The 72,089-nt window shown below is 37.6% G+C and overlaps 1 protein-coding gene across 1 annotated transcript; it reads left to right on the forward strand.

The window, feature by feature from the left end:
- Window positions 1-31,709: 31,709 nt before the first annotated feature.
- LOC149254196 (uncharacterized) lies at window positions 31,710-35,912 on the forward strand. Its single transcript, XM_089454721.1, has 2 exons — window positions 31,710-33,253; window positions 33,440-35,912. The coding sequence occupies exons 1-2, from the start codon at window positions 31,710-31,712 to the stop codon at window positions 35,910-35,912; spliced, it is 4,017 nt and encodes a 1,338-aa protein (XP_089310847.1).
- The last annotated feature ends 36,177 nt before the right edge of the window (window positions 35,913-72,089 follow it).

Below are 72,089 nucleotides of genomic sequence, written 5' to 3' on the forward strand. Positions count from 1 at the left end.
CAAAAATAATCTTATGCAAGGTAAGAAGGAGATAAATATGAATATGGATAGTAATTTGTAGAAATCAAAGGGAAGCCATAGAGATGCCACAAAAGTTGGCACGAGGAAGATGAATGATGAAGAGTTTGAGAAATAGATTGCCGAGATGAAGGCACGACTTAATGTGTATTTTAGTTGCTACAAAATTAAAACAATGGATGGATAATGAAGAAGTTAGCTAGATGGCTAATTAAGAAATTGATTGTAAGAAGACAAAAACACAATTTAATTTTTTTTTAAGGGAAGTGGAAAAACTCTAGATAACCAAGATGAATGTGTGCATTTTTTAACTAGATCAAGGACCAATGCTTGACGAGGATGATGAGGAATAAATTTGTATTTTTCAACCTAAACAAGGGTTGATATTAGACAATAAGATGATAGGAATGAATATTGTTTGGAAGATCAGCATAAAGCCTTAAGGGAAAAATAATTTGTTGCAACTATAAAGCCTTATGTTTTCAAATCTGACAATTGGTGTGTGGATGCAGGATGTGTTGTAGACAATGGGCGAAACACTAATTATTTTCTATGCAGGGATGAATAATAGTCTATTGAAATAATTTCTAAAAGTGATTGTAAAATGATTATGAAATGTGAAGAAGAATTACAGTTACTAGAAAGGATGTTGATGGAACCTGAATCTAAGTAAGTTGCAGATAAAGGATAAATGTCCAAGCATTAAAACTGTGGAAATAGAGATAAAATGTAATTTTCAATTTAATTTTTGGGATACAAGCATAGAAAATGTTGATGAATATGAATTGATGTTCCAAAATAACAATAATAAATTTCAACCAAAAAATAGATTGGATATTTAAATTGAAGAATTAAGGAAACTAATGGAAAAAGTACATAAATCGAGATATTTTGAGATGAGGCAGACTGACAACAACGTAAGACATTTGATTGCTCAAGTGTACATCAGCAAAATCAATGGAATACTACAAAACAAAGTTTGGAATCCTAGAAGATAGGAAAACACAACCTTGGAACTTCAACAACATAACAGAGTACATGACCAATGACAAACTAAAGTTTGGGATCCAAGAGGAGTTTAATCAGTTTATGTAGAAATATGGTTAGGACACCATGACCTTGTTTTACCTGGGGATTCTGATGTAAGAGCATATAACCTAAGGCTTCATTTAACCAAGGGAGTGGTTTCTCAAGTTATATTTAATTATTTAATTTAAATGTATTTTATATGTTTTTAGAAGAATTGTATGAGAGTGAGAATTATTGTAATTAGACATACTCTTTAGGAGAGATCGCGAGAACATTTGGGAGAATTAGAGATAACTAAGGTTAGCTAGATCTCACGAGAGGAATATGTATCTAGAGATAAGGGATTAGGTGAGGATTTTATGGATCATGGGAGGAATTTTGTCATTTAGAGAGAGATTGTAGGGGTTAGTTTGGGATCTAGAACCAATTTTGGTTCAAATATACTTGTATAAATCTATGTAATTCTATGAAGCATGGAGAGTGGTCAAAGTGTGAGAGTGGTGTGGAGAGAGTGGCCAATTAAATGATAATCAGGCCAATATTGTATTCTAAATCATTTTATTTAAATGGGAGTAAAATTGTTGATTATTTTGAGATTTTTTTATGCGTGTTATGCTCGTTTGTGAATTTGACTTTTGAATGTAGGGGTTCTGTGAATGCGTCATCTTCCCAAGGACTTTCAAAATGATGGTCCTTATTGGATCTTGAGGACTTTCAAAATGATGGTCCAAATTGGTCCAACATCCTATCCTAGATTATCTCTATTGAGCAACATAATCATATAAATTCCAAACATGCTACTATCATATGCTTCTATCTGTTGATACTTATGCAAAACACATCATCTAAAAGAGATACATTCATAAACAACCTAGAAGATAATGAACCTTCTTTAATAGTAAAGATCCTTCACTTCTTCATTATTTTCCTTCTTCTCAGGTTCTCCCACGACTTCGGTTACATGAGCTTCACTCCTATCCTTTCTCTTATTGTTCTGTTGATTTGGACAATCCCTCTTATAATTTCCAAACTTGTGGAACTTGAAGCATTGCACCTTGGACATATATTTCTTCTTGGACTTGCAAAACTTTCACTTCTTCATCTTCTTGACTCGGGCTAGAAAGGCTTGAGTTTGCTCATCAGATCCAATATCATCTTTGATCTTGATCCTAGATTCTTCCAGAATGCATTATGCCCATAAACCATCAAAGGGAGTTGAATCTTTCTTGGACTAGATACTTGTTGCAAAATTACTTCATTATGGTAGAAATGCATTTAGAACACATATGGTCACCTCTTAATCAGTGATCTATTCCCATAGTCCTCGCAAATTGTCTCTTAACTTAGAGACTCTCATGAGGATGAATGCCATATACTCATCCCTATTTGTTTCATCCTATATAACTTATTCCGCAAAGACAACTTTTGACCTATCATACTTATAGAGTACGAAATCACTAGCTTGTCATACATTTCTTTGGAAGTACTTAGATTTCCCACAAATGGAACAAGAGAATCCTTGATTTATTCGATTATGATCGTTTTTGCCCTTATTTCCCCCTTCTTGTACTTTTCTAGTTATTGTGTCCTTTGTTTTGATGGTTTAGTAATTTTTCTAGTGACATATTACATCACTTCTTGTTCGGTCAATATCAAGTCAATCATCTTCTTCTATGCTAGATAGTTTATTTTTCCAATGATCTTGTTTCTCTCCTTGCAGAAAGAACTTACATGACTTGAAGATTCAACCATTATGAGATAGTAAAGTACTTACTTGAATTCCAAGATTCCTTTTGATGATGTCTCCAACCTTCTTGATGCCTTCAAGATTCTAGAGGAGACTTCCTTGACAAATGTTCCTTAAGATTCTTCTACCTATTGATTTTTGTGTAGATTAGAAGGTACTCCAAGCCTTAGTGTTCGAAGGTTGGAGGTCAAAGCGCCACAAGTAGGCTTGTGGGCTTAGAACCCAAGCTTGGGGTTTTGCATCCAATTGTGTTTGGGAAAAATCGGAAAGCACATTTCTACATGTGATGGCATGAGACGATAGAGGGTGGAAAGGAGAATCCAACGCTTCAAGAATCATTGAATTCCAAGTTACAGAAGTGGAGAAATGAATTTTTGAAGATGGCGAGTAATTATTGGTGTTCAAGTCATGTATGCTTGATGTAAAATTTGGCCAATAGATGTGTCTCTTCACTAATTCGTGGATCCCTTTATATTGTGTATAAATATAAGGTGGAGGAGAGTCATTTAATACATCCAATAAGCATCTTTCATAGTCTATGCATCAAGAAAGCCAACTCGGGTGTGGGCAATGCGAGTGCAAGGACGAATGAGTGCAGGAACATGAAAATTTCAGGAATGCACGAGTGTAGGAATGCATGAGTATAGGAATGTGAGTACAGGAACAAGAGTGCAGGAATGTGAGTGCAAGAATGTGTAAGTGCAGGAATGCATGAGTGCAAGAACACAAGTGCATGAACGCGAGTATAGGAACGCGCGAGTGCAGGAACGAGATAGGTATGTATTGTATTGATGTGTTAAGGTTGAATTGATGCTAGTGGATGATGTCCTAGGAGAGGGCAGTTTGGAATTCTGTTAGCAACCATGTGGAAGGGTTTCCTAGGTGTTGGATGCCCTAACTAGGAGAAAATTTTATAGAAAGGATTGGTCAATCGTGGACTGTTGGAGGGCAGCGTGAGAGTGGACCAAGTGTGGACATGATTGGGCACTTATGGTCTACTAGAGGACGGTGAGATAGTGTCCAAGTTGGAGCTCGATGAGAAACACCTTGACAGACAAAGGTAATTGCGAGAGAGGCAGTTGTTGAGCTCAAGGGTCTGATCAACAAGGAACACTTTGTGGAGCCCGAGACATTTGTGTGGAGAAGGACATCTACAGCAGAAGATGGGCAGTCCTCCTAGCCCGTGTTCATTGTAGGAGATGGACATCTTGCAGTGATAGGTAGCAACCCTCCGTGCCCTATGTTGGTCTTCATCGGAGTAGCATAGGAAGACCATAGTGGGTTGAAGTCCCTAAGTAGCTAAGTAGCAACAATGGGCAGATTGATAGTTATTCACAAGTGGAGTTGTGAACAACTCAACATGAGTTGTTGATGCATTGATGGATGAACGATCAACTAGTGAGCATATTAGATAACCGAGATTTGTTGACCAGATGGACTTGGATTATTGATAGAGGCAAGAGCTGCAAATCAGGAGTTGTAAGACCAGGAAAATACAAGGTATAACCGAGAGGAGCTGAGAGAGCATGCGACATCCAGATGGTCAGAGTATCTTGTTGAGGGAATATTGGTTGTCAATGGACTGACACCAAGCCCTAGTTTGTATCTTGTACTAGTGGATGTATGAGGGCCATTATCCCTGGTACGTGAGCCCTAGACTATTGTATTATATGTTGTTTAATATAATGAAGTTGGCTTGACAAACTATAACAATTGTCTATATTTTGTGAATGTGTGATTTACTATTGTTTATATTTCGTTGTGCAAAGTAGTATCGTTGAGATTCTTGGTTTGGTAGTGTCAGAGATTTTAAGATTCTATCCTAGACCCAATATCGTGGAAATTCAACATGGTATCGAAGCATGTCTAAGCTACTTTGGAGGACAGTGAATCAAAGTTTGTACAGCGAAGCAACTCAGAGGGATTTGTCGGTGTCTGGATCATGGAGTAGAGGGTTCAACAGAATACATGGAGATGTGGTCTCATAGACTACATGATGAGATGTGCTGGGAGTTCTAGTGGATCGGTGGTGAACCTAGTGCACTTCAGTATGTCGTGTGGTGGTTTGTAGATCACGTGCTTCCTATGTCTTGTCATAGATGGTTGGGAAATCTCGAGGGTTTCTCTGGCATGGACGTGATCAGGTTGATCGAGATGGATTCATGTGATGGAGTATATATTGGCAGGCTAGAGTCTTCATCATATCGTGGTGTTGCATATCCAAGATTGGAGGGATTTGCAAGAGCGATATTCGATCCAGGAGGATGAGTGCTTGTAGGACTGAGCCAGTGGAGATCGTGTAGGCTCAGAGGGAGTCTAGCCTCAAAGAAAGCAACCCTATGGAGGTTTGGGATCTTCAAGTTCAAATACGATGAGATAGAGGCACTACCGAGATTGTTGGATTCATTCTACAGGGTGTGTTGCAGTGATGGATGTTAGATAGGCTAGTGTCATCATCGGATGATGACGGTTACTTCCTAGTCTTGGAAGTACCTCCCTCGCTAAGAGGGAGTGTTGATTTTTGTGTAGCTTGGGAAGTACTCCAAGCCCTAGTGTTCAAGGGTTGGAGGTCAAAGCACCACAAGTAGGCTTGTGGGCTTAGAAATCAAGCCTAGGGTTTTGCACCCAATTGTGTTTGGGGAAATTCTAGAAGAATATTTATACATGTGATGGCATGAGACGACAAAGGGTAGAAAGGATAATCCAATGCTTCAAGAATCATCGAATTCCAAGTTGTAGAAGTGGAGAAATGAATTTTTGAAGTTGACAAGTAATTATTGGTTTTCAAGTCATGTAGGCTTGAAGTAAAATTTGACCAATAGTGTTACAGGGAAAAGTGTCTACACAGAACTGCTTATCCCACTAAGGTGTGGTAGCTACCTTAGAAACAAACAAAGTAAAGCTACTTTCGTTTTTCCTTTATGAAATATAGATGAGAGAAGAACAAAGGAGACCAACCTCTGTCTTGCGCTTATCTCCTAGTTCGATTCCTCTCTCTCCTGATAGTCCTTTGCTACTTGCTTCCTTGTACGCCCAACTTCACAGAGTACCTGTAGGATCAGAGTAGCATAACACTATACAAGAACATGGATCTATAATCATAAACAATATAGGATCATATGTAAATTGACCATACAAATGCATAAAACATAAATGACACAGGAGTATGGAGGAAAACTTGAATAGCTTTTATTGATAATCAAGAAAGAGCCAAGGGAGTTACAACCAGTTGTTCTGACCCAGCATCATCCTCTCAGCAAGTAAGCCCTTCTTCACCTCATACAAAGCTTAGATCACCCAACACTATGATGTTGTCTCAAGAAACCAACAACAATTCCTTACAAGATGCAAAATTCCAGCCTCTGGATCTCTGGGATGAGGGATCCATATATAGATATCTGTAAGGAAGATGAGTCAGCTTGTGATTTGATTAGTGTCTTCCCTCTGATAGTTCTTGCTTCCACTTGGAGATTGATGATCTCTTACTCATCCTTGGTCGAATTCAGAGAGGCAAGTGTCACAGGAGAAGTTTCTGGAAGATTCCATGCCTCTCCACCTCGCGGATTGACACTGCCATTTGTCACTTCTCACCCATCGCACCCCATAGAAGGGCTTTTTGAAATTCAACGCACCCACATAGTGTACTTAGGTGAGATGCAACGCACTTTGACTATGGAGCAGCTGAAATGATCCTGTTTTGACCAGTTCTGAGCAGTTTTTCATGGAGAACTCTGGGAGAAGCTGTAATCAGTTGACCTTGTTCCTTTAGGGGTTAGAAAAACACTTTTAGGGACTTCGGAGCCCTTGGTTTATGGAAATTTTATGCTTGGGGTTGCAGTGCCCAAAAATGCCTATAACAGTTTCCCCATAAAGCATGAGGTCGTTAATCTTTTGATGTTGGGTGAAATGCTTTATTATGAGGATCCGAAGTTCTTTCAAGCTGGGAGGAGACCTGTAATAAGATACAATACAATACATTATCTTCATAATATTTTCATGATCTAGCTGAGGCAGGCATTCCCATGCTCAGCTTTATAAATTCATTTTCATGTACATAGGACAGACAATCGTCTGAGTGTAGACTGATGATTCTGGTAGAGCCATCATCCCTTTGATTGGATGATTATCTGTGCAGCAACGATGTACATTTGATGTCTTTATTTCCCTGAATATATATCGCAGCCCGGATGGATGAAACTAGATCCGGGGTCTTCAATCTCATTTGATCTTCACTCGAAGTACAAGTCTATCCATGTGAGAGATGTTCTGGAGTCGAACATGGAAAGACATCGCCTGATTACCAGCCAATGATGTAAGCTATTAACAGGCGCGAGAGGAATCACCGATAATGATAATGACCCTCAAGGTACTGCAGTACAATTTACGTGGTGTGAATAAAGGACTTGGCGTCGAACACCACGCAAAATCTTTCGGTCGAAGGTCATTGATGTAAACCTGTCGCCGGAAGTGAGAAACTTGCCATTGAGGCATGCAAGCTTCAAAGTACTGAACGGGGTGTTCCTAGATCGACTTCTTGGATAATGAGCTGATGCCGACAAGAAGCGATCCGTCATAGGAGGGCCTTAGTGAATCCCACATCAATGACATGGAACGGAGCAAATGATTTTAATGGAGGTGAAAATGATCTGGTGATATAAGGTTCAGGGTGGCGGTCATGAAAGAATGAAGTGTAAATGTATTGTAGCGGGTGAGACACAGGTGAATTCTCTGAATGACTTCTCTTGAACATATCGGCGACACTGACGTGATGGATTGGTAGCATTAACCCCAAATGTGGATGGTGTGATGGGACCATGGTGATGTGACCGGTGAATGAAACAACCCAACCCGACTTGGATGCGGAGTGAAAGTGTCATGTTCAAGAGCGACTTGCTACCAACAAAGTTTCTTCAAGTTTTCTTCCCAATTTTTCCCCAATCATTGCCGACCAGTACCTCTTTATTTTTGTCAAGATTGAGGAGGATAACATATGCTTGTTCTATAATTTTCCCTTCGGGCAAACCCATCGCTATGTTTTATCAAGCCTAGCGATAGTGAAACTCGTTCTTGTCTGCTATGGACAAGTTTGTTGCTATTAAGTTTTAACGAGTTTAACGACAAAGATAACTCGGTCCTTTTCAATTTTAGAGAGTCTGAAAAGGGTCATAAAGGAAACTCCAAAATTCCTTTTTCGTCATCTAATCCCTTAAGTCTGAAAAAGTATAAAACAATACAGAAGGGATGAATTTTCGATACTTTTAACGAGCCGAACAAAACAAGCGCTCGATCTTTCTGTGTAATAATCCCTCAGGTCCAAAAAGATTAAAATCCAAAGGAGGGATAGCACTTCCGGTCCCTTTAACGAGCTGGAGAGGCCAATGGCTTCGCAATCTTTTCATATTTTATGAGTCAGTTGAAAAGAGCTTAAAGGAGACTCATCTTTTGAGGAACGAGTGATAAAAATGGGTAGCAGCTGATTCCAGGTAAGGTTTGGAATTTTCCAATCACGGCAGTGTTACAAGGATGGCTAGTGGGATCACTCTTTGCAGTTGTTCCTCAAAAGGGGTAAACAATCAAATGAAGGTGAATGATCGGCCAATACAGAGTGGAGGTGATGATGAGAACACGACCAAGGCTTTAAAGGCTGAAGTACTACATTCACGATGGTTATTTACCAGGAAATAGTTCATTTTTTAATGAGCTTAAACGCGGGGAGAAACATTTGCTCATGAATTATGTTTATTTTTTTAACGAGCTTGAACTATGTGCTAAAACTGCTCGATAAATCTAGTCGTATAATAAGAATGTCTCATATATGAAAATGGCAATTTTTAGAGTTTTTCCCCACATCCTTTCTTTATGCAAGTTAGGAAACGACCAATCCAAAAAACAGATAAATGATTGCTCTTTGCTTGCATGCCAAAAGGTTTGCATGCCCCTAGGTATAAAACAGAGTTTGAAGGTCACCCTTCAAATCTCCGACAAAACATTTGTTTTATCAGGAAAGGTCTACCTCTTTTAGGTTATCAAAGATTGTTCTATTCACACCGCAAACAAAACACTTCTTCGGCAATGTCTACCGAAATAGACAAAGGTGAGACAATCCACTCACATAACTTTGACGAGGGAATCTTATTCCAGTCTAACCCCCTTTTCCAACCACGGTCGGGAGTACAGACCAGTCATATATCTCTCGCGGAAACCTACCCTATACCCGAAGTTTTCCTGCCGAAGCAGACTAGGGTGCATGCCCCTTGGGTTTCAGTCATGTCCCCCGAATCACTCGCGCTCATCAGGTGGACGGACTAGAGATTGATGAGACATTCCTTGTGTGAAAAGACCATTCAGGGATGGTATATGACTATTTTCTATGCATGATCCGGGAAATGAAAGCTGGTCTACGAGCTTGACCACTCTTCCTTCGTGCGGAAAACACATTACTCTAAAGAGTGATGAGACAATGGCTCCCATGCAATAAATATAGTCTCGTCCAAGGAGTAGATTATAATCCAGGGGTCCTTGGACTACCATTACGTTTATGTGAACGGTTTTCCCTCTCAATGTTATGGGCACATTGGGAAGGATCCCTAACGGTCGACTGGTTCCTTTGTCAAAGCCTGTTAGATTTCTCATCTCAGGCAAAAGCGATGGCGAACCAAGCACTTTCCAAGCAGTCGAGGAAAGGATACTCACATAATCCCCTTCATCTATGATGGTACCGGCCATAACCATTCTATATATTTGAGCAATAATTCGGAATGGTACACTAGCCAGTAAACGGGGTCTGCCTAGTTGATTCCAGTCGAAGGAAACAACTAGGTTGCTTGGAGGTGGGACCGAATAGACGGCCGGGTACGGCTCTGACGAACTTCCTTCCTGCGGTAAAGGAATGGGTAAATTTCTCCCATGTTCATCGGAGTCTGTGCTTACGAAAAGAATTTGGATGGTGTCATCCTTATTCTCTTCTGTGACTGTATCATCTGAAGATGGAACCTCTGAAGGCAAGACCGGGTCAACTGCCGCCTCGACCTTTTGACTTTCGTCTGGTATGGGTTCAGATGGTTGGTCTTCGATGATAGATGCTTCGGCTGACCACCTGGGCGGGTCAGCGGGATTTTCAACTAGTGACAGACTCGGCAAGAGTTTTTTATATCCAGGAGGAAGTCGTAACGGTGAATCTGGACGATCGTCTAAAACTCTTTTAGCCTCGTCTAAGAAGGGACAACGGTGGACGGCATGATCGCCTTCGCACAGTTTACAAGGAAATCTATATTTTCCTTTTTTTCCTGGGGCTTCACTTTCACTAGTCAACGGTGTGTTTTCAACATGATCATCAGAGGTTGACGACACCGGGTTGTGCAAACGAGGAGACCAATCCCTTAAGATCCGATGGATGCAGGGACAATCTCTATGATAGTGGTCTCCTTTGCAAATAAAACATGGTGATTTAGGCCTGGTCGGTGCAGTGTGTGGATTTTCGCTAGACGATGCTTGGTTGCCCCCTTTCGCTTTTGGCTCCTTCTTCTTCTTCTCTTCCTTCTTTTCCTTCTTCTTCTCAGGTACTTGATTTTTGGCTTTACCAGCCCCATCAAGCGAAGAGGAAGGAGGAGAGGAAGAATTGGAGGAAGTAGAAGGTTGGTGGGTAACTCTGGAATCGTCTAGTTGCTGACTCGATTGTTTAGGAATTGCGTTGTTCTGAACGACAGAGGTTGAGAAGAGCCATACAGGCAAGTCGATTGTCAGTCCTCGAAGCGACAATGTGGCCATATGGGGTGCACCAACATCTCCCCAAGAGGAGAAGGGACTAGGATTTCCTCCAAGGGGAATTCCTTGGTTGGTGGATTCCATTTTCTCAACCTAAGATCAACGTAGGAAAGGGTGATGATTATTCCGTTTAAAATAAATTTTAGACGCTTTGACACAACTTGTTTTTTCAATTTTTAAGAGTCGAGGAATTTAAAACAAAAGATGACTCTAGTCGCCTTCGATTTTTAATGAGCCTGAAGTGACAAGTGCTCAGATGGACCTTTTCCGTTAAGGAGTCTGAAAAGGAACGAAAGGGACTGCTCTGGAAATCTAGGCAGAGGGATCACCAAACCAATCGCAAAACTGTAGAATACTTTTTACGGTACGGCAATCAATCTTCCCGAATGCTGTGTTCAGTGCATTGCGATCTATAGGGCGGCAGACACGGCTTCCTATGGATAAAGGATTAAGCCTATTGTGGTCTCCCAAAATATACTCAACGGTACGTGGGAGCACAAGTCCGTACTGGCACTTATCGTCTCAAAGTGGAGGAATCACCCAACCATCAGTGAGAACAACAGTTACCAGGCTTTACGACGCCGGAATACGTCTCTAGCCTAGACTTCTAGATGTTGTGCGCTAGGTTCCAAAGCATTGTTAGATTCATTAAATTTATTTTATAGTTGATCTTTCTTAAGAAATTTGCCTTTCAGGTTCACCGCGAGATGTAGATGTACAATTCTAAAATGCAATCTAAGATGATAAATAGTCTGTTATCTTCTTTGTGCAATGAAAATCCTAGCTACTAAGGAAAGAGAGACAGTATTCTTTCACAAAGAGCAAAGAGCACCCACTAAATGCACTGTCCTAAATCAAACCAATCAAACAGTCTAAATGAAAATGCACATGCATGTATTTGTTTTCCGCTTTCTTAGTATGTGAATGATAAAAAGAAAGCTAATGCGCAAATTTGAATTACTTTTCAAGCGACAGTTACTAACAAGTTTCTTTTCAAAATCAAAAATGAAGACAATCACAACACTTTACGATTCCAAAATGAATACTTGCTTTCGACACCAGAAAAACTACAAATTCAGACCAAATACAATAGTAACAGGGTAATTGACTATCAAGAGCAACCAAACTCTCTCCTATGACTGGAAACGACACTTGCGACACTTTCAAATCAAGAAACGACAATACAATTATGTTACTTTTTGCAAAGGAGAACTGAAAATGACTCAACAAATACACAAAAACATTTATAGTTCTTTTGCACAATGGAGGCGGAATATCAGCAAGGAAAGGGGTTTCAAACAGAGATATACTGATTACAAACAACAAAACTCATGAATAGAATTGAAAAGAATGAACACATAAACCAAAACTGAGGAACAATGCCTCGTCTGATCAGCGCACCTGTAACACAGTGAACTTGAAATGCAACGCACCTACTACACTCGGGAAGTGCACTGAATTTCAGATTCACAGAACATACCCTACGCTGGGCCAGAGACGAGACTTTGTTTGGGTTCCGGGTCACAGTTTGCAGTTCAGTTCAGGGGTTTTGGCCGAGAAAATGGTAATCAGTAAACCAACAATCAGGGGTAGATCTGAGGTTACTGGAGCTACCATAGGGGCAATTAGAGAGTTTGTAAATCAGTTGTTTAATTCATAAAAAAATCCCGAAGATTGACTGAAGCGACATTTATCTACTTTTCATTTTCATAGAAAATGCAGTTCGAAAGCTACCTCGCTCGACTTCAGGCTTCGTCTGTAAGTTTATAAAATAAACAACAAGGAAGATAAACAAACAACCTAGTCGCTCCCCAGTGGAGTCGCCATTTTGTTACAGGGAAAAGTGTCTACACAGAACTGCTTATCCCACTAAGGTGTGGTAGCTACCTTAGAAACAAACAAAGTAAAGCTACTTTCGTTTTTCCTTTATGAAATATAGATGAGAGAAGAAGAAAGGAGACCAACCTCTGTCTTGCGCTTATCTCCTAGTTCGATTCCTCTCTCTCTTGATAGTCCTTTGCTACTTGCTTCCTTGTATGCCCAACTTCACAGAGTACCTGTAGGATCAGAGTAGCATAACACTATACAAGAACATGGATCTATAATCATAAACATTCTAGGATCAGATGTAAATTGACCATACAAATGCATAAAACATAAATGACACAGGAGTATGAAGGAAAACTTGAATAGCTTTTATTGATAATCAAGAAAGAGCCAAGGGAGTTACAACCAGTTGTTCTGACCCGGCATCATCCTCTCAGCAAGTAAGCCCTTCTTCACCTCATACAAAGCTTAGATCACCCAACACTATGATGTTGTCTTAAGAAACCAACAACAATTCCTTACAAGATGCAAAATTCTAACCTCTGGATCACTGGATGAGGGATCCATATATAGATATCTGTAAGGAAGATGAGTCAGCTTGTGATTTGATTAGTGTCTTCCCTCTAATAGTTCTTGCTTCCACTTGGAGATTGATGATCTCTTACTCATCCTTGGTCAAATTCAGAGAGGCAAGTGTCACAGGAGAAGTTTCTGGAAGATTCCATGCCTCTCCACCTCGCGGATTGACACTGCCATTTGTCACTTCTCACCCATCGCATCCCATAGAAGGGCTTTTTGAAATGCAACGCACCCACAGAGTGTACTTAGGTGAGATGCAACGCACTTTGCCTATGGAGCAGCTGAAATGATCCTGTTTTGACCAGTTCTGAGCAGTTTTTCATGGAGAACTTCTGGGAGAAGCTGTAATCAGTTGACCTTGTTCCTTTAGGGGTTAGAAAAACAATTTTAGGGACTTAGAAGCCCTTGGTTTATGGACATTTTATGCTTGGGGTTGCAATGCCCAAAAATGTCTATAACAAATAGATGTGTCTCTTCACTATTTCGTGGAGCCCTTTCTATCGTGTATAAATATAAGGTGAAGGAGAGTCATTTAATACATCCAAGAAGCATCTTTTATAGTCTACACATCAAGAAAGCTAACTCGCGTGTGGGCAACGCGAGTGCAGGAACGCACGAGTGAAGGAATGCGCGAAGTGCAGGAACACGCGAATGTGGGAATATGAGTGAAGGAACACACAAGTGCAGGAATGCGTGTACAGTAACATGAGTGAAGCAATGCGAGTGAAAAAATGTGTAAGTGCAGGAGCGCGTGAGTGCAGGAACACGAGTACAGGAAGGTGCAAGTGCAGGAACAGGCTAGGTATGTATTGTATTGATGTGTTAAGGTTGAATTGATGCTAGTGGATGATGTCCTAGGAGAGGACAGTTTGGAATTTTGTTAGCATCCACTTGGAAGGGTTTCCTAGGTGTTGGATGCCTTAACTAGGAGAAAATGCTACATCAAAGATTCGTCACTCGTGGACTGTTGGAGGGCATCATGAGAGTGGACCAAGTGTGGACGTGATTGGGCACTTATGGTATTCTAGAGTATAGTGAGATAGTGTCCAAGTTGGAGCCCGGTGAGCAACATCTTGATGGACAAAGGTAGTTGTGAGAGAGGCAGTTGTTGAGCTCAAGAGTCTGATCAACCAGGAGCAGTTTGTGGAGCCTGAGTCATGTGTGTGGAGAAGGACATCTATAGTAGAAGATGGGCAATCCTCCTACCCTGTGTTCATTGTAGGATATGGACATATTGCAGTGATATGTGGCAGTCCTCTGTGCCATATGTTGTTCTTCATCAGAGCAGCGCAGGAAGACCATAGTGGGTTGAAGTCCTTGAGTAGCGGAGGAGCAGCAGTGGGCAGATTGAGAGTTGTTCACAAGTGGAGCTGTGAACAAATCGATAGGAGTCTCGATGTGTTGATGTGTTGATGGATGAATGATCAACTAGCGAGTAGATTGGATAGCTGAGATTCCTTGAACAGATGGATTTGGATGGTTGATAGAGACAGGACCTGTAGATCAAGAGCCCCAGAACCGAGGACGTACAGGGTATGACCAAGAGGAGCTGAGAGACCATGCGACTGCCAGATGGTCAGAGTATCTTGTTGAGGGAAGCTTGGTTGTCGATGGACTGACACCAAGCCCCACTTTGTATCTTGTACTAGTGGATGTATGAGGGTCATTATCCTTGGTACGGGAGCCCTAGACTGTTGTATTATATTTTTTTTAATATAACGAAGTTGGGTTGAAAAACTGTAAAAGTTGTCTATATTCTGTGCATGTGTGATTCACTGTTGTTTATATTCCACTGTGTAAAGTAGTATCGTTGAGATTCTTGGTTTGGTAGCGTCAGAGATTTTAATATTCTATCCTAGACCCAAGATCATGGAAATTCAACACTAGCAGCATCTTCCAAGATTTATTTCTTCGGAATAGAGTTCTTTTTGTAAGATCAACACCCTTCTTGCGAGATTGATGTAATCCTTGATCTTCTTCAATGTAGAAATCCTAGATCAGAAGGTATTCTACCAATGAGTCTTCAACTTAATTCCTTCAATAGATAATCTTCCTTGTAGTCTTCTTCTACAGGCTTTGAGAGTTTCCTTCTTTCCTTCAAGTGTCCTTTCAACTGCCTTCCTTGCTCACCTTAGCTCTGATACCATGTTAGAAAATGTAAAGTGGCATCAAGTATATCTTATTTTCTTTATCCTTGATACTTTCTTGTGAATCTTTAGTTATCTTCTTTTTATCTTTACTTATATATTTTCATCAAACAATATAAAAAACAATAACAATAAAAGAGGACATAGATATAGGCTCTCATCCAGGGAAAAACCCCTCCAAGGGGAAAACCCAAAAAATCTTATCTTCTTAGAATCTGAAGAGTTTCCTTCTTTCCTTCCCCTTGGAAAGTAACTTCTTCTAGTGTCCTTTCACTTGCCTTCTTTTCTCACCTTAACTCTGATACCATGTTAGAAAATCTAAAGTGGCATCAAGTATATCTTATTTTCTTTATCCTTGATACTTTCTTGTGACTATTTATTTATCTTCTTTTTATCTTTACTAATATATTTTCAGCAAACAATATCCAAAAACAGTAAAAATAAAAGAGGACACAAATATAGGCTCTCATCCAGGGAAAAGACCCTCCAAGGGGAAAACCCAAAAACTCTTCTCTTCTTAGAATCTGCTTCAAATGAGATACAATGACCTAATCCCTTTGACTAAGTCCTTCTCCTAGTACCAAGTCAGCTCTTCCTCAAATCCTTTCTTACTTCTTCCTTGCAACTTCAACCTGCCAGTGACAACCCATCTACGTGACCTAGGAACTTCGACCTCCAACATTTTCATCCTAGAAACTGCAACAAAAACCCTAAGATATCTTCCTTTTGAGACATTCCTGGAGCAAAACAACTATCCCAAGGTCAACAAGGTCAATAAAGGATTTCACTTTATCCAAAAACTTGTTCCTGCAATTTTTCACCCCAGTAGCAACCTCGTTCCCCAACAATTCAGGCCTGCAACTTTGACCTCTTTCTCACTACAGAAACCATGTCTTCTTCACATGTGTGAGATAGATAGAACCCAAAAGCAAGATTTTTTGTCCTCTTATCTTCTTCCATAACTTCGCTCTCCTTCTTCTGCCTTTCTGAGCTATAGATATAACTCTTTCTTGTAGATCGAACTTGTGTGAGTGTCTATCTCCAAATGAAGTCAAACTGCTCTTTAATAGCCTTCTCAAGGGGTCAAATTCCCTCCATTAGTCCAACTTGAGGATCCCAGGGCCGACTCGTACTCTTGAAGATTCCAGGACTTTCTAAACTCAAAAATAATTATTTTTACAATTACAAATTTCTCAAAAGTGATGTTGAATCCTTTGACTCATGAAAATAATGTAGAATTTTCTTGTAGATTCAAAATGAAAATTGTAATATGCTAAAACAATTGACTTGAATCTACTATACTCATCAGTGGAAATGAAAATTGATCGATGAAATCACAAAGCAGAAAAGGAAGAATTTCAATCACACATAACACAAAAAAAAAAAAAAAAAAAATTGGGGAAAGTCACAGTTAAAAACCCTTGCTATCTGTATATTGCATTAATCATAAGATCTGAGAAGAAAATACAATGCTTGTTCAAACCAAACAACCTTTTCACAAGTACAATCTATCTCACTACTTTACAAACCAGCTCAAGCCAATACTTAGCCAAATATGCTACCTTCCAAGCTCCTACTTCCTTGCATAGTTTCCTAGGGAATTAACTCATATTTAATTGGTAAATTCCTCATCCATAACTGCGCAATCAATCCATAGGCCTTCCTCTGATTACATGCATCCCCTGTTCAATTTAGATGCTTTTGCAACTAATAGTACATTGCCCATGAACTCTAATCTCAACTGGACCTTTCTCTAAAATGACATGCATGAGTTATATATGAGTGAATTATCAATTATCAGATTGATCATTGCATGTGAATTAAATCCAAATTAATTCACTTGACCTCTCACTAGTTCCTCCATCAGTTAGAACTGATTTAACTAAATTTAACTCAGTTAAACTGAATTAAATAATTACAACTCAATAATAACTCAACCTGGGCCCCTAAAATTTAGGGATCACTCTACATGAATTTAGATAGACTCCCAACTCGAATTTACTGAGCCAACTAAGTCAACTTAACTTAGTTAATTGTTACAAGTTGTTATGAGAATTAGAATTACAATTTAATTCCTAATTTAGTTCAAGGACAAATTAAATTAAGATTTTTCTTTATGTTATTTTTAACATTTCTTTTTTCTTTTTTCAAACTCCCTCTCAACAAGAAAGGAATTCAACTCTATCCCAATCTGGTACCTTTGGAATATTTTGCATGCAACTCTTATCACTATTGTTGTTGCTACTGCAATATCTGCAACCAAAAATCATCGAAACAAAATAAATTGAATCAACTGTGTCTGCAATTGTCTACTAGGAAAGCCATGCTACTACCGACTCTGCTACTGAGCCTCCTGTTATGATGTCAACGCTGCTCTACACTCCTCAGCATCTGACTGACACTGATCCTCCTGCTACTAAATATTGTGGGCCCTCATAGCAAAATAATTATCCATGAGACAAAAAAACACCTAAATGGATCCTGCCCAAATTCTGAAACTCTTGGACTAAGGTTTCATATTTCCCCACCTCACACCTGGAGGTATGGATGCATGTGCTCTTTCTTCCCACTTGGCTCAAAACTACCCCCTATAGGAGGTCTCTTCTTGAGTGGATGTCTCCAATCAATCTCCTCTCTGCTTCTCCAATTGAGGCTACTTCTGAGGTTGCATGTTAAAAGGTAATACATGCTCCCTCTCAACAACAAATTCTCTAACCTTTGCATTTATCCTCAAGGATTTTCATGCATATTATACCTCAAGTGCATACAGGTTCTTGACTCACACACCGATTTGTTTCACCTGTCTCGTGGCGATGTGTCTAAGGAAAACCTTTCCTTTGCTAAACATAACATCGTAGCCACAGTCTTCTAATACCATGACGAAAAAGAGATTCTTCTTTAATCCTAGAACATACATCACATTTGCGAGTATGAGATGTGAGCCAAACTCCCTATGAAAAGTAATCGTATCGATGTTGATCACACGATACCTCCCATCATCTCCAAACTCTATGTTCTACTTGAGGTCTTTCTCCTCCAAGCCACTGAAGAGATCGTTATTCCCCATCATATGGAACGAGGCACCATTGTCGAGATACCACATGATTCCCATTAAAGTGCTTTCCATGCATGTAATGACAGTGAAATCAAGTTCTAATTTTGAAGCTAGAGCTTCAACTACTGCTGCTACTTCAGGCTCCTTCTTGCTTGCCTTCTTTTGTGGGAATTTCGTGGCATAGTGCCTGAACTCGTGACAGTGAAAACACTTGATGTTCGACAAGTCGTTCTTCTTTTCGCCCTCCTCACCTTGGGACTCCTTTCCCCTGGATTTCTTTTCTTTTTTGACTAATGAAAAGTCCTCTTCCACTTCTTTGGATGAGATCTCATCTCTGGTGTTCCGCCGAATCTCTTCTTGTACCAAGTCGGACCACAATAGCTCCCACTCTGGTAGCTTCTCCCACCCATTAACTGAGTCCTAGTAGTTGTTCCAACTCTTAGGAAGTCCTAGAAGTGCTACGCTCACTAGATCTTCTTCAGCTACAATAACACTGAAACTTCCAAGCTCATCCCGACATTGGGTGAACTTGGTCATGTACTTTGGTATTGAGTCGCCTTTCTCCATCTTAATCTTTCTAAGCTTGTCCTTCAGTGTCTGCTTCTTGTGGTCACTGTTGTTTTGAAACAGGTTTGTCAAGGCCTTCCACATTGCAAATGGAGTTTCCTTACCGTCGAGGTTCAAAACAATATGATCTCGAACTCCTTCTAGGATAATCCTTCTCACCTTTTCCACACACTTTCTCCACTCTGCCAGATCTTTAGAATCAGATGTTGGAGGCTTCACAATATCATGATATATGAATTCATTCAGTCCATTATATTTCAACACTGCCATCATCGTGTCCTTTCAAGAAATATAGTTAGAACTACCCTCAAGGGAATAATCGAGTCTCAATTCGTAGAACGACATCCCGTTGCCTCTGAAGTATGATTCTGAAAATTCGATTTCTCCTCTAGAATAGATTCATATTCTCCTCTTCTATAGTGATTTCAACTCTGATACCATGTAGAATTTTCTTTTAGATTCAAATTGCAGATTGTAATATGCTAAAACATTTGACTTGAATCTACTCTACTCATCAAGGAAACAAAAATTGATCGATGAAATCACGAACTAGAAAAGGAAGAATTTCAATCAAACATAACACAATAATTTTTTGGGGAAAGCCACAGCGAAAAACCCCATATATCTATATATTGCATTAATCAGAATATCTGAGAAGAAAATATAATGCTTTTTCAGCCTGAACAATCTCTGCACAAGTAAAATCTATCTCATTGCTTCACAAACCAGCTCAAGCCAATACTTAGCTAAATTTGTCAAGCTCTTACATCCTTATGCAGTTTCCTAGGGAGTTAACCCATATTTAATTGGGAAATTCCTTATCCATAACTATGAATTCCATCCATAGGCCTTCCTCTGATTGCATGCATCACCTATTTAATTTAGATGATTTTACAACTGATAGTACATTGTCCCTGAAATGTAATCTCAACTAGGTATTTTTCTGAATTGACGTGCATGAGTTATTTATGAGTGAATTATCAGTTATCTAATTGATCATTGTATGTGAATTAAATCCAAATTAATTCACTTGACCTCTCACTAGTTCCTCCACTGTATGTGAATTAAATCCAAATTAATTCACTTGACCTCTCACTAGTTCCTCCATGAGTTAGAATTAATTTAACTAAATTTAACTCAGTTAAACTGAATTAAATAATTTCAACTAAATAATAACTCAACCTGGGCCCCTAAAATTTAGTGATCACTCTACATGACTCTATATAGACTCCTAACTCGAATTTACTGAGCCAACTAAGTCAACTTAACTTAGTTAACTGTTACAAGTTGCTATAAGAATTAAAATTAGAATTTAATTCCTAATTTAATTCATAGACAAATTAAATTAGGATTTTTCTTGATGTTATTTTCAACATTTCATGTTGTTATTTTCAACAAATAAATCCTAAGACCTATCAAACCATAGAAACACGAAGAACGTGCCTTTATCTAAAAGACCATCAATAATGAGCATGAAACCCATGCTTTACTAATACTAATTTTTGTTTTTGTTTTTTCTTGTTTGTTACATAGGATACATATTGAAATGAGTACAACAATTATGAAGACTAAAATTAGTTACATTTCTCAACATAAATATAAGGTGGGTTGGGAGGCATTTAAAACATCTAAAGTGCATCTTTCTCATAGAGATCACATCTGAGGAAACTACAACTAGACGTGGAGCATTGAAGTCTATTTTTGGGTTCAAATTGCACAAGTTCAAGAAAGGTGTGAGGGTCGCGTATGTTCGCATTATGATGCATGTGTTGTACATGATGGCAACCCACATGTAGCAGAACAACTCACTTATATATGGTAACTAGATGAATCTACGTAACTAGATAAATCTTCATGAGAGATATCATATGTGACAGAATGCATGGCAATTGTGTTTACAGATGTGATAAAATGCAGGGTAGTTGAAAGGAATCATTTCAGAAGTAGTATGGAAAATTACAGTGTAACAAGTCTATTCAGAGGTAACAGGGCATTGGTACAGAAGAACAAGAAGATGGAACTAAGGTCTACTGATCAGAATAAAGAAGGTAAAGGAAAAGGCTGATGAAAAGCAGTTTAAGAAGTATACGCAGGTCCACTTAGTCAAAACAACGTATACACGTTGGTCCACAGAACAAAAAGAGTGTATACATATACATGCACTCCCACAGGAAGAAAAGAGCGTACATGCTAGACAACCAATGTTTTGGTCCGAGGTATTTTGTCTAAGGTATTTTGGGTCCAAGGTATTTGGTCTGAGGTTTTGACCCTAGGTATTTGGTCCAAGGTATTGGTCCAAGATTGTGGTTCGAGGTTTGGTCTAAGGTATTGACCCGAGGTATTTGGTCCAAGGTATTGGTTCAAGGTATTTAGTCCAAGGTAATTGTCCAAGGTATTTGGTCCAAGCTATTGGTCTGAGGTATTTGGTCCAAGCTATTGGTCCGAGGTATTGGTCCTAAGTGGTTTTGGTCCAAGGTATTGAGAAAGGCGTAAAACTATATAAGGAGGAGAAGATCAAAGGGATAAGTGTACAAGCAATGAATATCTTATGAAGTGTTAGATCAAAAGAAAATATGCATGTTATTGGTTTCTAATGCCTTGCTTGATCTAGACAAAATATGCACCTGAGCGTTTGATGATGGATGAGATCTAATGATGGATCAGGATCATAATGAATTATCATTAGGTGATCTGATAATGGATGGTCTAGATATGATTTCTAACACATTTTTTATCCTTTATATGTGATGATCTGGGTATGTCTAAAGTCAGGAATTGCAACAAAGTTATAAGTATTTGCAGATCTATACGCTGGTTTGCTTTGGTGAAGATGCGTATACACGCTAGTTGGGCTCTTCCAAGTAGCGTATACAAAAGAAAAACTTGATGATCAAGGATGATTGTTCTATCAAATCAGTGCTGCTATTTTACTGCTATCTGTCAATGAAGTCTTCTTAGATTTGAAAATAAAATTGAATGCATAAAGAGTTTGTGTGCCATTGATTAATTGATTGAGAAAGAAGGGTGATCCTTGTTGTAGAAAATCTGTGTAGGTTAATCCAATAATGCAATATAAATCAAAGCATAATACTATAACCTACTTATACTATCAATTTGTGGAAGCTTAAAGATCGAGCTGAACAATATAACCAGAAGAAGAAGAATCAATTACACAATACACATGAAAATACTTTGGGGAAAGCCTCAGCTAAAAACCCCACACTATTGTATTATCACACATGGTGGAAATACATAGGAATTATACAAATCCTTAGCTCTCACAGCTAGCCAGCTCTCAGTACAATCCTCACAGATGCTCATAGGAAATTTTGGCTTCTCTCCAGCCTTCCTCTCTACCCTCCAAGCTCCTATTTCCTTGCGCTATTCCTTGTGGATGATTTGCCTATTACCAAGTGGAAAACCCTTCCTCCAAAACTACGCAATACTCAAGGATAAATCCTTGACTACATGCATGAGTTTTCTTTATAAGAAAACACATGCAACTGATAGTACACTGTCCTTGAACATTAATCTCAACTGGGTCTTTCTCAGAATAGACATGCATGAGTTTCTGATGAGGGAATCTTCAGTTAACTGGAGTAGCACTAGTTGAGTGCATTAATGCATCAACTAACTGTTAACTCACTATTAGTTCCTCAAATAGTTTGGAACTAATTTAACTAGACTTAACTCAGTAAACTGAGTTAACTAATTACAACTCAAATATAACTCAATATTATCTCCTTAATTTAAGGGATAACTCTTGCATGACTTCAGAAAGACTTCTAACTTGAATTTATCCAACTAATTAATTTAAAATAAATTAATTAATTATTTTCAAGTAGCTGTTAAGACTAAATTCGATTTTAATTCACAATTTAATTCAAGGACAAATTAGATTGGAATATTCTTGTTGCAATATTTCAACACTTGTTGCTATCTATTTAGAACTCTGTAATATGACAATAGATCTTCAAAATGTCACTGATTGGTACAGTTTGTGGTTCAGAGGTTTTATGATTCATTATCTTTAGAGGTATATGTAGGTTGGGCTAAAGGAAGTAGTGTATACACACAAGTTTATTTCATTAAAGAAAAGTATGCATTCTGACACATGCCTTTTGAGGTTACAGTTAGTTTTGGTTGTTGATGCAGTGCTCTGGCTTCAGATCTGTGTACTGGTTACAGTGATCTGTCTGTTCCAGTTGATTGGTTGAATTTCATTAAGTTTGAATGAATGGTTGATTCAGTTGTGTCACGGGTTCAGTGATTGTTTGATTCAGTTGTTCAGTGATTGTTTTATGTCAGAGGTTCCAGTGATCGATTGATTCAGAGATTGATGATTGGATTTTAGTTATATTAGAGATTAATGATTGAGTTTTAGTGATTGGTTGATGCAGATGTATATGATGAATTAACTGAATCATAAGTTTGTTGGATATACGCTAGTTTCCTTAAATACAGTTGTGTGTACACGTGAGTTACCTTCATTGAAGTAGCGTATATAAATCAGAGTATGAAAATAAAAAGTTTTTGATTTGACTAATATTGGTTCACCCCCCTCCTCTCAGTGTTATTTCCAACAATTGGTATCAGAGCAGGTCCTTTGGTAGAAGCTTGATCACTTGAAGGAGATCTGTAGTAAGAATGGGAAAGCAGCTAAAGAATAAAGTGCCTCAAAAGAATAATACATCTCAAAGGAAATGTGACAGTGGGAGAGACGATTGGCCTTTATGTGGAAGAAACTCTTCATATTTAGAATCACCTCAGAATGAGGATGAACAAGAAAAAGAAATATCAGGCACGAATTTGTTGTCCTCTGGTGATACATCTCTCTGTTCATTTGAAGATAATGAAAGTGATAGCGAAACAACTGAATTTTCTCTTATGGGTGAAAGAGAAAGAAATCAAATAGAGGCATAATTTAAAAATCTCACAGACACAATTAGAGATAAAAAAGATCTAATTGATAAAAGGGAATGTTCCTAAAAAGAAGAAGTTACCAGATTAAAATCTCAGTTGGAGGAAGGAAACAAAGTAAGGAATTAGTACAAGGAAAAGGAAGATCAATGTCAAAGGCTACAGGATGAAGTGACATCATTGAGAAATGAAGAGAATGAAAAGGACACAACAACCAAGGAACTTATAGAAAGAACCAACTACTGTAAAGGTCTTGAAGCTGTGGTTGTTTCTCTAAAAAAAAATCTCAAAAATTCAAATAAGCAGAATGAAGAACTACTCCAAGCATTTGAAGAACAAGAAAATGAAGTTCTTGAATTAAGGCAACAAGTGGAAGAAGGAAGAAAAGCTGAAGAAATCATGAAGAAGCAGTATCTTGAAAAGGAAGAGCAATATCAGGTTGAGGTAAATATCCTAAAAGGTAAATTAGAAGAAAAGGATAAACTTTTACGATTTCAAGATAGTACTAATATTTTGGATGATATTCTTAGTAGTCAAAGGTCTCCTGCCATCAAATCTGGTCTTTGTTTTCATGAAACTGTTAAAGGTGAATCTAGATCACAAACTGAAGCAAGGAACTCTAGTGAAAAATCTAAAACACTCAACAAGGAGATAAGAGGTCAACCCCATCAACAACCAAGGAAAGAAAGTCTTCAAAGAAAATCATTTACTCCTAACTATGGAAGTGTTAATCAATTCTTTCCTTTGATGAATAATGTTGAATGTTTTATATGTCATAATTTTGGACATGTTGCAGCAAGATGCAGAAGTAGAATGGTTCAAGCTAATAACCGTCACACAGAAAGATCATTAGCTTCCAGGTACTTCGACGGATATTGTTTTTCTTGCAATATGTTTGGTCACAAAGTCATTGATTACTATAGAAGGAATATGAAACATATAAGATGTTATGCTTGTAACAAGTTTGGGCATATAGCAAAAGAATGCAGGAACAAAATTCGGCCAACATACCAAAAGAAGCAAACATCATCACACTCAAAGGTATGGAAGAAGAAGGAAGTACAACCAGGAATATGTGGCATAGCTCAGTATACAGACATAACAGACTCAAGAGAAACTGAGAGTATGAAATTTCAGTGTTATGATTCTCATACGCAGTTATCATGAAAACAAGTGGTGTATATATGCGAGTTCGAAGTTGTACAGTTGCGTATATGTTGGTTTGATGAAGAAGTAGTGGGACAAACTTAGGAAAAGGGGTCTGATATGGTTAAGTCAATTATCAATTATATTTTTTGTTCTAATTGATGATGATTACAGTCTGTTGATGATATGTAGAAGTGATTTTGACCCTCATAAGTTGTTGATGACTTGATGTATAACTAGTTGATGATGATGCCTTGATGATCCTTATTGATATATGCAATGATTAGATCTGATAGTGAACAATTGGCACAGGTTCAGGGGGAGAATATGCTATGCTTATAATAATGCATTGTTGGCATTATGTTTAGAAGTCTTTGGTACTTATGTTATTAAAGTGTTTAAATGATACATCATGTTATGTTGCAGTCATGAGTTTCCTATGATGAAATCTCAGATGATACTTATATTTCTTGAGCCACATAATTGTTATTCGGATATAATTTATGGATGATTGTGGATAACCTTTTTGATGATGCATACAGTACATATGATATTTTGCTTGCATGGTGATCTTCATAAGGACAAGGAGAAGTACAAAGATTGAGTACACAACTTCCTTATTTGATGATGAGTCACCCATTTCTTTTATGTTGTTGTCATCATGCCTTCAAAGATGCATAAAGTTCATATGGTGTAGTTATGATGCAGGATTTCTATAGTTCTTAGCTCTCATATGGTTGAGGATTGTTGTTATTGATGGTATCAAGAAATCTTGACAAACAACTATGAGCTCATGGTTTTCTAGATACATATTGCTATCTCTTTGACGGATACACATTATGCTGGATACATAGATTGTTACTCAAGTTGCATATTGATAAATATTGTTGGTTGGCCAAGAGAAAGGTGTTATTGCAGGTCTCATGAAGACATAACTATTTGAAGACATGGATATTTGAAGAAATGGCTTACTTAATCACATAATGATGATGACTTCTTACTCTATAATGATAAGTTTGATACTCACACATGTTGATTATCATGGTCGATGCTTATCAAATGTGGGATGTTCCATAGTGATGATACATGGTTGATATATTGAGGGCTCTTGTGGAAAGATCATGCAGTTCTTGATGATGATGTTATGATCATAAATGATGACTATGGTGTTTTCACATACATATGATATGATGTGAATGATTTTGTGTTACTACTTGGAGATTATTCATGGAAGGTTATGATAAGGCTCTTTCTAAGGAAACAGAGAAAATTGATCTTAATGAGATCAAGAGGATGAGTTGATATCTATATGTGACATATTTTGTCACAGGTTGATGATATATACATTGTCACATCTTGGGAACTGATGATGGACATTTACATGTTGCTCGTCTGGATGTTTCTAACAGATGCTTAAGGAGCATATCATATATGGTGTATGATAGTTTCCGATGACTATCATGGCCTTCTTTAGATCTTTGGTCTCTGTTATAAATGTCATGTATATCATTCGATGTAAAGGTCATATAAAGACCTGTGATGTAATAATACATCTCTGTCTGTCGTATTCTTTTAATGAGTCCTTTTTGGTCATATGATGTAATTTTTACCCCCACTATGCATGGGAAGGATGATGTAATAATTGCTATAGTTCAGTCATGTATAAACAATTGTTATATCCCCACTTGGTTGGGAGATTGATGTATGAAGGTCAAACTCACATACTTGAGTTATAGAGTCATGTTATTCTTTTGGAAAATATTTTTGTAGACTTTGCATGTGCTCACGGGGAGCATGGACGGTTTAGTGCATCACAGCATGTACACAGGGGGACTTTAATCAGAGAATTCTGCATGTGCCTAAGGGGAGCATGATCAACATTTGTATTCAACTGTTCAGATATGACAATCTTCACTTTGGTCAGCCCTTTGACCTTGATATCAAAGGGGGAAAATATCTTGGTCCACCCTTTTCCCTTGATGTCAAAGGGGGAGAGTATTTTGGTGTTTCTTGTTATCTCTAACAGTTTCTATAGCTTGCAGTAATCAACACCAATATGGTTTCCATCAAGTCTAAAGGGGGAGATTGTTGGCATTATGATGCATGTGTTGTATTTGATGGCAACCCACATGTAGCAGAACAACTCACTTGTATATGGTAACTAGATGAATCTATGTAACTAGATAAATCTACAGGAGAGATATCAAATGTGACAGAATGCATGGCAATTGTGTTTACAGATGTAACAAAATGCAGGGAAATTCAAAGGAACCATTTCAGAAGTAATATGGAAAATTACAGTGTAACAGGTCTATTTAGAGGTAACAGGGCATTGGTACAGAAGAACATGAAGATGGAACTAAGGTTACTGATTAGAATAAATAAGTTGAAGGAAAATGCTAATGAAAAGCAGTTTAAGAAGTATACACAGGTCCACTTAGTCAAAATAGCGTATACACGCTGGTCCACAGAACAAAAAGAGCGTATACGTATACACGCACTCCCACAAGAGGAAAAGAGTGTACATGCTGGAAAACCAAGGTTTTGGTCCGAGGTATTTTGGGTCCAAGGTATTGGTCCAAGGTATTTTTTCTGAGGTATTGACCCTAGGTATTTGTTCCAAGGTATTTTGGGTCCAAGGTTTTAGTTCGAGGTTTTGGTCTAAGGTATTGATCCGAGGTATTTGGTCCAAGGTATTGGTCCGAGGTATTTAGTCCGAGATATTGGTCCGAGGTATTTGGTCCAAGGTATTGTCCGAGGTATTTGGTCCAAGGTATTGGTCCGAGGTATTTGGTCTGAGGTATTGGTCCTAAGTGGTTTTGGTCAAAGGTATTGAGAAAGGCCTAAAACTATATAAGGAGGAGAAGATCAAAGGGATAAGTGTAAAAGTAATTAATATCTTATGAAGTGTTAGATCAAAAGCAAATATGCATGTTATGGGTTTCTGATGCCTTGCTTGATCTAGACAAAATATGCACCTGAGCGTTTGATGATGGATGAGATCTAATGATGGATCAGGATCATAATGACTTATCATTATGTGATCTGATAATGGATGGTCTAGATCTGATTGCTAACACATGCTTTATCCTTTATATGTGATGATCTGGGTATGTCTGAAGTCGAGAATTGCAGCGAAGTTATAAGTAATTATTTACAGATCTATACGTTGGTTTGCTTTGGTGAAGATGTGTATACATGCTGGTTCGACTCTTCCAAGTAGTGTATGCAAAAGAAAATCTTGATGATAAAGGATGATTGATCTATCATATCAATCAATTGAGAAATAAGGGTGATCCTTGTTGTTATCTGTTTAGAACTCTGTAATATGATAGTAGATCTTCAGAATGTCAATGATTGGTACAGGTTGTGGTTCAAAGGTTTTATGATTCAGTATCTTTAGAGGTATACGCAAGTTGGGCTAAAGGAAGTAGCGTATACATGTAGATTTGCTTCATTAAAGAAGCGTATACATTCAGACACATACCTTTTGATGTTACAGTTAATTCTGGTTGTTGATGCAGTGTTCTGGGTTCAGATCTGTGTACTGGTTACAATGATCTGACTGCTCCAGTTGGTTGGTTGAATTTGATTAAATTTGAATGAATGGTTGATTCAGTTGTGTCAGAGGTTTAGTGATTGTTTGATTCAGTTGTTCAACGATTGTTTTATGTCAGAGGTTTTAGTGATTGATTGATTTAGAGATTGATGATTGGGTTTTAGTTATATCAAAGATTGATGATTGAGTTTGAGTGGTTGGTTGATGCAGATGTATATGATGAATTAACTAAATCATAAGTTTGTTGGATATACGTTGGTTGCCTTAAATACAATTGCGTGTACACGTGAGTTACCTTCATTGAAGTAGTGTATATGAATCAGAGTATGAAAATAAAAAGTTATTGATTTGACTAATACTGATTCACCCCCCCCCCTCTTAGTATTATTTCCAACAGCGTGAGACTATTTTGAACAGTCACACAGGTTTTCCCAAAACAATCATGAGGATTGTGCGGGTTTTCACAGCACAATCATGAGGATCATTCAGTTTTTCACAGTACAGTTGTGAGTATCATCCATGATGTATGATTTGATGTGTTTATGTTGAGTTGTATGCTAGGTGAATGAGGTCTTAGTGTGGACAGATGTATTGGGCATTTGATTTCTGTTGGAGGGCAACATTAAAGTGTCCAAGAGTGAGCCCTAAGTGTAGTGCATGGAAGGACACTTGGCTACTAGGAGTGGCAGTTTGTTGGAGCTCAAGGTTTGGCCAGCTAGGATCAGTTGTTGACAACCTGTGTTCATTATTGGAGAAGCAACATTCGATGATGATAGGTGGCATCCCTCCTACCCTATGCTAGTCTTCATCTGAGCAACGCAGGAAGACTATAATGGGAAGAAAAGTCCCAAAAGAGCTAAGTAGCCATGGGAGAAAGTCTCAAAGTGTTGTTTCCTTGAAGGATGAATGAGTAACTAGCGAGCATGAAGACCCTATGTGTTTGTTGTAGATGGACTTATGATCAGCAAGAGGGTATATTGGATAGCCAAGAGTCAATGGCCAAGTATTATTCAGTTGGATTAATATAATGAAGTTGGGTTATTGTACATATTTTTGTATATTTTGTGCACTAGTAAATTTACTATTGTATATTATTTTGTTGTGAAAAGTAGCTCAATTTTGATTCTTGGTTTGGTAGCATCAGTCATTTAATATTATAACGTATACACCAGGATCATGGAAAAACTACCCCTTATCCAAGATGAAGAGCATCAATGCTCTAATTTGGAAAAACATAATCATTGTGGGAATAATTACATGATAAAGATGAATTTTGATCTGATTCAAATTACAAATCTAATTGATATGGTCAATCCTAGTTGCATTCAATGCCAAGCATAATGAGTATCGATCTAGATCAAGATGTGTTTCAATCAACAAGGGTAAATATTTTCTCACTAGGTGAGAAGATAACAATGCTAGTTACAAATTGGATTAATTCATTGCCTATTCTAGTACGAGAGAGATGCAAGAATGCGCTCTGAGGCGATTCGACAGTGAAAAACAAAAACCTAGCCGCCATTACACGGACCTGCCATAGCTGCTGCAGGTTTCTCCACTGACGGCCGCACATGGTAACAGATGCAGGAGGGGAGAGCTCTGCCTCCCCTCCACAGGACATGCACATATCTGACAACAAGCAAAAGCCTGTGACTCTGCCCTCCGCAGACACAGATCCGGAAACAGAAGAAACCCAGCAAAGGACGCAGAAAGAAAAGCTGCATTCAGCTCAGAATGAAGAGGATACAGAAACAAACGATAAGCACACCAATGCGGAACCATCTAAGACAAAAGCGACATCACGGACCTGCATACCAAAAGCGGCAGAATCGATCAAGGTGGATCTGCCAAGCCACCGTATCAACAGCGAAATACAATACATGCAGGACTACGCCCTCATTGGAAAGTTTCTGGGATTTTGGCCCACAGAGAAAGCCTTACAAGGCTGGATAGCCTCAAAATGGAAGCCAAAAGGACAAGTGACGTTGCAGCTTGGCCCAAAGGGCTTCTTCACAGCTATCTTCAACTGTCTCGAAGACAAAACGAGGGTATTTGAAGGCGGCCCGTACTTCTTCAACTCCTCCGGTTTGTATCTAACGGAATGGAAGCCAAGATTCAACCCGGACAAAGAAGACTTTAGCTGGGCCCCTGTATGGATAAGAATGTATTCACTTCCTGTGGAATACTGGAAAGAAGAGACGCTGGCTGACATTGGCAACAAGCTGGGGACCTTTATCAAAGTTGCAACTGAAACAAAATCTCGCAAATACACCTCCTATGCCAGGATCTGCGTCAAGATGCACCTAACCAAGACCCTTGCAGACACGGTAAGTCTCTTTCACGATGACTATGAATGGAAGCAGACTTTAGATTATGAGCACATCCCCTTTCGCTGCAGAAAATGTCATGAACACGGCCATCTCTTCCGTGACTGCCCCTTAAATGTTCAGCCATTGGCTCCTTCCAATGAGGCATCTAAGGATCAAGATGGTTATACCAAAGTCCCCACCCGCCGCCGGCATGCTAAGAAAAACCAAGCTATCCCAGATCTAGGACCCAAGGTGAACATCCAGAACCGTTTCTCTGTCCTAGCCTCCCAGGATTCTCCAAAGCTTCCCCACTCTGAAAACCCTGATCAACAGATTCCCATCGAGCCCCCCTCCAACCGCTCCATCACCTTATTATCCTCGGATCCAGCCTCCTCCAAACCCGCAGATATATCCTCATTGGCGTATATCAAATCTGTCTCAGATCTCGAACCCCCATTCCCTTCCAAAGGGAAAATCATATTGAATGAAAATCAAATAGCATCAGATATGGATCTTGATGCAGCACTAGCCTTAAGTCTTCATGATAATGCAGCGGAAATGGAACAAAACATCCCAATCATTATGGAGGAAGACAGAGTAGATGTAAACCTGGAAGAGTTTGACATCTCTAAGCTTGACATTTCCAAATTGGAGACTGCATGCAAACAAAAAGAGTATGACTCAATCCCCCCTGGCAAATAGACAAACTTGAAGGAGTTTTGTCGCAAGTACATCACCATAAAAGTCTGGGTATTCAAGGCGGGAGTCACTGGGATGGAAAAAAAATCCTTAAAGAAACAAAGAAAAGAGGCAGAAAAACAGACCTTCAGAGAACAATAACAGTTGGGGAAATACTCATGGATTCGGGGCTATTTCCCAAGCTGACAAAGTTCTACAAACCCACAACGCAATCTCCATGAAGCTCATATCCTGGAATGTAAGAGGACTCAACAGTCCCTCTAAACACAGAATGATAAAAAACTTGATTATGCAAGAACAACCAGCAGTAGTCTTTCTCCAAGAAACAAAAAGCAGTAGCACAATGATAGACAAGCTCGGCAACAAAATATGGGCAGGTAGTAGGTCAATATCAGTAGACGCTTCAGGGGCGTCAGGCGGTTTGGCCATTTTATGGAACCCGCAGATTGTTATGTTGGACAATTTCCATGCCACTCTCCATCTTATTCAAGCCACCTTCCATCTCATAGGCACCAACATTCATGGGCACCTCACCAATGTATATTTCCCTCAGTCGATTCAGCAAAAATTGGACCTCCTGGATACGATCTCCCTCCTTAACGCAAACAGACTCTTCCCCTTGTGGATTGGAGGGGGTGATTTCAATATCATAAAATCAATGGAGGAAAAACAAGGGGGCAGAGTCCGGCTCGACAGCGACAGCAATGGCTTCAAGCAATTCATACAGCACAATCAGCTCATGGACATTCCTACCTCCAATGGTATCTTTACTTGGTCCAACAAACGCAAAGGAGCCCACCAAATTGCCTCAAGGCTGGATCGATTCTTAATTTCTGACAATTTGATCCACCTCGGAGGAGACTTCAGCACCTCAATCATTCCTCAAAGCGGCTCGGATCACTGGCCAATTCTACTTCATTGGTCAAGACCAGGTCATGGCTGCAATCGTCCCTTTCGATTTGAAGCCTTTTGGCTAACAAACAGCAAATTAAAGGATGTTGTCACTCAAGCCTGGACATCATATTCACCACCAGCGGGAGCCAAGATGTATCAGTTTCAAGAAAAGTTAAAACATCTGAAACAAGTTCTAAAAAGATGGAATCGCACTCATTTTGGCAACATACAGGAGAGCAGACAAAAGCTGGAGCAGCAAATGAAAGAACTTCAACAAAAATTCATTCTGGCAGGACGCACAGAAGAACAAATTCAACAAGAGCAGAGCCTTAGGAGTCAGATAGAAGAGCGCCAACAACAAGAGGAAATTTTATGGAAACAAAAATCCCGAATAAGCTGGCTGAAAGAAGGAGAGAAAAACACAAAGTTCTTCCACAAAACTACCATACAAAGGCGCATGCACAACAAAATTACCTTTGTCAATAATCAACAGGGTGATAGAATAGAGGTTCATGAAGAAATGGAAAAAGAATTTACAGGCTACTTCAAGGACATTCTAAAGGAACCTGAAGTCAATCGGGATGAGGCAATCCAAGCCATCACGCAGCACATTCCCAAAATAATCAATGAGGACCACAACAATCAGCTACTCCAACCTGTTACACTGAAGGAAGTAGAAGAAGCCATGGCCCAACTCAAAGATGGCAAAGCACCAGGGCCAGATGGATTTACAGCCAACTTCTTTCATGAATTTTGGGAGCTCATTAAAGTTGAAGTATGGAATCTAGTGGAAGAATCCCGAAGCATGCATTGGATCCTCCCTGCCCTCAACTCAACTTTCATAGCCTTGGTACCCAAAGAAGCAGCCTCCAGCAAGCCTGAGAAATACAGACCAATAGCGTTATGCAATGTGATATACAAACTCATTTCAAAGGTCATTGCAAACCGTCTCAAGCCGCTACTACCAATGCTAATCTCTCCAGAGCAAACGGGGTATGTCGAGGGAAGGCAGATCATGGATGGAATAATTCTCTCAAATGAAGTCATACATTCTCTAAAGCTCCTCAAAAAACCAGGTATGCTTCTCAAGCTCGACCTTTCCAAAGCCTTCGACAAACTTAGCTGGAATTATATTCATAAAATGCTCTTAGCTTTTGGTTTTAATGCAACATGGACCAGATGGATCATGAACCTCATAACTTCTCCAAGTTTTTCTGTCTTACTGAACGGATCTCCCTCACCTCCCTTCAAATCCTCCCGTGGCATTAGGCAAGGGGATCCTCTCTCGCCATTTCTCTTCGTTTTAATGGCTGAAGGATTAAGTAGGCTCCTCAAATCAGCAGTATCCTCCCAAGCTCTCAAAGGATTATCCCTCCACGGCCGCCCTCCCCAGACTCATCAACAATTTGTTGATGACACTCTGCTCTTCGGGCATCCCTCTGTTAAAGAAGCCTCCGTATTCAAATCTCTTCTAAATATCTTTGCTGAAGCTTCCGGCACATCCATTAACGCCGCCAAATCCCAGCTCTTTTTCTTCAATACTCCCCCCTCCACGCAAAGGAACATTGCCAGAACTCTGGGATTCACAATCTCCCATTTGCCTTCTAAATATCTAGGAGCCCCCCTCTCTGATTCAGCGATCAAACAAGTGTCTTGGAGGTCACTTCTGGACAAACTTGAATCAAAGCTTTCCTCATGGACTTTCAGGGCTCTAAATCTAGCTGGTAGGCTTGTCCTCATTAAATCAGTACTACAAGCAATGCCGCTCTATCTCTTCTCCATCTTGGCAGCTCCAAAAGGGATACTGAAGGCTATTCGCATTCTGCAACGCAACTTCCTCTGGGGTTCCACTGCCTTAAATAGGAAGTGGGCTCTTGTCAAATGGACAGAGGTGTGCAAAACCAAATCAGAGGGAGGGTTAGGACTTCGGGATCCGCTTCAAAGCAATAACACAATGGGGGCTAGAATATGGTGGAACTGGGTCTCCAAGCCAAACTCCCCTTGGGCTCAATTATGGCAAGCAAAATATGCCAGGGGCAGCTGCTGGAGTGACCTCATCAGAATCAATCCCACAGCGCAAGGTTCACTCATCTGGAACAATGCAAAAACGCAGAGCCGCTTCATTCAAGAACACAGCTTTTGGGAAATACACTCAGGGACTGCCGCCAGATTTTGGGAGGACTCTTGGCAACAGCTCCCAAAACTCGCAAATTTGTTCCATAAACCTCTTTGGCATGCTCATATGAAGCAAACAGGTATTACCCAGGTACACCAGTTCTGGCAGTCTTCCTCAAATCATGATTTTCAAACATGGAAACCAGCGCAACAATGGCAAATAGATTGGCAAGGAGAAACATACACAGAAATAGAACAAGAACTCAAAGAAAGGAGAATCCGCCACTCCAATCAGCAGGACAAATTACGTTGGGGTTATACAACCAGGGGCACCTTCACCACTAAAGAAGCTCACCATCTGCGATATTCCAATCTCCAAGAGGAAAAAGATCAAATTTGGGAGAAAGTCTGGCACAAAGGGCTATGGCCCAAGATCTCCACCTTCATATGGCTATTAAGCAAAAGGCGCATCCTTACTTGGGATAACCTAATAAAAAGAGGATTCATTGGGCCCTCCAGATGCCCAAACTGCAATACTAATAATGAAACTATCAGTCATCTAATGGAAGACTGCCCCCTAGCAAAACAGATATGGAAGAAAGTCGAAAATTGTAATATGAGAGCAATCCCTAGACAGGCGGACGTCACGGAAAATATAAGAAACTGGGCCAAAAATCCATTCAAATGCCAGATTCTAAACTCTCTGTGGAACATCATTCCCGGCTTCCTGTACTGGACTCTGTGGAAAGAGCGCAACCACCGAATTTTCAACAACACCTACCGATCCATGGATGATCTCTGGCTCACCCTCAAACAAAATATACAGGAAACCTTGGCCATCCGAATCTGGAATGAAACTGACATGCCCGAGATCCCACAAGAATGCAGAATACTGAAGGAATGGGATCTTGATCTCAAGCCCCTGGTCAAGGCAAAAACCTCCCCTTGCTTCATATCTGCCTCTCCTTCATCCTGGTCCCCTCCTGCCTTAAACTCCTACAAGATAAACTTCGATGGCGCTGCCAAAGGCAACCCCGGCCCTGCAGGCTTCGGAGGGGTCATAAGAAATCATTCAGGAGATGTGAAACTCTTGTATTTTGGCACATTAGGCAAAAACACCAATAATGCCGCAGAGCTGGAAGGACTATGGAAAGGAATATGTTTAGCTGAACAATATAACCTCTCCCCCCTTGAAGTTGAAGGGGACTCGCTCATACTAATAGAAGCAGCCAAAAGAATACAAGCTGGCGCCAGAGCTGTCAAAATTGCAAAAAGTTGGAGGTTGCTAAGTCGTCTGGAATCCCTGGAGGAAAAGCTCCTCATTCCCCACAACATAACCTTCAAGCATGTCAGAAGATCAGCAAACCAGGTGGCAGATCGGTTGGCTAATCAAGGAGTGGCTCAATCGATAACTTACTTCTCGGGTGCTCTGGATATGGTTGAAGATGATCAACTTAAGAAAGAATGCATCTCTTTGGTGCAAAAAGATCTCCTTCTCCCGGATGCGGGTGTTAATGGAGTTAATGCCGCGTGTTAATGGAGTTAAGGGGCATGTGGCTTGTCACATGGGCAACTGTCAGCCCGGACAAGCCACGCCACTCCACGACGAAGGCCCCTTAAATTCGCCGGAAGGCGAAGCAATGGGCGCGTTTGAAATGGTTTATGCGGAGGGGAATGTCGTTGGACTGTCCAGTCGATTGCAGGGGAATGTTGTGGGAATGTACAGTCGATTGCAGGCGCCATTCAATGCGCTGCAACATCCGAGGAATATGGGAGCTATTAAGGTTGCAACCCAAACCACTCTGCCGCCATTCAAGCCATTTGAGTGGGTGTTAGCCTGGTGTAAGGTTTCTCAGGGGAATTCTGGTGTAGGAAGCAATTGTCAGATGTCCAGGGAAAGGCTCAGGATGAGCAGTCGCAGAGGAGGGTCACGGGGTCGTTCTGCCTCTCAGAGGCCTGAGATTTCACCCTCCTCTTCAGTAGAGATCACCTCTGAGCAAAACAGGCCTCCGGGCAGCAATGTTAGAGGAAGCTGGGGCATTCCGGAGTGTGGTCACACGGAACACCCGGCCATTCGTTACAGAATCCCCTGCGCATTTGCAAACAATACTCTCATAGTTTCGGTTACCGTGGAGCATTGCAGCAGTATTCGGGGGCGTTTGGAAACTGTGAATGTACCGAGGGTGGATATGGAGACTCCCACTGTCGACTTCAGGCGTCCAATTCAGAAGGATGAGGCCGGCCCCAGTGAACCTGTTCAGAGGAGCTCGCGCCAGGAAAAGGAAGACTCGGAAAAGCTCAAGGGTCCTGCAAAAAAAGAGCCTCACACCACGGATGAAGACTAACTCAGAAGACGCCAAGTCTGTGCGGCAAGGAATGAATCTCTCTGACCATCTCATTTTGCTTACTTTGTATGTTTGTCATGGGGTTTATGTTCGCAGTGTCGGTCCAAATCACCATAGTATTAGTCCACGCGTCAGTCTACATGTTCACCGTGTCGATTTCTATATACACCATGTCAAATTATGTTCACCGTGTCGAGTTATGACTCCATCGTGTCGATTTCTGTATTCACCGTGTCGTATTAGGTATCCATCGTGTTGCATCATGTATCCACCGTGTCAGCAGGAAGGTAAACTGGTCTCTCTACAAGTTTAGCTATGACTGATATCTTCATGGAAAATCTCTTTGAAGAAACAGGGCCTCAGCCCAGATGTAATTTTTGCTGTAATTTTGGCATTTTTGTAATATAATTAGCTCAGTTTTAACGAGAAAAAAAAAAAAAACAATGCTAGTTACAAATTATATTTTGGGTTCATATGAAAGCATCCCTTTCTCATGGATATGCATTCCTCATTAGGGATTATACTCTGAAACAAAATGGATCATACATTTCAATAAAATAATCTCTCTGAAAATTTGATAATTTGGTTCAAAATTACATCTATCTACATTGGGTCTATTTTTCTAGGAGCAGGAAGAAGGTGATATGTTGTCTCAAGAAATCAACATGCTAAAACAATGATGAAGATTGTCTGATCCAAAAGAATTCATATTTGTGATCACAAATATAGCATAACAATGGTACACCTCATTCTCGTAGTAATCAAAGGTGAACATAGTTCATCCCAATTTAGTATAATAAGTCCTTTCATGGCTCATCTCAAGCAAGGAGTATTGAATTCATCTGAAACCCTAGCTAGGGAATCCCTAATCTCTATAGATATTAACCATTGATACAAAGGGAAAGCAAGGCATCCCATCAAGCTATACAAGGTAATCACTGGATATTCCAAACAAGCAAGTTTCAAAGAATTGTCAAATCCACAAATGTTCAACGTACATTATGCAAACCATCAATAAGATTCACACACTTGCATCCTGCAAGTTAATGATACTCAACACTTGAATCTCATAAGGCAAGGGACACTAGTGCTAGCATCCCACAAGAATGGAATCCTCGTTACAAAATTTATACATTATCTTTAAACAATTCATTTTCTTTTATTTCGATCTAATATAATTCAAGTTATTTCAAGTAATGATTCCAAAGTGAGCATCATGCCAACTATTAATCTCTAAGATACAAATAGTTTTGCTTAACAAAGATACTCCCCTCCATAAGGTGAGGGAGGCCAAAAACAAAACACAAAACTAACTAGGTTAACTCAACCATCAAAGCCCCAAATAGGGTGCACTCCTCAAAGCAAGGTACCCACATGTCACACTATGATTTATCCAATCCTCAAGGTGGTTTGCTCTCGAAGCTAGTTGTCTATATGTCAAGAATTTTCCCTCCAAGGTGGTGCACCCTCTAATTAGGGGCTCCTTAAGTCAAGCATTCCTCCTCAACATATTTAAGGTGGCTCTAATGCCTCTAGTGTTTCATGCCTAGCCTCTAGGAGCATAATGTCCTCTTCCAAGGTGGTTATTCCAGATGTAATAAACCACCCATCCTGCTTAACAAGTGCACCCTTGTAAAATATTTCAAACCATCACATGAGTGTTAAATACCACATCATTAAGTGTGTGTGATTGGCACCAACTCCAAGATATGCATACGCCCAATAACATCTTTGAGAGTAAGTCAATGAAAAAACAAAAATAGGGATGGGGGAGCTCAAGCCATCCCCATCACATCAAGTTATCACCTACTTTTGTGAAAACACTTTTGAAGCAATCAACAACAAACACTCCCTCTTTGTGAGGAAAGGGTTTTCTTGAATCTCCCTCTTTGTGAGGAAATTAATTTCTTGAATATCCCTCTTTGTGAGGAAAGGGATTTCTTGAATCTCTTATAACCTGCAAATCTAAGTCATTGTTTTCTTGGAATTAATAGCTTTTCCTTACATAATTTTTGGCATTATATCCCAAACATCACTCTCCTCCACCATAATGACATCCTTACAACCTTGCTCTACACAACTAGAAGGCTCACTAATGGAAGAATTCAATGTAACATGGCTAGAAAATATGTTATGAGAAGTACCAGCTCCGACTGAAGTATTAGGCACCTATACATGCTTGTATCCACCCAATAACCTATTTGTAAGCCATCTCAACTTCTCATGGTTTTAAGCAAAGGTCAAGGAGTCAAGATCATTTCCTAAGGTCTCTTCCTCCAAATATGCATCAAATATCTTCTTTTACACTTGGATTGGATTCTAGAACAACCACCTTTCCACTTCCTCCTATTGTTGAAGGAGATTCCTTTTATCTTGAGGGCCACACATCCTCACCAAACATCACATCACTACTCACTATTGTCTTTCATTGTGTTAGAATGTGAATCTAGTACATGGACTTTACTTGCAAGTAGAAAACCCACGTATGTTGTAATATTGGAAGTATTCATTGATCCCTCCAAATGTTTTGGGGCTCTCTTACAAACATCCCTTTCCTCCATCATGACATCACTTTTCTCCTCTTTAGTAAAAATGGAATTTTATCCAATGGAATAAGCTAGTGCAACATGGTTAACAAATCACTTAGGATGAATGCTTTCCCTAATTGAAGACTTCATGCATACATCATTCTAGATATTCTTAGGTCAAGCTCCATCTCAATGCACAAATGTGAAAATTACTTCAATTATAGTAATAATATAATATCATAGTGCATAATGCCTAAAACAAGAGGGGTAGAGGATCACAATCCCTCCACATCACATCAAGCGCTACCCTACATAGGTGAAAACAATTTCAAAGTAATCAATGGCTAACACTTCCTCTTTGCAAGAAAGGGGAATTATTCAATCACCTGTGACCTACCAATCCAAGTGTGTTGTAGTTAGGATATATTGAATCACTTGTGACCTGCAAATCCAATTTTTTTGTAGTCTTAGAATCAATAGTTGGTCCTTGAAAATGTTTTGGTATCTATATCCCAAACATCACTCTCCTCCACCATAATGGCATCACTCCACCCCTATGTTGCAAAACCAAAGGGATCACCACTAGAAGAAGTCAATGCAACATGACTAGCAATTTTTTTATGAAAAATATTTCCTTTGACTAAATTTTTAGGAACCCACACATGCACCTATATGTCTAGTGATCACTGTGTAAACCATTTCGAATTCTTGTTAGCCAACATAAAAGGAAAGGAGGTGAGATCATTCCCTTGGCTTTCTTCCACCAAATCCACATTTGATATCTTCTTGTAATTTTGGATTGGATTCTAGTACAACAACATTTCCATTTCCTACAGTCATTGAAGGAGATACCTATGATCTTGAGGACCACACATCCTCACACCACTGCTCACTATTGTCTTCCATTGGGTCAGAGTGTAAATTTGGTACCTTAAAACTACTTGCAAGTTGAAAATCCAAATTTTTTGTAGTCTTGGAATCAATAATTAATCCCTCCAAAGGTTTTGAGGCTCTCTCACAAACGTCCCTTTCCTCCAACATGGCATCACTCCACTCTTGTTCAATAAAATTAGAAGGCTTGCCAATATAAGAAGTCAGTGCAACATGGTTAGTAAATCACTTAGGAGTGCTTGCCCTGTTGAAATATGTAACTAGGTTTGGCCTTCATAATGTCTAATGTAATCTTGATTTTATGTATTTGATGTAAAAGATAAAATAAAAATTATTATTATTATTTTAGAGCATTGGTTTCATGCTAGAGGTCATTTTATAGGTCAAACACACATTGTGTGCTTCTATGGATTTGTCATAGAGTCTTAGAATCAAAAAAGTCATTGTCATATGTAATAGACCCTATTGGGCATCTTGTATCATGTAAAAATAATTTATTATTTTTCAAAAGCCTCCCTCCAAGACCAAGTTAGCCTACAAGAAGACAAGTCAGCCTACAAAGATGAATTTGGCCTCATTAGGGTTGTTAGAGCCTCATAAAAGTATATATATACAACAACATTCAACCTCATTTGGAGGGCATCCAAGTAAGTTCATTCAAAAGGACAAGAAGGAGATCAAAGAAGGAAAATCAAAGGAAGAAGAACTCAATGAAGGAAAATCAAAGTTGACAATATGAATTTTGTGTGTATCATCTCACATATGAGAAGAACTAGGGCATTTATTATTACAACAAGATCACAATTGCATCCTACTAGAAGGTCCAAAGTTTGAAAGATAAAAGATCAAATCAAGAAGAATAGAAGAAAGCTAAAGAGAGAAAGTAATAAACCTTATTTTTTACCTACATCACCCACACATGCGAAATCGCAACTCTTATAGAAGGGCAAAAAAAGATGCAGACTTGCAGAAGAGACCAAAATTTGTTACAGGGGTCAAAGTTGTGCAAAATAAGTGTTTGACTTTGGTTGACTTTGTGAAGGAGAATTGCATCAAAATAAAATGTTGACTTGGTGTTGGAGGGGTCTATGTCTTGGGTCTAAAGGTATTGGAATTCTTCATTTGAAGATTCTATATGAAGAAGAATTACTTGTGGGTTTTCCTCTCTAGGAGAGGTTTTGGCTCTGACTAACAGCCTATATCTTGTGTCCATTTGTTTATTGATCTTGATATTTGTTAGTTATTTTATGATAATAACAATATAATAATAAAGTGAAGAAGAAGCTAATTATAAATACTACAAGTTGAAGTAAAGAACATCACAAGCAGATATCAAAGTAAAGATAAATCACCCTAATCAAGTTGCCCTAGATTTCTCACCACGGTTTCAGAGATAAGGTGACAAGAAGAGGCAGCTTGAAGATCACTCAATTGAATAAGGATACATAAGGGCCAAATACAATAACAATATCGTCAAGAAGGACTAGTCAACACATCACAAATCTCTATCATCCTGAAGGAAGAACTCTTGAAAGAAGAAAAGAAGACATCAAGGACCCTACCTCCATCTCAAAGAAATGACTTTACTCATTTAAGGAATTTTGATAAGTCTCCACATTCCACATCATCATCCAAAGGAAGTAATTCCACATCTCTCCTTATCTTGAAGAAGAAGCATTGTCTTTTTGAAGAAAGAAGACCATCAAGGAAGCATCCAGTGGAAGACATCATCATTGAGGAGGCATCCTCATTTATCAAGTAATCATTTTATATTTATGTCTCAATATACAACTCAAATTAGTACTTTATGCAAGGAAAACAATAAATTTGTTAGGACATCAAACTAACTTGCATGAAGATAATAGATTTGATCCTCATACAAAATGAAGTTATTGAATATTTCAAGGGATCAGTCACTAAACCTATACAATAACAATCTCAAGCATTATCAAATTATATTAAAGGAGAAGTAAGGGCTCAAAAACTCCTCATTGAACCGATCAAGGATTCCCTCATTCCCTAAGTAGAAAAATTGAAGATATCAAAAGAGATCTATGACAAGTTGGTGGAATTGTTATTTGTAAGTACTATAGAGGAAATAATATCTTTAAGAACCTAAATATACAAGATGAAAGTATCAAAGGAAGAAGGGGTAGCTTCATATCTCATGAAGTATCTCAAATAAGAGATCAACTACAAGAGCTAGGAGAAACAATGTCAGATCTAAAAATGACCACTCGTGTACTCAATGCACTACCAGATGAATGGGGAAACTTTGTATCAAGAATATATGGAAAGAAGGACACTACTCCATTTAGTGATATATGGTCATTATGTAAGATTGAAGAAACCATATTAAAGGCAAAAAATAATGTTGGATTTAATGAGCAAACACAAGCATATGCAACTATCACAAGGAGGAAAGGGAAGTTCGGAAAGTTTGATCCTTGAAAGAAATATCAAAATAAAATTGGCATGTCTAAGATTCAGTGCTATGAATGTAATGAATATGGGAAATTCAAGAGGAATTGTCCTAAACTCAAGAAAGGGAAGAAGAAAAGGAAAGAAAGAAGTGAATCCTATGTGATCGAAGAAGTAGAATAAATGGAAGAGAAGAAATCAAAGAAGGAAGAAGTGAAATAAATATACTATTAAAAGGTCCTTCACATACATTTAGTTTATTTTCAAAGTATAGATGTTAGCGAGCCATGATAGCATGCATTACAGTCATGATAAGATGCATTACAACTGAATTGAGGTAACATCATAGAAGCATGAAAGGATAGTCGAAATAGCAGTTTGAATGGTTTGTCTTTCTAATGTAGCATACTAAATTCAAAAAACCAACTTATATACATGTAGTTAAGCTTAGGGATGTCAAAAATTGGTCCCAATAAGGTGAAAGTGAAATGGCGCCTTGTGTCTCCATAGAAAAGGGTACCATAATTGCATTGGTTCCACTCCATAATTTATATTACTCCTGTGTAATTGGCCATTGAATAAATTGCATAAAACAATGGCCATTACTAGGTGGGTTGTCATAAAGAATTTGTGGGTCTTTTGAAAAATAACCAATTGGAAGAAAATCTCGTTGGAGAGATAACCTTTGCCTAGTCAAAGATAACATCCTTTTAAAAGAAAAGTATAGCATGTACAAAATTTATTTGGGCACCTTAGAAGTTGATTCACGCCCCATGATTGGGGTGAAAAACAAGGAGTCTTTATACACTCTGATAATAATGGGATATCAATATAAGACTAGATGGCCCGAACATGTGTCAATTGGAGAATAAATTCCCAGATGATATTCATCATGCCACCCTGAGAATCTAGGAATGCATTAGCCTCGAGTAATTTGAGTTGCATGTTTGTCTCTAATAGTAAATGAGAGGTAACTAATCTTACTTTTGGATGATATTTTTCACTAAATTTTATTTACAATTTATAATTTTCACATTTTTTTTAGGTCCCACCAAATGGTGATTTTTCGTAACATCTTAGCATTAAATAGATTTATGCATTATTTTCTACACTTTTTTTTACAAGTTTAATGAAATTATTGATAATTTTAAATACAAAAATTAAGATTTGTACTGTTAGATATTTATAATAAAAACATTATATATATCTAAATAGAACATGTTTATTATTTAATTTTTTCTTTCAAATTTATTTTCAAGAAAACCATTTATGAAGTCCATTTTATTAAATAGTATAACACAAAATGTGGTATATTTTTCATGAGTTTTAAGGGAACCAAAATAAAAATTTCTAAAGAATTTCCATCAGAAGTTAAAGAATCATTTGTCCATAATAATAAGTGCAAGCTAGAAATCCTAACCCCATTAAAATTTTGAAAGTTGAGGAATCCATAAAAATATAAGCTTTTTGCACATATTGACACAAACTAAAAACCAAGATTTGAAGTGACAAATGTACTCACTATTCTCCAAAGTCAATTTAGCATAGAAAACCCACAAGCACATGGGTAGATGTAACCTTCCCCTGTGGTGGTTGTGATATTAAAAGATGGAGTTGGCCCCCTTTACATAGCTCAAAACAATGGTGTTATTCTCATCAACTACTTATGGTTGGGTGGAAAGTGGCTTGTGTGTCATCAATTGCATGAATCATCTTTGATAAGAAATAAGCATTTCAACCTATTTTATATTGGAAATACTTAGAGAGGGGGTGAATCAATATTTATTTCAATTGCTATATTATGCCAGTTATATTTTTACATGTAATAATCACTATTAATGCCAAAACAAAAAATATATATATCATTGAGAATAATAATGAGGACTCCAATCGTCCTTTACAAAATTTAGGCTCCAACCTTTACAATAGGATCTTCAAATTCTTCAAGGCACCAACCTTGAATGAGGACACTAATTCTCTTAATTAAATCTACGCATCAACTTGGTCTATGTGAGGACACCAATCCTCTTGGGTAAATACACGCACCAACTTGGTCTATATGAGGACTCCAATCATTCTAGGCTCCAACCAAAATATTTCTAAAATACTTTCTTCAAGGTGTCTCAAAGCTGCTCCAAGGTCTCTTCAATAGTTGTTCCAAGGATGAATTCAGGTCTACTCCAAAAGGTCTCCAAGCTTGCTTCAACAAATGTCTTCAAGTCTTCTCAACAAATGTCTTTAAGTCTGCTCATCAAATGTATTCCAATATCTCTAATAGTTTCTCCAAAAATTCTTCAAGAAGTACTCCAAAGGTTGATCTAGGATCACTCCAAGGACTGCTCCATAAATATTTCTAAGGTCTGATCAAGGTTTCTCAAAAAAATTCTCAACAAATACTTAAGTAACTTCTTTAATAATTTCATCGGGGCCTGATCCAAATTCTGCTCAACAAGCTACAAGATTGCTCCAAAAGAAAAGGATTCTTCAAAAGGTTGATCCAATTTTTCTCAACAAGGTTGGCCCAAAAATTTCCTAAAGGATTTTAGAGATATCTAGAAATTGGTGCTTTATGATGCTTCAAGAATGCTACAACAAGGTTGCTTCAGTGGTCTTCGATGATAGATCAAAAGATATGCTCTTAGGCTACTTCAAAAAGGGGATTTAATGACCTCGAGAGGTAGCTCGAAAATGTCTACAATGTCTACTCAAGATTGCACCTAAAAAAAACCTTAATGATACTACAAAAATCTAGCTACTATTCTGCTCCAAACAACCTCAAAAGTAGACTAAAACTACACGTCAAGATTTGTTCCCAAAAGAGGCCGAATACAGTCCCTTCCACATGCTGAATTTTTCTCTTGTCTCAAGTCTAAAATTTCCATAGGAAGGTCAAGTATAATGATATCACAAGGTTGAGATCTTTTGTCTCCAAGAAGCTAAATTTGGAGCTATAAGAAGGTCGAAAATAAAGCCACTAGGAGATCTCAATTATACTTCCAATATTAGATCTAAAACACCATAATCACCATTAGCCAAAGACAGAACCATAAACTCAATAAAGTTTCTCTTCAAATTGTTCTTAGGTTCATGAGATATGAACCTTCTTCACACCTCCTTAGACAAAGGTATTCCTATAATATTATTGCTCCAATCTGTGTTTGAATGAGGGAGAAGTGTCCCTTATTTATACTTGTCACACCACACCGAATAAGTTGACTTTTCATTCACATTTTAGGATGGGGTTGACCTGTAATTTAATATTGAAGTCAAATTATCAAGGTAATGCCATTCAGGAATCCATAGCAGCTAGAATTTTCTTTGATTTCACTTTGATATAATTAATGTAATTACAATAATTCATCAAATTCTTGTTGGTATAAGTGTGTGTCTCTTCCTTTAATTGATTGCGCATGTTAGATTGTCTTGATTATTTGGACAATGGAGCATTTTCAAGATGGTTCTTGTTTGAACAAAATGTAATATATCATATTGTTGGGGTTGAATAGGACAAGTTATGTGACACTTCTTTACGACATTATGAATTAATTACAATGGCCCAAGACAACAACTGTCATTTTCAAGCATTATGGATTCTTTGAGGCCATTAGTAAAATCTTCGTCCACAGAACCCATATATGGCATGGATTCATCACTCTCATAAGTGATTCATGATATCAAGAACATGATTTATCTTGATAGGTGTTTGGTTTGTAATCCCAAGCTTTAATGTGTTCCTTTTCTCATTGCTTACAATCTCTTCCTTCAAAACCAATTTTTTTGCTTCCATGGAAACCAGTGTAGAAATATGCTCATCCTCCCAAGACTTCAAGAACTCCAATTCAATAATGAGCCCCATAATATCTTTGATCGTTGATCCCTTGTTTATTTCTAGCTCTACAATAGTGGCCTCCCCTTGCATTGACATCAATGATAACTCTTCAAAATGAATATGAAAAATATTTGTTCATTATGTTATTCCTTGTTTGAGAATTGTAATTGATTGCATAAATTATGCATGTAAATGCTTAATACTACCAATTAAGCATTAACACCAAGGTATGGCCATTCTTTGTATATTTATAATTGTTGCATTCATTATTTATTTGCATTATACATGCATTTACAATATTGCTAAAGTTATAAGCTAGTGTGGCTCCATTAATCCCCATCAAACGGGTTTAGGAGGGTCAAATGAATTTTATTACAGTTAGGAATTCATTAGAGAAGTTAATTGAAGCATGACTAAAACATTACCTTTGTATTTTTCATGATATTAATCATTCACATAAAGGACACATGGCAATATCCTATTGGTGTGGTTCATAAAGGTGCATGATTGAGGGGACCTTTTGTGACAACCCCTAGTTGATTTCCTATGAAAATAGAAAATAAAACCAAGGTCATGGGACACATATTCCAAGTTGAATGTTGGGAAAAACATAGTGATGGGTATTTCTTTGCAGGTAAGAGGTTGCATGTGTGATTTCCTTGCTAATTTATGGATGCATTATAGATGCATGTAGTTTTTTGGTTATGTGTTGTCATTGGCATGGAGATCTACCTGGATTGACAGTGGTTTTAGCCTTTCCTTGCCATTTCCTAGATGTCCATGGTGTTGTGGGTTTTTCCACTTGATTGTTTTCTGGCTGTTGCTCATAATTCCTTATGGTTGTGGGTTGGAACAAATTCTCTAGGATCCCTGGAACAACTCGGGTTGAGTTACTAGTCCTAGAGCCTAGGTTGGGAAAAACAGTCTGGAGCCCTTGGTGGGTTTAGTTACTAGTCCTAGAGTCAGGTTGGAAAATTGCTCTGGAGCCCTGGAAGGTTGTGGGTTGAGTTACTAGTTCCTGGAGCCCTGGAAAACTAGGGTAGAGACCAATCTGGTTGGTGTTAGTGATGTTCGACTGTGAGGTAGAACCACTAGTTGAGGATTGAGGTGGTTTGGCCCTAGAAGCCATGGTTTGGTTTTGTTCGGTTTATTCCATGAGATCTGGCATTCACACTTGGAATATGGCATGGGGGTGATCAGATGAAAGAGATATTTGGTTCAGCCCAATCTATGGTCGGGTGGTACGTGGAAGTCCCTCAATTGGTTGGTAATTTCATATGTTAATAAGAGCTATTCTTATATTGTGATTCATGTATATATGTTGGCAATATGTTGGTGATATTATGGTTGGGTTGCCATGGTTTATATGTTGGTTATTTTCTGGTTATATGTTGTTCTTATGATGTGTGTCTTCTATGGATCTCGTTATGAATTTTTTATCTATTGATTGGTTGATGAATGTATGGAATAATAAGTGTTGTTGCAACTATATGAAGAGGGCATAGGGACTTATCAATGATTCTTAGATGAATATCAAACTTTTATTATTAGATATGCATTCATGACCTGTAGTTTACATGTTTTCCATGTGTATGACGAAATGCCTAGTATGTCCTGGTCAGTCCAGGTATGACCGGACCGCATGCTCATAACTAGAGAAATTGGGCTATAATAGCATGGAAGAATTGTTGTGCATGCAGTTGGAGGCCTATAACCACATGTATGCCTTGTTGTGGGTGTGGTTATTGGCCCAAGGTAGACAAAAAGGGGTCCAGCTCAAGGTTTAGCCACCAGGGGTGGTTGTTCAGCCTCTCAGTGTCCTGTAGCCCTTGTGGAATGTCAATATGTAGTCAGTTAGTCGTCCCCACTTCCTTAATTGGATCTAGGAGGTGTTCATTATGCATGCATTGTGATGGTCATTGTTGTAGTTGTGTCATCATGTAGAGTCTGATGTTGTTGATGTTGAGATGATAGATATGTTGATTTCATTATACATACATACATTGTGTTAATACGAATTGATTTTGTAGACAAGATAACCTCCCCTAAACTTCACTGAGGTATGCTGATCATGTTTATATTTGGTTTATTTGACATGGTATATTTGTAGGAAGTAGAAGATCAATATGACAAGAAAAATGGTGGAATATAGTTCATGTGCTTATCTCTATAGATCAGATGAAAAACATGGTGATGAGTACTCCCTTGACATAACAAATACATTAGGAAGTTTGAAAGCAGAGATCAGAAGTTGTAAGGTGGATAATGATAGGATCATTTAGTCATAAGAAATACTTGTCAGAGCACAAGAAAAGAAATAAGAGGTCAATGCATTGATTATTCAGAGTATATCATATTTACAGAGGCAAGGATCGATTAGGATCAGTCATGGATAGGAGAAAAGGACCAATGGGGAATATGGAAGCAAGTCTTAATCAAGATACAGTTTGACAAGGATGACACAGTTAGAGATGGTAGGCTCTTGGATACACGTAATAGGAGAGGTAATGACCATGGGTTCTATTCCAATTATGGTTCAAAGAGACAACATTTTCATCACTGCCACCATCTATATAGGAGGAGTGAGAAGCAGTACTTTCCAGAGGATTTCAAGAAAGAAAAGCCTCCTACATTTGATGGAGAAATGAAGAAGTCACAAGATGCAGAAGCTTGGTTTCTTGGGATGAATAAGCTCCTCATATTGAATGATTACTTAGAGAATATGAAATTCGGGATTGCTACTTTTAGTCTTAAAGGAAAAGCAGACATTTGGTGGGAAGATGTGAAGAATTTCAGAGGCATTCGGGAAGAGGAGATGACTTGGAGTGAGTTCAAGAGACTTTTCAGGAAGAAGTATCTATCTGAAAGATACTATGGTGACAAGGCAAAGGAGTTCTATGATTTGAAGATGGGATCTAGGACCGATAAGGAGTATACTCACAAATTCTTTGGGTTGTTGAGATATGTGCCTTATCTTAAGTAGGATAAAGAAAATATTCAAATATTTATCAGTGGGTTGTTGGTATCATTCAAAGACAGAATTGAGCTTGACGAGCCTAGATTACTGGAGGAAGCTATTAGAACGTTGAAGAATTGTTATGGGAAATCAAAGCGCAAGACTGAGTCTAAGCAGGATTGGAAAGGTAATGATAAGAAGGGAGGAAAAATGGATAATAAGGGAGGAAAACCTCATGATATAGATGATAAGGAGAATGCAACGTCGTACAAGAAGTTCAATGCAGTTGAAATAGGACAAGGATTTCAGTATGAGGAGCAGAACAAGGGTGGTGGTAGGAAGCCTTTAAAGTGTTGGACTTGTGGCAAGGATCATCGCAGGAGAGATTGTCCATGACATCAGGGTGGCAGACCATAGATTTACAGTGCTAAGGAGGCACAAACAGTTGGGGATGTTGGACAGAGTATTCCTTATATTTATGCAAAATTGGATAATAGGCAGGCTAATCTTTAGGCATCTATTATTGATATGTAAGGTAAGTCTTGTGATCAAGTTGTTTCTATTTTGATTGACCCTAGATCTAACTATAGTTATATCAGTCTTGATCTAGTGGATAAGTGTTGCTTGAATAAAGAGGTGCATGTAGAGTCTTGGTTAGTGAAGTTGGTTGCAGATACTAAGAAAAGAGTTCATCATTGGGTAGGATCTTGTGCATTTGAGCTGAATGATATGTCTACATCAGTTTCTTGCATTGGGATCATATAATATGTTGTTGGGTATGGATTGGTTGTACATTTATAGGACTAAAGTGGATTTCTATGATAAGACTATTGAGTGCTTGGATGATGACGCAGAGAAGAGAATATTGCAAGGTAAGAAGAAGCCTACATCAGTGAGACTGGTTACAACTATGCAAGAAAAGTACAGTAGTAAGAAAGGATGTGTATTGTTTGCATTTCATATTTCTAGTGAAAAAGATAAGGATGTTGAGGATGCAGAAGTCTTGAAGAGGTATCTAGTTTTGCAGTAATTTTAGGATGTATTTCCAACGGAGATCTCAAAGTTACCGCCACATAGGATAGTGGACTTTTCTATTGAGTTGATGTCGGGAGCAACACCAACACTGAAGGCACCGTATAGAATGAGAACTCTGGAATTAGTGGAATTGAAGTTGTAGTTGAAGGAAATGCCTGATAAAGGATACATTATGCCAAGTGTGTCACCTTGGGGTGCACTAGTGTTGTTCGTGAAGAAGAAGGATGGTACTCTCAGGTTATGTATTGATTACAGGAAGTTGAACAAGGTGATAATTAAGAACAAGTACCCTTTGCCATGGGTTGTTGACTTGTTTGATCGGTTGAAGGGGGAAGTAGTGTTCTTGAAGATTGATTTGAGATGTTGATATCATCAAGTGTGCATCAAAGAATAGGACATCTACAAGACTGCTTTTCAGACCAGGTATGGGCATTATGAGTTTGTTGTGGCTCCTTTTGGTTTGACTAATGCTCTAGTTAATTTCATGTGTTTGATGAATAATGTGTTGTGTCCTTATCTGGACAAGTTTGTGATAGTATTCATTAATGACATATTGATATATTCTAAGAATGAGGAGAGCATGCAATACATTTAACAACAATGTTGAAATTGCTAAGACAACATCAGTTGTATGCCAAACTTAGTAAATGTAGTTTCTTTCAGATAGAAGTTCATTACTTATGACATGTGGTTTCCAAGGAAGGTATAGCAGTGGACCCCGAAAAGATCAGGACTATCATGGAATGGGCAGCTCCTAGGAATGTGGATGAACGTTAGTAGGTTATTGCAAGAGGTTCATCAGGAAATTCTCATGGATTACCTATCCTATTACATACTTGTAGTGAAAACGGTAGAAGTTTGAATGGACAGAAGAATGTGCAGCTAGTTTTGAGCAGTTGAAGCAGTTGCTTACAAATGCTCTAGTTTCGAAGAATGCAGATCCAGAAAAGTTTCTGGTATGTACAGATGCTTGCCAGAGAGGACTTAGTGGAGTCCTTATGTAGGAAGGACAAGCGGTATGCTATGATTCAAGGAAACTGAATGAGCATGAGAAAAAATACGTAACACATGATCTTGAGTTCGCAAGTATCATCCATGCATTGAAGATGTGGAGACATTATCTCCTTGGAAAGAGGTTAATTTTGATGAGTGATCACAGTGGGCCAAGATACTTGTTTGACTAACCTAATATGAATTCCAGGCAAGCTAGGTGGTTGGCTACGCTCAGTGATTTTGATTTTGAGATCAGGTACATTAAGGGTAAAGAGAACGCGGTTGCAGATGCTCTTAGTAGCATAGTGAAAGTAAATAAGATAGTAGCTATAAGTTCATATGGGACATATTTTCATTATCAAACCTTGTAGGTAGGACAATAGGATGAAAGGTTTCAATAGCTTAAGTACAGGTTACATCAACAAGGTACAAGTGAACATGATGTGGATTATCATCTCATGATAGATGGTTGGATCAGATTTAGGGACAAGATCTATGTGCCAGATGACAGTGAGATCAGGAATCTTATCTTGTTGGAATTTCATGTTAAGTCGTATTCAGGTCACCTCGGATATCAGAAGACATTGACAATGGTTAAGAAGTTATACCATTAGGTGAATTTCAAGAAAGAGGTGGCAAGGTTTGTTGTGAGATGTTTGGATTGTCAACAAGTAAAAGTAGAGTGTAAGCATCTAGGTGGTTTATTGCAGCCGATTCTAATTCCAGAGTGGAAATGGGAGGTCATTTCCATGGACTTCATTACAGGTTTGTTGAGGACATCTAGACATCATGATTCTATTATGGTTGTGGTTGACAGGTTGACTAAGGTAGCTCACTTCATTCCAGTGAAGTCTATGAATTCAACTAGTGAGGTAGCTCAGGTCTTCATCAAGGAGATAGTGAGGTTACATGGTATTCCTAGGAATATTGTGTTAGACAGAGATGCCAAGTTCACTTCCAGGTTTTGGAAGGAGTTGTTTGTAGGTTTGGGGACAGAGTTGGCCTTCAATACAACTTATCATCAACAGACAGGTGGAAAGAGAGAGATGGATAACAATATTCTTGAGGACATGTGGAGAATGTATGTTATGCATCAATAATGGAAGTGGGAAGAGTATCTTCCACTGGTGGAGTTTGCATATAACAATGGGTATCAAGAATATTTGAAGATGAGTATGTTTGAGGCACTTTATGGGCATAGTTGTAATACTCCCATCAGTTGGAGTGATCCATTGAATAGGGTATTGATTGGATTGGACATGTTGGAAGAGATGGAAAAGGAAATGCAGGTTATCAAGAAGAATCTAAAGGTAGCATAGGACAAGTAGAAGAGTTATGAAATTCAACATAGGGTATTTAAGTAGTTTCAAGTTGGGGAACACGTGTACTTGAGCATCAAGCCCAGGAGGAGGTCCTTGAGGATTGGATCATGTACCAAATTTTCAACATAGTATTGTGGGCCTTTTGAGATCCTTGAGAGGATTGGAACGATGGTCTATCAACTTGCACTGCCTTTGATAGTGAAATTCCATGATGTTTTCCATGTGTCATTGCTTAAGAAGTATGTGAAAGATGTTGATCATGTGATTGACTGGTCTATAGTGTAGGTGGAACCAGAAGGAAAATTCTAGCTGGAACCTTAGTGCATTTTGCAGTGAAAGATGCTCATGCTTCAAAATCGAGCAATCGAGCAAGTTAAAGTGTAGTGAAAGCACGTTGGGCCTAATGAAGCTACATGGGAAATGGATGATCATATGTGGGCTATGTATCCTTCTTTATTTGTCAGTTGAGCAGATGTTCTTTGATATATGTTTTGATGTTGTGCTTTGTTTATGTCTATATATGCATATGCATGTAAATATTGCATCAAGTTGTGTTATAAAGCTCCAATAACTGGTATGGTGTTCATGGTATGATGGTCATGGTCTTTGCAGTATGATATAATGTAAATGTTGCATCGAGCTTTTTTATAAATCTCCATGGGCAGCATGTGTTTTGTTGGTTTATAAGTGTCATTGAGCATCGAGGATGGTGTTCCCCCAAGGGGGAGGGGTTTGTAACAACCTCTAGTTTATTTCCTAAGTAAATAAAAAATAAAATAAAGGTCATGGGACATGTATTCCAAGCTAAATGTTGGGAAAAACATAGTGATGGGGATCACTTGTGATTAGTTAATGGCTATGGAAATTGGCAAAGGAAAAGATGAAATAATTGGCATTTTATTTATGAAATAAAGGAAAAAGTGGAAAAGGAAGATGAAAGGTCACAAATTTGCATGAGGAGGAAATTGAAGGAAAATGAAGAAAATATAGGCCTCAATGATAAAAAGGCTTATGAGGTTCAGTTCACAGCTTCCTATCATTTCGATCTATGGATCTCTCATTCATTCTCTCATTCTCTTAACTCTTGCACACTTAGAGTGTTCTTGGACCATTCTTGGAGCACTTTGGCATACCTTGGATTTGGAGAAAGAAGTAAAAGGAAAGTGGGAAGGCACAAGGGAGCAAGTGGATTAGTAGCTACAACCTGATTTCTTTGCAGGTATCAGGTTGCATGTGTGATGTCCTTGCTGATTTATGGATGCATGGTAGATGCATGTGGTTTTTTGGTTATGTCTTTTCATTGGCATGGAGATCTGCCTAGATTGACAGTGGTTTTAGCCTTGCCTTGCCATTTCCTGGATAGCCATGGTGTTGTGGGTTAGAACAAATTCTCTGGAAGCCTTGGAACAACTTGGGTTGAGTTACTAGTCCTGGAGCCTAGGTTGGGATAAATGCTTTGGATCCCTTGCTAGGTTGAGTTACTAGTCCCTGAATCTGGGTTGTACAAATGCTCTGGAGCCCTGGAAGGTTGTGGGTTGAGTTACTAGTTCCTAGAGCCCTGGACAACTTGGTAGAGACAAATCTAGTTGGTGTTAGTAATGTCCGGTTGTGAGGTGGAATCACTAGTTAAGGGTTGATGTGGTTTGGCCTCTAGAAGCCCTAGTTTGGTTTTGTTTGGTTTATTCCATGAGATCCCACATTCACGCTTGGAATATGGTGCAGGGGTGATTAGCTGATAGAAATATTTGGTTCAACCTAATATATGGTGGGGCGGTACTTGGAAGTCCCTAACTTGGATGGTAATTTCATATGTTAATAAGAGCTATTCTTCTATTTTGATTCATGTATATATGTTGGCAATATGTTGGTGATATTATGGTTGGGTTTCCATGGTTTATATGTTGGTTATTTTATGGTTATATGTTGTTCATACGATGTGTATGTTATATGGATCTCATTATGAATTGTTTATCTATTGATCGATTAATGAATTTATGGACTAATAAGTGTTGTTGCAGTTATGTGGAAAGGGAATAGGGCCTTCTCAATGATTCTTAGATGAATCTCATACTTTTATGATCATATATGCATTCATGACCTATAGCTTACATGTTTTCCATGTGTTTGATGAAATGCCTAGTATGTTCTAGTAAGTCTAGGTCAATTTTTTGAGTTGAGAATGAGTTGAGATCGAATGTTTATCTTTGTTTCCATATTAAATATGATTATGGAAAGTCTCAAGAAATTTTGGGCAGTGGTCTAGAGACATACCTAAAAATGTGGCGCTGATCCCGAGACTCCATGCTCAAAACAAGAGAAATTAGGCTATAAATGCATGGACGCAGTGTTGTACATGTAGTTGGAGGCCTATAACCACATGCATGCCTTGTTGTGTGTGCAGTTGTGGGATAAGGCAAAATAAGGGGTTCAACTTAGGTTTTGGCCACCTCGGGTGGTTGTTCAGCCTCTGATTGTCCTGTAGCCCCTGTCGAATGTCAGTATGTGGTAATTTGGTCGACCCCACTTCCTTAATTGGATCTAGGAGGTTGGGTCATGTCATAGTAACTCTCATCTAATGTTTACCTTGGTAGGCCAATGAAACTAGGTAAATGTGCAAGGGGTGGTTACAACGTTATAACTCACAATGACTTGGATTGTCAAACATTTCTCAAACTGACAATTAGAGTTAAATCTCAGGATAACTTTCACATCATATTAAAATGGAGTAGAGGGCACTCTCTAATTTATATGAGTTTCAAATCTACACATCATGAAGAGGGGATCCTTTGAACCCACATAGATGTTGAACCCTTGTTGATCGTAAGATCACTTGGGGGGAATGGATTTGGGGATGTATGAATGAGAGAGTTAAGACCTCTTAGGGTTAAAAGGAGGGGAAATCTAGATCGTTGATTTGGCTAAGATCAACAGAAGGGAGTAGAGTATGAGATATTGACTTAACCATTTTTAGTCATGTTAAAGGAGACACATGGAACCTCTTTATTGGTGTAGGTTATAAAGTTGCACATTAGCATTGAGAGGATCTTATAACTCAAAAATTTCATTCGTTGATCATATTTGTGATCTACAATTGGGAAGGAACATGTGATGATGATTGAGACTTATCCTAGAGGAGTGAGCTTAACATTCAATTAGATGTTGCCACATGGTAGGCCCAAAATGCACATTACAACCCAAAGGTCACACAAAGGTTTATTACCATGGGAAAAGGAATTAAAGAGCAATGGGAAATCTAGCTAGACTAACGGATCCATTGCATGATGGATTTTGTGTTAGGTCCCTATACTACTAGTGTAACCCCTTATTAATATTAGTACAACCCCCTTATTATATTGTTGTGCCCATGTAGTCCCCATATTGTTATTATTGTGCCCCATAGAAGCCCACAATTGTTATTATTGTGCCCTTACATTATTATTGTTATGTCAGCTCTGATTATATTATGACCCCTTAGACTCCTATATATAGAAAGGAAGTCTTTTCATTTGTATCATCTAAGAATTGTTCATTTGTGTAATGTAAAAGAGGTTGCCCCCTCGAAGAGGCTTATTTCTAAGGCGTTCAACTATTTGTTCTATCTTTTTGTGAGTTGGTTTCATAACATTTGGTATCAGAGCTTTGGATTCTAGGGTTTTGTTGCTCCAAACAGGTCATCGTGGCATGTTCGCTATAACTTTTTTTTGTGACGATTCAGAAGCTAAAAAAAAAAACCCATTTGAGAAGAAATCTCGCTGAACCTTGGGTCCAAATTTCATATCTTGTCTCTCTATATTTTCGGAGATATAATCTGAGGAAATTAGGGATTTTGCAAGCTCCAGATTTTCATCTAAAACAGGTCATCATAGACTTTTCACTATAAATATTTCTCTACAAAGTTTCAGAAGCTAAAAAAAAAAACCCATTTGAGAAGAAATCGGTCTGAACCACGGCTCTGAATTTCAGATCCTGTCTCTCTACAATTTCGGAGATATAATCTGAGGAAGTTAGGGTTTTCGGAGACCCCCGAATTACATTCCAAATAGGTCACCTTGGGAAAATCGTCATAACTTTCTCTTTAAGCATCAGACTGAAATTTTTTAAGAAGCTACAGAAAGAGGACAGATTGTAGTTGTTTGTGTAGATTTTTCAGATCCGAAGGTCAAAACAGTAACACGTGGCACTTCATACAAATTCGCTCTTCTCAAAAGGTATATGATTAGGTCATCTTGGGAGATTATGCATAACTCTTTCTTGGAGAATCAAATTTCTATAAGACTGGTGGCATTAGAAAGAGGATTTAAAGGGCTACTGCATGTCATGATTTAAGAACTAGAATATTCGAAATTACAAAGTTACAGTCATTTCAAGATCGAGCTCCTAAAATCAAGAAAAGGCAATATGAGGAAGTTTGATGGCAAGGATCTGGTAAATTAGATACTACATATGGAGTAATATTTTGATCTACATGGTGTACCACTATTACAAAAGGTATGTATTTCATCTTCATATTTAGAACCGGATCAATTTTTATGGTATAAAGGGCTTTGTTCTCGTAAACCACTTTTTACGTGGTCAATTTTCACAGAGGAAATTATAGCACATTATGAGGATACAAGAGCAACACTACAACAATTGGAAGAAAAAAGAGAAAAAGGGTTTTGTTACAAAATGGAAAGAAAAATTATGGCAACAAGGAAGTCTACCCCTCACAACTATAAAGATGGAAGTGTTGTTTCTCCTAGCCTTCCACAACCTACAAGGGTTACACCACAACAATTGGAAGAAAAAAGAGAAAAAGGGCTTTGTTACAATTGTGATAAAAAAAATACATTAAAGGTCATAAGTGTGCTGAGAAGAAATTATTTTACATTGATTGTGGAGAAGAGGAAGAAACGGATCAAGAAACGTCAAAAAAAGAGTATATACACCAAGACCGAACCCCAGAGAAAGAAGAAATGAATCCGACCATATCTTGTAAAGCATTAGCAAGAATTACCACTCCTCAAACTCTCAATATAGAAGGAACATATCAAGAAGAAAAAGGTTCAAGAAGTGAAAGATCACATCGAGAAAGAAGAAATTAATCCAACCATATCTTGTAATGCATTGGCTGGAATTACCACTACTCAAACTATCAAGATAGAAGGACATATCAAGAAGAAAAAGGTTCAAGAAGTGAAAGATCACATCGATAAAGAAGAAATTAATCCAACCATATCTTGTAATGCATTGGCTGGAATTACCACTACTCAAATTATCAAGATAGAAGGACATATCAAGAAGAAAAAGGTTCAAGAAGTGAAAGAACACATCGAGCATCAATAAATGAATCCAACCATATCTTGTAAGGCATTGGAAGAAATTACCACTCCTCAAACTCTTAAGATAGAAGGACATATCAAGAAGAAAAAGGTTCAAGCAGTGAAAGATCACATCGATCATCAACAACAATTTCTCCAACTTTTAAAAGATAACGCCACTTTGGTGCAAAATCGAATGAAACAACAAGTAGATCAACATCGCAGTGAAAAAAGTTTTGATGTAGGTGATTGGGTATTTTTACAGCTACATCTCAAGCAAGCTATTTATGAGAAGGAAATGTTGGCAATACTACATGCACTTAAGAAATGGCAACCTTACCCAATGGGAAGACACGTCAAGGTAAAAACGGATCATGATAGTATTAAATAGTTTTTAGAGAAAAAATTATCCTCTGAAGAGCAACAAAATGGGGTCACAAAGATGTTGGGACTTTGAAATCATATACAAAAAATGGAAGCAAAATGTCATGGCAGATTCACTCTCAAGAAAGGATGAGGATGTGGAAGCATTGTTATGCGCCATTTCTATTATCCAACCAGATTGGATAAACAAAACAAGGTATGAATGAAAGAAGGACAAAGAAGTGTGGCCACTCATTCAAAAGTTGCAGAAGATCCCAGTTCAAACAATATTGCTAGAACTTGATGAGGAAGGAAAAATCATATTGGAGCCTGGAGCAGTCATAGAAACAAGAACCCGACAGCTATGAAATCAATCAATTTCAGAGTATCTCATCAAGTGGAAGAACTTACCAGCTGAAGATTCCACATGGGAGGACAAGAATTTTATACAGGAGCATCAAGAACTACTCAAGCGTTGAGGACAACACTTTTTGAAGGAGAGGGGCATGCTAGGTCCCTATACTACTAGTGTAACCCCTTATTGTTATTAGTACAACCCCCTTATTATATTGTTGTGCCCATGTAGTCCCCATATTCTTATTATTGTGCCCCATAGAAGCCCACAATTGTTATTATTGTGCCCTTACATTATTATTGTTATGTCGGCTCTGATTATATTATGACCCCTTAGACTCCTATATATAGAAAGGAAGTCTTTTCATTTGTATCATCTAACTGAATTGTTCATTTGTGTAACGTAAAGGAGGTTGCCCCCTCGAAGAGGCTTATTTCTAAGGCGTTCATCTATCTGTTCTATCTTTTTGTGAGTTGGTTTCATAACATTTTGCATGCAAGTCTTAGCAATGCACATACAGGAAAAATATCATATATGTCAACAACAATATTATACTAGTTCAAATACATGATCATGAACAAGACCCATTTTCTTTGCAGAAGTTGAGTTTACTCTTGGGGACATAATGAAAGGAATCTAATAGAAAGTCATGAAATTAATAAGCATGTAAAGTGGGACATGAGAGTGATCAACATCGACAACTAAATCCATTACTCTATACAAGACTAACAAACAAGAATTTTCATGAAAAAACCTTATCTTGTATAATATATATTATCTTTAGGGAAATGATATGTCATATAATATAATGGTAATAAAATAAAATAAAATAAAAATTATACTTTATAATACAATTTTGGGAAACAAAATATTAAAAAACAACCATAATAATAACAAGTGTAATATAGCCCCACGGGGTAGGCGAGTTGGTAATCGCGCTGCGGTGTAGTTCGTCTGTAAAGCGAACTCTGTATTTGAGGTCATGAGTTCAAATCCTCGGACTTACCTGGAGCTATGCTATAGCGAGCAGGCGCAGTTCCCAAGGGTTATAGTGGTGGCGGCCAGAATCGACCCCGTGTTACGCGAGTTGTGAGGCTGTCCTAGTTGCCGATTCCCCTATCAACAACAAAAAAACAAGTGTAATATGCAATGGTGTTGCTTAGTACATGTCTCTTATGCAAAAAGTAATTCATAGTTAAATTAAAGTAAAAACATATCAGTTCTTTTAAAAGATATATGCATGGCCAAATGTGAGACCTATGAGAAAAGGCAAGCAGTTGAATTAGTCTTATTTTTATTTATTTGTTGTTGTTGTGAAGTTATCATAACATTGTTGTTGTAATGAAGTTATTAGAGTATTATATTACTCAAAATAAATAATAGGAGAGAGGTGACATAAAATTTGCTTTTATTATAGCAAAGATTTTATTTATTTACTAAAAGAAATGAAAATATTTAAAAATAATTTTTTTTTATTATAATATTTACACAAATTAATTAAAATTAAATAAATATAAAAAATATAAATGAAATTTTTATTATTATTATATTTAAACAAATTAATTAAAATTAAATAAATATAAAAATTATAAATGATAATAACTGGAATATATGATGTTTATAGGAAAAATTAATAATAATATATGTTTACGTAAGACATTATCAAAAGAAAATATATAAATAAAGATCAAAAATTGATAATTTCAATTACTATATTATCAATTTTGATTTTTTTAATAAAATTATTATTATACTTCAAAAATATAACATTATTTGATGGTTAAATTTACCAAGCAATTTAATATTTATTTGATTTTCAAATTTCTGTAAACAATTTTCCCATTAAATTTTATCTCACGCTAATGCATTGTGTCTGGTAAGATTACAATAATTCAATTATATATAAAAAATTGTTTAAAATGTATATAATATTATTTTATTATATATATCATTTTAAATATTTTAATATTTAAAAATGATGATGATGATTAACATCTATTAAGATCAATGTGGCTTATCGGACCTAAAGAAAATAAAAATATTCTAATTTTGATTCTTCGAAATCTTGTTTTTATGATCGAAGAGAAGGGAAAGAAGTGTTCCAACATCACTATAGTTGGGTTGGCTTAATAAGTGAAGAAGATTGGAAGTGTGGTAGATGTTAGGGAATTGAGAGCAGATGTGAGTAAGAGTCGAGCAGCCTAAAAGGAAGTGCTTTTCATCTTCCACCTTCTTAATATCACAAATATGACAAATCCTATTGTCCCAGGGAGTCTGGGGAATAAACCACTGCCTGATTTCACTTCGAAGCTCATGAGAATTAGTTCTTATCCTAGCAATGTTCATTTTTTTCTTAGTGTTGGTCAACACAAAGAGATAATTTTGGTTATCAAGGGTAGGGTTGATCACCTCCTTATAGTATCTTAGCTTCCTCTTACCCTCCAGCTCCTTATCATCCCACAACTTGTCCTTAAAATTGGAGGTAATAGTATCTTTGACACTATCCTTGCTTCTCGTGATGATCTCCTCCTTAATCCCCCAATGGTTGAGCCAAGATTGGGCATCCTTATGCCACCCGCACTTGAGGCGAAGGTGGGGGTTTTGACTAAAGTTAGAAGCAATTTTTGGGAGCCTCTTGGATTCCATGTTGTAAATCTTCTTCTTATACATCAGATATCTAAACATAGTCGTACTTTCAATTGGGAACAGGCCAGCTTCGATCAAGAGGATAGGATAGGGAGTATTTCCCTTGATATTTAGGTTGTAGGTTATGAATTGTTTTTGAAACATCTCAATATTTCTCCATGACTCTCTCAATATACTGCAACCCCAAACTTCACATCTGTACAAGACGACAGAGGTGACGAGATTCTCAAAGAGGAACCTATTTTTACTCCAAATGTAAATATCGACCAACTTTCAATTGTTTTCATGCTCATAATAAGGTTTCCAGCCTCCAATAATTCATTTCTCAGTGTTATAATTCCAGTTGAGTTGATGAGGAAAGTCAACACCTAAATATTTATAAGAAGAACCCTACTCTAAGCAATGGTTATCATAAACGAAACTACCATGGGTGATATTTTTGGATTTAATGATCATGAATTTAGTCTTGTCGGTATTAATTGTCACACCTATCTTGGAGCAGTGGACATGAAGAGTCTTAAGCTTCTTGTCTAGGTCATCATGGCTTTTTGTAAGAAGAATGATATCATTTGCATAAAGGAGAAGAGTAATGATTATACCAGCAAGCTCGATGCCCTTGCAACCTGTAGTTTCCAAACACTCCTCTATATTATCGAAGTATATGCCAAAAAATTTTGTGAAGTTTGGTGGACACGATGTTCAAACAAATCGATTGCAGCTATCTTAAACACCGAATGTATTTGAATTGCTGCCAAACATTTAAATCTCACTAAATAAATGATAAATTTGTGTTGGACATGTCACTCTGGTTATTCTGAGATAAAAGCTTAACCAATTATTCCACGTACTCAAATTGAGTTATCTACACTTGAAGGTGGAAGTAGGCAAATCTGACAATGATTAAAGTTAAGTCTCTTTAATGTTTTAGAAGGAAATGTACTATTCCAATTTTTTTACACGCTGATGTGCATATTGTAATCATAATCGGTGGATGATGTAATTTCTTTGACTTTCAATGATTAAATTGTGGTGCTATTAAAAATTGTTCCACTTAAGTTTGACACACTTACTTAGAAATGAAATTTTCATAAAAAAATGAAATTTTCATAAAAAATGAATTTTTCATAAATAATGAAATTTTCATAAATATTGAGATTTGATGTGTATATTGTTTTTTATAAATATTGAGATGTATGTATTATTATGAAACTTGGTGGTATATACATGTTTTTTTATTGTTTTTTATTTTGTATTTTCATAAATAATAAATAATGAATTTTTCATAAATATTGAGTTTTAAATAGTGAAATTTTCATAAATATTGAGATTTGATGTATATATTGTTTTTCATAAATATTGAGATGTATGTACTATTATGATACTTGGTGGTATCCACATGTTTTTAATTATGTGTTATTTTTTATTTTCATAAATAATAAATAATGAAATTTTCAAAAATATTGAGATTTGATGTATTTACTATTATGACACTTGGTGGCATAGAGGTTTTTTTTTTGAATAAGTTTTATTTCTGACAAATTCTATTTATAACCCCATAAAATTAGTCATTTCATCGCAATAAGAAAATAGAAATTCAAATTTCAAAAATCTCAAAAATTATTTTTTATTTCAAAATACTCTGTTTAATAGTTATTTTTTTCAAAACTTTATAAAAAAAATTAAAATTTTGAGAACTAATTCAAAGTCAAACCATTTTGACTATAAAATGAATGACAATATAACGTGTCTATGTCATAGGAATGTATAATAAATATATAAAATATATAAATAAACTAACATAACTCTATTTTAGTTTAAGAAGAACCTTTTCGGTAAAAATCACATAGGAGAAAATTTTGTCGACGTGTTTCAAACCAACTAGTGTGGTTCATCATTTAAAATTTATTTCTTAATTAATACAACTATAGGGGACATAATGAAATGAATTTAAGAGGAAGACATAATAATAATAACCATGTAAAATAAGAAAAGAGTAATCAATATCAACAACTAAATCTATTTCTTTATATAAAATGACAAACAAAAAAAAAATTAGCAATAATTACATCAAAATTCATTTATCGACATGTTTCGAACTTTGTTATGGATCACAAAGGCCTCAATTCAAATGTCATATAATATAATTATAAAAAATTAAATTAAATAAAAAATAAATTTTATAAAAAAATAAAATTTAATAAAAATTTAAAAACGAACCATTTCAATAACAAATATATAAAACACAAATAAATCTATTTTACATTATATTTTTTAATCATTTTAATTTTTTTAAGTTAACATATCGATACCAATGAAGTATCATTCCTTAATAATATTAGTATTCACTTTTAACTTTTTTTCACTTACTGGTTCACGGATACCCGGGTCAGTGGGTAGCTGCTACGTCCAGGGTTTTAAACACTGAGTGGACGCCACCCGAAGGGCATCAACACCCCTCGGCCTATTTACTGACCTAACCCCAAGAGCTTTCGGGATTCGACCCTGTGACCTTCCAAGGCACTTGATTTGACCGAGCTAACTCTTGGGGCTTATTCACTTTTAACTTAAAATCATATTAATATTATTTAATTCTTATTTATTTTTTATTTAAAATTTATTTTTAAATTTTTAATTTAATTTTATTATTTTTTAAATAAAATTTTTATTCATTTACATTCATTTTGATATTTTTTGTTTTCTAGTATATACTTTTAAAATTAATATTTTATATAACCTGAACATTTATATATCATTTAATATTTTGACAAAATATTTTGAAAAGATTGAGTTCCAAAATGTTCTATCAATTTGGAAAACTATCTTAGTTATATAATAATAATAATAATTTTTCCCATTTAAAAAATTCTCCATCATCTATTTTGGTGGACACCACTCATGGTTGACCTTCTACTTTCTTTGCCCCACACCTTTTTAATCATGGAAAGGCCTTGAGAATATGGTTGATAAAAATGTTCAGCACAAACTTCGATGAACTGACGTGTACATTAGTTACACATCGTTTTCATTGAATTTATAAACATTAATAACTTCAGAAATTATTTTATTAACTTTAAAAAAGATTTAAAATGTTTTTAAATTGTTTTTATTAATTTGAAAAAAAAATATAAGCATTAAAAACTTTAATGACATGATTTTTATTATCAATCAGAAAAAACATTCACACCTATTAAATAAAAGTAGCAATTTAACTATAGTATAATGTGGTGTCTAAGAAAGTCGATGGGGCGCGATGGGGCGCGCAGGTGGTTGGACAACCTTTAAATGAATTGACAACCCAATGAACAAGTCATATATTCAATAACAATCTTATAGGATTAAGGGAGCCATTAACATGTGCCACATCTAATTTTATATTACAATATAAATCTTCCACAATATTAAGACTACATCAAGGGATATTGCACGATAACAATTCTCACACATAGTCCCTTCTTATGTGCAAATCAGGGGCTAAGAAGGATAAAATGCTCACACTCAGTACCTTTATATGTAAAAGGACTTGCCTTGAAAGAGATAATTCTTACAAACAACCATAATAGCCACTCAAGATAAAACCCAAAATATCGAAGAGAAGAGATGATGAAATAGAGCCTCACATTTACTTGGTTTTACCTTCTACATGATCGTCAACTAAGTTAAGAGGGGTTTACCTTATCAATCCAACCATGACTACAAATGGAAATTGGCTATTCTTTATATAGAGTCTAGCTCAACTTCATTTAAAATAATAATTGTCTCCTAGATCCACGATTTCTCGAAAAACAACATTAAAATATAAATATCTCATAACCGATTCAAATGTCAAGTCAACCAATGCATAAAGTAATGGGAAGGTTATGCAATTTGTCTTCTCCTCAAGGTGGATGTCTCTACCATTTAGGATTAAACCATGTAACAAACTCTCTAAGTGCATTGATTAGCTTATTAGTTGATGATAATGTAGACGACATTGTTTCCATTGATTGTGTCAATGCTCCATATGCCAACCATTCAAGTCGTATTTCAATCATGTGTAAAGGGGTTAATTTAATATGTTGTTATGTTGTTCTCATGAGGTCTATAGATAGGTTGACAATGTATCGTATTAAAATTGAACTCATTGTAGGCTTTGATGTTGTTACAAGAATTCACAAATCAATCGCTTTTCTGCAAATAGAGATTGAGAATAACACCTAGGAAATGACTTACAAGCCTCTTTTATAGTATTACTAGAAATATTGACTAAAAGGGTGTCATTAAGCTACTGAAACAGGTCCTCCTTTTCCATGCTGGAAATGGTGATGAACAGATGTATGAACAAAACATATGGCTTATCGATTTCTATATGGGAAAACTTATGGAGAACTGATGTATCTGTTATAATCCCTTATCTATGTCTAAGAGGTAAGATGATTGTTGTTGATAAGATAAAATGACAAGAAATGTCAAACTCTTCACCCTGTAGCTACAAATTGGAGGAAAATTCTTGGACTGATAAATATACTTGCAGCTGGTGAGCCTTGGTATTGCACCAAGAATGTTGCAACTCCCAAGGGTTTCTCAACTCAAATTATCAACCCATGATTCATATAAACTTCGAGGTGACATTGCTATATGCACAACATATAGGATTCCATTCATGCCACCCTCATTTATGACATTATATCAAAAAGTGCTCAAAGACCCTTCCTCCTGCTGAATTAGAATGAAACCTTGTTGATAAAGGTACAATTGGAAACTGGTTCTAGCTATGAAAATGGAAATTTCATTGACTCGACTTGTAAATGCTAACTAATCAATTCATGAAAGGACAAAGGTTAATCTACTCGCAGAAAGAAAACTATGTTATCTTGTAGAATTCATCAAATTACCTCATCTACTTGCAGAAAGGAAGTTAATTTATCTTGCATAATTCCTCAAACTACCAATCAGAATTGCATGTACCATCTACCTAGTTCACACTTGCTTATAAATTAGTAACCTACTTGTATGATAAAGAAACTAACTCTACTATGTTTTTGCAGTGAAGAAAAGGAAGGGTTGTAGTGGCCTAGGAGCTTTCCATGATCATAAAATCACAGTTGGGGGTCATTATGCATCTATGTTAAGTCAAAGTTGCAATGGGCATAGAAACTCGTCAAGGAATATTCCGCTACAGGTTTGCTACAGACGGTTGCTTCAGGAGGCCCATAATGCTACAGGAGGGAATCTGAGTGGTTTTTGAAGGTGGAAATGTTATCTTGAGGGTATGGAGAGGTGGATCGGAGTTGAAGAAAATGGAGGGAGGTTGGTTTGAGCCCCTAGCCAAGATCAGGACCTCTCGAAGGCCTGTCTTGCACTAAGATGAGTGCTCTCAGTGTACTATGTAGAATGGCTTATAAAACAGGGTTTTGGGACAAAGTTTGGAAGTGGAAGGAAAAGATGAAAGAGCTTAAAATGGAAGTGGTGAAGGTGGCCTTCCATGCAGGTCAACCAACCCTGCAATCAATCACATGCATGCATCTATTTATCATTAACAAAATGAAATGACTTATGATGGAAAAGATGAGTTGAATTCAGATAACATCTAATTCAGGAAATGCCATTGATTTGATCATTAAACTAACTTCTAAGCTGCAAAAAGAAAATGTAAAATAGGACAACTAACACTAATCTATTTCCAATCAATCATAAACACAATCTTTTTGTGATGTGGTTGTGAATCCTTCCACTTATTCTCCCACAAGAGAGGTAATGCAGAATCTAGGGAGTTAAGGAGGTGGAAAAACCCCCTAGATTCTCTCTGAGTTGTCTTCATCAAGCCCCTGCATAGTAATAGTCTAAAAAATGCTTCATTTTCCTGCAATTAAACCACATTAGGCCAAATACTATGAAAAACACCTTTAACTCTTCTTACTAAGCATAATATAACAAAAAAATGTGAATTAATGTAAGAGAATGATAGTTTTAAGGTTGGAGGATGGCATATTGATCTTCAAAATGTACCTATTGATGGGACTCATCATCACCCCACTGCTGAAGGTGTTGTTCATCCTCTGAGCAACTCAGACATCCGTGTGCAGCTCTTTCATGGCCGTGGTCGCCTCCCTGACATCTCAAGGCTCCTCAAATGGTGTGTCATCTTGGGGGTAAAAACCTGCATTCCTCTCTATCTTTGTCCACTCCTTATGCTCTCTTGCTTCATCTCTTCCTTCTTGTAAGCCTAGCAGCAAGGGTGGACTGAGCTTGAGTCCTATCCACTTAATTTTCATCCTCTGCATGATCCTCTTGTATAATGGTGTTCTCTCCAAGGCATTCCTTAGCCTTTCAGGAAAGTGATATTCTCTAATCTGTAGACTATGGGGTAAGGCATGCCATCTCCTCTGGCAAGCTTGCAGACTTTCTGTTCCCAACATCCTGAATGTGTCTTCAAAGTGTAGAATGGCTTGCTCCTAGGTAGCAATGTATTTGGGTGCTAAAGAAGCATCATTGGAGATGAGGCCATGATTGCTAATGACATCCTATGAGCGTACTGGCTCTACCCTGATATACAACGGTTCTTTTTCGTCCTTTTTCATTACCCTTTTCACCTCCTCAACTCTTGTCTCCTCGTGAATAATCCAGGATGCTAAAGCCCTCAGCTGCATATTTCCCAATCTTGAATTGGGATCCCAAAAATTCATATTTTTCAAAGTGAGGTTGTGCATGTAAAATTCAACCAATTTTGCTTTGTCTTCCATCTTAGTTTGGCTGCAAAATTCAATGAACTGCTCGTAGTCCTGAAAAGGCACATATCCATATTGTGTCAATGTTTTGATTTGGAACTGTAGCCACTATTATTTAAGAAAGAGGGCATAAGACTTTTATGGTTGTCTGCATTGTAGTGCTTCCATAGAGAGACTTGCCATGGTGGAAAGTTGTGTTTCTTTCTCCTGCAACCTCTCTCTCAACCTCATGCTTTCTACCTATAGTTGTTCCTTCATCATGGAATCTCTCATTCTCAAATCACTTAACTCTTTGCTCATTTCAATGACCTTTTCTTCCATGAGGCCTACATCCTCTACCTTCTTAGATTTAGCAATTTGCATCCACCTGTGGTTTCTACCTCTCTCTATCTCCAGCTCATAAAGGAGTGGGATTGCAAACTTTTTAGGGATAATCCTTCCTCCTTCAATGAATTTGTAGTAGGAGCTCAAGATAGGTTGTAGGCTAGGTTCTTAGAGCTCTTATAGGTATTTTCCAACAGTCTTTGAGGTGGTGGATTCCTCTTGTGAATCTTTCTTGTGCTCCTGTAGCTTCCCCTGTCCTACATGTAGCAAACTTTGCCCCTCATGTAGCAAACCCTCTCTTGTGTAGAAAACCATGATCCTCCTGTAGCTTCTCTTTTTCCTCTTCCTTAAAGGAGAATTGTGTCCTTATCTTATTGAAGGTGCTAGACCTAGTGGTAGGCCTACTCACAGGTGTTATGGGTGACTCAGTTTTGGTTTTAGGATGAGTGACCTCCTCAATTTTTCCTTCACTAGGTCCTATTTCTTCCTTTTTCTTGGTGACTAGTCAATAATTATAGGAACCCTTGTAGGATTTTTTGGCTTCCCTTGTCTAATTCTAGCACTCTTCCTGGTTCTGAAATACATTTTACTTGGCCTTGATTGCTTCCTCTTGGGCTTGACATGAGTACCCAATGTAGCTAAGGTTGCAGCTACCTCCTGTTCAGTGTCTTCTGCTCCTTGGGGTGAGAAGTCTCCTCACTGCTTATTCTTTCTTCTCCTCCTCTTCTCCTTTCATCTCTACTTCTCCTTCCTCTGTCTTTGCTGCCTCTTTTTCCTTTGTTTTCTTTCTTCTTCTTTTGTTCTTGTTGCCTCTTCCTCCTCTGTATTTTCTGCTTCTTCTTCCTGTGTTTTCCTTCTCTTCCTCCAAGACTAGAGGTTGTTGTCTCTCTTGCTGTGAGGGCTTCTATTTCTCTGAAAGTCTCCCTATCCATGTCCACAATTTTTTTCTATATGACAGGGATTCTCAAGTGGTTTAGAGCATATACCACTATCAATTTGACGAGACCATGGTGAGCTAAATGTTGGTGTTTTCCTTCCCTTACCTTTTGACTCATCTCCATGATTCGCTGTAGAAGGTGTAACAGCCCTAGTGAAAATTCCATGTAAAAATATATAAATACCACGGATAATGGGACACGTATTCCAAGCTAAATGGTGGGCAAGACATCTTAGTGGGTTTTCATTTGGTTGTTTATGGTTAAGGAAAATGGCAAAGGCAACGGCTAAGGCATTAAAGAGGCAAAAATGTATTTTGGCACAATTTATGAAAATAATGGAAATTAGGAGAAAAGGAAGGTGAAAGGTCACATTTTGCATGTGAGGAGGAAATTGAAGGAAAATAATGGAAAATGAAGAAAATAGTGGCCTCATTAATAAAAAGGCTTATGAGGATCAATGGGTAAGACTTGGACAGTTTAGGTTTGGAGCTCTCTCATTATTCTCTCTCTCTCATACTCTTGGATACATAGATTTTTCTTAGAGCTCTCTTGGAGGGTGTGGCATACTTGGATTCTTGGAGAAAGAAGGCAAAGGAAGAGTAGGAAAGCACAAGAGGGCATCGACATCAGCAGCTACATCATATTGCTTGCAGGTACCAAGTTGCATGTATGATTTCTTCACAAGTTTTGGCATGCATGGCACATGCATGTGGTTTCTTGGTTATGATCTGTCATTGACATGGAGTATTGCCTGGATCGACAGTGATTGCCTAGCCTTGCCATTTCCTGGATATCCATGGTGATTGTGGGTTTACTTTCATTGCTTTGTTTTGATTGGTTCTCATTTTTCCATAGCTTGGATTGAGTTACTATTCCTGGAAGCCATGGTGAACAAACGCTCTGGAAGCCCTGTAACAGCTTGGGTTGAGTTACTAGTCCTCAAAGCCTTGGTTGGACAAATGCTCTGGAAGCCCATGGTGGGTTGAGTTACTAGTCGTAGAAGCCTTGGTTGGACAAATGCTCTGGAAACCCTGTATAAGTTGTGGGTTGATTTACTAGTTCTAGAAGTCTTGGTTGGACAAACACTCTAGAAGCCTTGGAAGGCTTGGATGGAGACCAATCTGATGATGGTTTTTGGTGATGTCCGACCATGAGGTGGAATCACTGTTTGATGGGTTGAGGTGGGTGGCCTCTGGAAGCCCTCAATGAGTTTTGATTGATGTGTTCTATGAGATCCCACATTCATGCTTTGAATATGGAACGGGGGTGATTGGCCGACTTGGCTCAGCCAATCTATGGTCGAGTAGAACGTGGTAGTCCCATCTCTGGTTGGTTCATTGTATTTATTAATGAAAAAATTCATTCCCTTGATTTTCATGTGAAAATGTACTGATGTATATATGGATTTTGATGGATGATATGTTTATTGTATTTATGTTCCTATTATGTTTTTTTATTTGCACATTTACCCTGGAGGTTGTTACAGAGTGGTATCAGAGCATGGTTCAAACACTTGGACTAGATGGGCTCTATCATAGGTAAAATGAAGAACAAAGGTTAAATTTTAGACCTTTCTGTCATATTTGTTATAACTTTTCTTATGTGGAATATTATAAGTTGAAAATTTGTCCATATTGAAGGTAAATTCCACTGATAATGTGGTAAAAATTTCAGATATTGGTTCACAATACTTTAGGAATTATGATCTAAGGAGGATGACCTTCCTGAATGCACCTTTAAACGGGTCATGTTGGTATTTCTGCAATAACTCATATTCTGTAGGCTTTCAAACTCTGAAAATTGTCCAAATTGAGGGGAAATACCAATGATTATGTGGTAGAAATTTCATATGTTGGGTCGCAATATTTTAGGAGATATGAGGAGAGGAGTTGAGCCTTCTGAATGCTCCTAAAATCAGGCCTCAAATAGGTCACACTGACATTATTGTTATAACTTTTATTATGGGAACTCTCAGGAGCTGAAACTTTTCCACAATGAGAGGAAATCCAACTTATATTGTGATAAAAATTTCAAACATTTATTCGCTGTATTTTAGAAGATATGACCAGTGTAAATCGAGTTTTTTGGATACTCCTAGAATTGTGCACCAAATAGGATTGTGTTGGTATTTTTTTATAACTTTTCATCTATGAAATCTTAAAAGTTGAAACTTGAACCATAGTGAGGGATAATACCACTGATCATATGGTTCAGTTTCCATAACTTGCACTACTACAGTTTAGGATAAATGCATTGAATCATTCGCTATATTAGTTTGCATGCAAAGCATTTGATGAAATGCTTAAATGGTTCAATGATTAATTGCATACAAACTGTTTGATAAAATTCCCCAATGAGTATGTTGTTTGTGGTTGGGGATAGTATTGATATGCAATAGTATTTATGTAGTTGATATATTCTTACTTGTATGCAAATAGTTTTCTATATTAGTTTGTATGTAAAGTGTTTGAATAAATGCTTACATGCAAATGTAATAGTATAATAGTTGTTTGTGGAAAATGTAAAAGTATGGTAATTGTTTGAATAAAATGTTATTTTTTCTTGGATGGGATAGTACTGTAGTATGATAATATGGATGTAGCTGATCTATTGCATGAAAATAATTTTAAGAGTTGCATGTAGGGAATTTGAAAGGTTGCATGCAAGGAATTTGAAAAGTTGCATGTAAGGAAATGGAAAAGTGGCATGTTTTTAGTTATGAAGTTACAAGTGGAATAAGTGAAATATTTTTTACTTAGTCTCA

Source organism: Pinus tabuliformis, chromosome 7 (assembly GCF_031772625.1).
Source record: "Pinus tabuliformis cultivar Carrire ecotype Pingquan chromosome 7, CPIR1, whole genome shotgun sequence".
Taxonomy (NCBI): Eukaryota; Viridiplantae; Streptophyta; class Pinopsida; order Pinales; family Pinaceae; genus Pinus; species Pinus tabuliformis.

Bases quoted from the DNA above. Each gene is read 5' to 3' on its own strand.
- LOC149254196 (XM_089454721.1), top strand. From the start codon at position 31,710: ATGATAGACAAGCTCGGCAACAAAATATGGGCAGGTAGTAGGTCAATA. The intron at 33,254-33,439 runs GTATGTCGAGGG...AACATGGACCAG, and splicing joins ATCTCTCCAGAGCAAACGGG to ATGGATCATGAACCTCATAA.